The following is a 56,762-nucleotide window of genomic DNA, read 5'->3' as shown; positions in this document are numbered from 1 at the left end:
CTTGGTTTGGTTAACCACATATACTCGATTTCATTGATTTATTTTATGTGTAATACTAGAGAGATTAAATTTTGTAAACAAAATAACATGATTGTTGATGATTGGATTATTATTTAAACGTTGATTAATGTACTTATTTCTTATTAATGACACGTCATTTAATTTAAAATTTTAATATAGCTAACATTATCCTTATTTTATTCCCAACAATATCTCTGTTTATTTCACTATCTAAAGATTCCACAATTGAAATGTCTCAACTGTTACAAATTAGTAAACATGTGGACGAATCATACGTAACACACACATAATTACATAAAATAATAAACAATGAAATTACCAGTTCTGCATGTGATGTGACCAACAACTCTCATCTATTAGTTTATCGCATTGTTTACACTGTAATGGTCAATGACTCAATAGTCATTCTTCCCAAGTAATGTCATAGATCCTGCCAATAATATATACTTTGGTTAACTTAAATCATTATTTTCAACTACTTTTTTGACGTTGTCAGGAACATTAATCTTCTAAAACATGTGGGATTGGACGTGGATTATTGGCCACCTCATTCTCTTTGCCTATATCATTCTTTATTTATTTGTAACCAGAAAAGAACAAATTTATTTTGGCACTACATATATAACCACATGACACATTACTGCAAATTAAAATGTTCTAACTCTGATTTGGGATTTACATATTCATTTATTTATGACTTCACCGTGAACTTTACTTATTGGGACTAGATTTTTTTTTTTTTAACAAACAATATTATTACATTAAGCGGATGAGAGAGTTAATTAAGCCTTACAATGTTATAACGATAATGTGTTTTAAATTTACTTTTGGCGAAAATCGAACATAATATCTTTTACTTCCGGTGAAGAGGTGTACCACTAGATTTTAAATGTACAACTTTGAGTATAGATTTTAATGTACAACGGATTCAGGGTTTCATAGTTGAAACTTGAAACTTCCAACTCTAATGAGATATTTAAATATATGGAGATTTTGGTCTTGTTACATTACACGGTTAGACTAACAACATTTCCAGAAAATGAAAACAGAGAGAGGTTCAACCACCACGTGGTGATTCAATGGTGGGGATGAATTCCGAGCCCATATGTCGTATATCATGTTTTGCTTAAGTTCAATTTCTAGCACTGGTGAATCGTACAATGATGGTAAGGGGAAGCTGAACTGCCTTTATGAATCTTCCCGACCCTCGAAATGATGAGTTGTCATGACGAAGCCACTTGATCCCCTTTTTAGAAGAAAATTTAAAATAAAATAAAAAAGTCAAAGAGGTTCATTTCGTGTATGGGTGTTGAATTCTTTTATGGTGCTATTAACAGCACTATTGAAGATTTTATTGTGAATTCTTCACAAGTATCTTTTTATGAAAAACCAATGAAAATAGTTTAAAAACTTTGAGTTTTAACGATAAGGACAAAATAAAGGGCAAAGTGAATAGTGAATAGTATCAGAATTGACTTTTTAGTGTAAAAATATGATTTTTTGTTAAAGTGAACAATACCGGAAGTTTTTCATTAAAATTCCCATTTTTTTTATGCATCAAAAGTTTTGTGTGCACAATAAAATTTTTAAAGTGTCAAATAATAATCATACCTTTTTAATAATCAAATAAAGTTGTGAGAGAGGGATCCAATTTCTGAATCTCGAGTTATAGATAAATTCACTTAAACACTATATAAAACTACATTGAAGTTAGGTTTTAAAAAATATATTGGGGGCTTTTATTTTTAAAATGAGTTAATTGAGCTTAAAACTCTTGTGACTTTAATTTATCACGTCAATCAATGGATCTGCTTAAGCATTTTTTTTTCTTCAAATGCATGTACATGTTTAGTATATTTTCACATGATATTAACGGTTTTGATTACATGTATACAGTATACATCCACCATCTGCTGCTAATAGTCAGACCACATACCAAGTAATATGTTTATAAGTTAAGTGCGTGTACCGGCTAATCCATCTTATTAATTTAAATTAGAAAGGATATACATGTTTAATGGCCTAATTGGCTAATTGGGTATTGATTGACAGTCTAATTGAAGAGTTGCTTTCAGATTAAAGGACTAGCAAACAAACCCAAAGGCTAGTGGGAAGGAATACAAATTATATCAAGCTAATCAACCTGACATAGCTACTAATTAATATTGTACATGCATGCATACATGAAACTCTCATCTCCACAAACATAATTTACCCTTACGTAACCACACTACCTGAACAACGTATGACAATTCAAAACCAACCAAAGAACAACATAACATGCAAAGTTTCAATTAGATGGAATAGACGACCAATGGGAGTACTATTTGAATTTGACAAGTTCGCAGGAGGATGTTGCTCTTGACATGTCCACATTCAATGTTTACAAAATATACTAGCTATTAAAGTTTTTCAAACATAAATTGTATGATCTAATCCGTAAAAACATGTAATCCCCTCTATTTGTCATATTTGAACCCTATCATTCACATCATATGTCCACATTTGTAGCTATATCAGCTCTCCATGCATTAGCAATTTATCGTTGTTGCTCTTGAATTTGATTACCCAGTTCATCATAATTTACTTTATCTTTAGATTTATCATCAAAACGACACTCCTTGTGAAGAAAGTTGTGCAACACTACACAAGCTAATACTAACTCTACTTGTGTTTTAATTGGAAATGGAGGTGTTGACTTAAAAATTGTGAATTGAGATTTAAATACACCAAATATCTTTTCCATTACGTTTCTCAAGGAATCATGTCAAAGATTGAACAACTCATTTGCATTTACGAGGTCACGATCATTACTAGCAAAATCCTAAAAATGATATCGAACACCTCGAAATAGAGCTAAAAAGTGGCGACAATTTGAAAATCCATAATCCACTAGAAAAACTTTACCTAATTAAATTTAAAACACATAAAGTTATGATTTCTAGTACATCTAGTATAAAAATAACCAATTACATGAATACAAATCTTCACTTTAAGTCTGTTCCTCCTTGATACAACATCATCTAGATGGAGTCATGAGCTGAACCCTCCCATCCGCTAAGAATATATATGAATTCCAAATCAAATTACAAGCAGCTAATACATTTTGTGCTATTTTATCATGACGATCACGATAGCTGGCTATTTCAGGTCTCAATACCATTGCTTGTATGTGTTCCATCAATAGGTTGAATTAAGTATCATGTGCTCTTCCCTCCTCCTCCTTCCTCCTCCTAGGGTTATGAGCAATTGCATGATCAGATCAACTGCATGTTTGCAAAAATCAATGAAAATCTTCTTTCAGTATTGAAGCTGAAATTTAAACTCACTTGGGCAGGTACATCACGTGTTAAGATACGAGTGGAGAGACACTTAAAAAACTCTCCTTCAATTCTGTTATGACATGTAGTGTACCAAGCACATATGTTTCGAGACCACTGAAAACTCTCTCGATATTTAAACCACTTTCAAGGTCAACATTTACGATTTATAAATACAAAGAAATTGTTAAGTTTAAGCAAGAAATGCATTTCTAAAAGCTGTTGAATATGGTGCATGTGTGTTATTCCACACACTACTACAAAAGAGGCTATCACTGGCGGTGTAAAAATCAACAAGAAACCCCAATTACTGTCGGATTTTTGGTAAGAATCCAACATCAAATCGTGCAATGTCAGATAAAGGAACCGACATCACTGCTAGCGTCACGAAAAGGGTATTGACATCGGTTAATCCTCTTAATCGACCACCAAGAAGCAAGGTAATATAAAATATAAAAAAACAACAGCATCGGTTAAAAGTGACATCGAACCTTACGTTGGTTAGAAGCGACATTAAATTCTGATATGATGGCGGTCCTAACCAACATCAAGTAACAATTAAACAACTAAAATATCAAGCCTACTGTCGGTCCTAACCTTCAGTGATTAAAAATCCATATCTAAAAGGTTCCTGGTTCCTACATCAGCCTTTTTCTCCCTCTCTCTCCTTGATTCTCATCACATTTCAATCACTTTTTCTCTCTATTCTTTTTTCCTTTTGTCAAATTTTTCTTCAACTATGTCAATTGAATTGCCCATTTTTCATCAATTAGATCTAATGTGCTCGACGGTGGGGTTGTAAACACAAGGCAAGCTTGTGCCAATTTCACTTATGCTTGATTGCCGTCGAAGATTTTTCATCAAATATAAAGCTCTGTCCGGATAACTATATATTGTAACTAAATTGATAACACCAAATAAACTTCAGAGAGCCTGATTTGAAAAATAGCTATACCTGAGTCTTTGATAACACATCCACATAAAAGCCTTTGCAAGTTGCTGCACATTCAGAAAGCCTATGAGGGATTTCTCTAATTAGCTTTGCTTCTTTTTGTAGTTCAGTTCTCTCTCGATCAAACTAATTGATCGTTCGGTTGTCTCTTCAAATTATGGACATCTTGCTTGTAGTTCTCAGTTGAGACCTGAAAAGATTTGATAAGTGAAAACAACACATAGAACTTAAGCAATAAATAGAAAAACAAAGGTCAGGGAAACGTAAGAAAAATAGATGAAAATTAGACTGGCAGGAGCTTCGTCACATGGTGGGGAGTCATTTGAAGGTAATCAAGGTCATCTATGAAACCTTTGTTCATTTTCAACCATGTGTCTTCATCAACCACATTGCTAAAATCATATGGAAAAGGGTTAAAACTGGGCTAAAAGCATATGGAATGGGAAGTGCTAAAGATATCCCCTTGAGAGAATGTTGAGGGAAGGACAAGAAGAAGGGGAAGGGACTAGCGGTGCAAAGAAGGATGGTGTGAAGGGAAGAGAAAGATGGGTTTTAAGTAAGGGTTCAAAGTTTCAAAATTCGACGATGTTGGTTAAAACCGACACCACCCTTCATTGACACCACCCTACCCAGTTTCGTGTGCAAAACTAGCGGGAAAATTCCCGCCCAAATATTGGATACACTATCAATCAGATGAGACTGACCTTAACCTGCCCACTAACAAGAAGTTTGAAAATATTTAAAACAAATGGTGTCGGATGAAAACGCCAAATAAAGTATTTAATGCGACAGTAACTTTATGTCGGTTGAAAGCGACACGGTTTTCTTTTTATATGACACCACCATTTAAAAAGATTAAGCTTGTAATCGGACATTAACAGTCTATGTCGGTTATAGGCGACATAGACAGTTTATGTTGCTTATACCTGACAGTAATTCTGACACCATGTAAGAAGGGTGTCGGAAATGTCTTATCCGCTAGTATTTTATATAAAATCGACACTAACCACCGACACAATAAACCACTTTTGTAGTATAGAGAAAAAATTATGCTCTTTTGCACCCGATTTTAAATTAGAGTAATTTAAATTGGAAAAAAAAAGCTGTCAAATGTGAACATTGCTTTAAGGTACTTCTATATTATGCTATAATAATAACATTTTCTGTTGACGAGTCAACGTAAAAAATGTTCTACAATTCCTTGAATATTTGTAGAAATATATTAGAATTACAGAAGTATTGTGAGGCTGATAACTCAAATAGTTAATAGCATTTATTTCATCTGATTATAGTTTGTTCAAATTGCATAATATTAGACAAAAAAAAAAAAAAAAAAAAAAAAGAAGAGTATTATTTTCAGTAATGCTATTCGTATCATATTTTTATACCACATTTATATATCACCTTATGTGAAATCTGATGTGGATAGCCACATCATTTAAATTAATCAAAATTTAATTTAAATTAAAAACCATTTAATAAACCAATAATTAAAAGAAAAAAAAAGAAGCTGGAATTAAAAACCATTCAATAAACCATTTCGCTTCCTGATGAACTCACAAAATATGCAATATCGTCCCTTACAGCTGTGATAAAGACCATCATACTTCGTTAGGAGGAAGAGATGAAGCTAAAAGAGAAGTTTGAGGAAACACGGAAGGAGTTTTTGCATAAAAGTCGGGCCTTCGAACATTGGTACCAAAAGTACACGCAAAGGCACGCTGAAATGGATCAGGAGAGAGTTGAAGATGCAATTCCTAAGGACCCGGTCTCAAAGAAGAAATTCATTGTTGAGAGCTTGAAGAAGAGAATGGAAGAAGAATGCGAAGCTCACCACAGATACTGTATCCAGGTGAGGGAAAAGTCACTTGGGGGTCTCAAAACTTGCCTGCCTAAGATCTTTCACGCCATGATAGACTAGTCACTTGGGGGTCTCAAAACTTGCCTGCCTGAGATCTTCCACGCCATGACAGACTACGCTAATGCTTGTTCCATTACTTCGTCTGCTTCCATCAATGGCGAGGCGGCTGAAGAAAAAAATTGCCGTGAAAGAACTGGCATGGAAGAAGAAATAAGAAGCAAGATTGAATGGGAAAGGAAGGAGTAGACTCCTTGTGACATCCCACATCGCCCAGGGTAGTGATCCTTAAATGTATATTCCCATCCTTACCTAGCACGAGGCCTTTTGGGAGCTCACTGGCTTCGGGTTTCGTAGGAACTCCGAAGTTAAGCGAGAAGGGAGTTAGAGCAATCCCATGATGGATGACCCACTGGGAAGTTGCTCGTGAGTTCCCAAAAACAAAACCGTGAGGGAATGGTAAGCCCAAAGCGGACAATATCGTGCTAAGGTGATGGAGCGGGCCCGGGAAGTGATCCGCCCCCGGGCCGGGATGTGACACTCCTCGTATGCCACAATCACCATTTAATTCCAGTTTTTTTTTTTTTTTTAATTATTGGTTTATTAAATGGTTTTTAATTTAAATTAAATTTAAATTAATTTAAATGATGTGGCTGTCTACATCAACGGCCACATAAGGTGATATATAAATATGATATGAAAACATAATAAGAATAGCATTACTGAATTATTTTTGTTTCCCTTAACGCCAATATATGTGAAAACAAAATGGAAAACGTGTGACCTCTAGGTTGAATTTATTGCCAACAAAAACAAAAGAGTATAAATTACAAAAGACAAATAAATTCAAGGAGAAGATATATACTAATTTATGATAGTTTCTAGAAGTTTTTTATTTTTTGGTATGGTTTGAATGATTTTCAAGAGGAGCACCAATGAAAAAAATCGAGGCTCCTGTGGCTCAGCATGTCCAGCAACATGTAACCCAATCACACCAGACACAAGAATAATTCAAAATAAATAAAAGACAAATGAGAAAGAAAATGAAAAATTTGTGGGCCCCCACCCATACACTGGTCCATAGAAAATGAAGATCTTTGAGGGTTTGGTAGTCCTCTACCTAACATTCAAGCATCCCTCGACGGCGGCTGGGAGTTGGGAGGGAGGTGAGACAAGCAATGCGCACGTGTGTGGATAACAGCCGTCGGATGTCCACATCCATTTTTGTCTTTGTCTTAGGTTTACCATATCACTTGAAGATGCTTGTATTTTTAAAGCTCAATTAATTGCACTTCACTCCATCTGGTGACATTTGGCCCTCTGAGAATAAAGTTGATCAAATTCTTGTTCAATTCCTTGTTAATTTTTTTTATTTTAACAAACGATATTATTTATATTGAAGAAGATTAGTAGGTTTGGTCTCACAATAAGCTAGCAATAATGTGGTTCAAATTCTTCTTTGTGAAGAATCGAACTTAAGACCTTTCACTTACAAGTGAAGAGAAATATCATTAAACCGTAGTACTAAGTGACTTGTTAATTAACTTTTTTTGGGTAAATTATAATATCATGTTTGGGTATGTAATAGTTTGGGTAAATTATAATATCATATTTGGGTATGTAAATACTAGTATATTATATTTAGGTGCTCTTACTAGTAGGGCAAGTAAGTATGTTATGTTTACTATAGATAAAGGCACAAAGTAGGAAAAAGACAGGAACAAAATTTCCCTTACACCTCTCTCTCTCTCTCTCTCTCTCTCTCTCTCTCTCTCTCTCTCTCTCTCTCTCTCTCTCTCTCTCTCTCTCTCTCTCTCTCTCTCTCTCTCTCTCTCTCTCTCTCTCTCTCTCTCAAAATTAAATTTAGGCCACAATAGCATTACTGATTATTCCTTCAAGTTAACCACTATTTTTACATGACACTCGAATTGCATAACTTTTATTACATGAATGTCAGATTATTGTCATGTAGGTTATTATTATCTCTATCCATATATCAAAAAGGCATGAATTGGCAATGTTTCATAGAAGATAAAGTTGCGGATGTGTTAGCTAAAATGAGGGATTGATCGTGGTACATAGATTCAAGTTCTTGTTACATATCACTACAAGAAAACTGGCTACAGAGAACACCGTTTCTATTGGTGTCAACTGCTTCATTGCACACTGTTTTCGGTGTGAAAACCTTTTAGCAACCATGCAGCCACTAAATCATGGTCGAGCAGTCTCCAATACACAATCGCCACTGTTTATAAGTCGGTGGTAGACATTAAAATTTAATTAAATAGAATCAGTTCCTAAGTGTGGTGTCGAAATTCCATTGTCTTAGAGTTTTGTCATACACATGGCGGTTTTTCACTGACCAAGGTGTGTCATCCGTAAGATAGATGACAAAATAATAATCCCAAAGATATTATCTATGAGATAATTTCTTGGGATGATGATGAAAGTATCATTGATTGATTGTGATGAGGATTCTTTACTTGTTTGAGTTGATCTTAAATCAGTAATGTATTAAAGATACGATTTAGTAAATAATCATATTTTTAATGTCTTTGACTTTTCAGTCTTCCCACGAGCAAGGGAACTGGGTGGTATCATAGTATGCTGCTCAAGCCTCCAGGTTTGTTAGACTCCGTGAGAATATTTGTGGACCTTGCACATTTAAAGTGGGCATTCTTGTCTTCTTCGAAAATAAGTTCACATGTCTTTATGTTTTTTAAAAAATAGCCGCCAGTATCTTGATCACCCAAATTCTAATTCCAAATTCATGGTTTATGTTGTTAGAGATTCCAATTTCGCACCCAAGTTCAAGCCTTCGTTCATTTGTTTCCATCCCAGAAATCATCACACACATGTATTCAAAGTGACTCCAGTTTTATTTCTTGTCTGATCTCCTCCACCTACTCCTACACTGTCTCTTCGCGTTCTTAGAGGAATGGTTGAGTGCAAATTAATGGAGCGCATGCGTGTGTTGGTCACACATCTTTCGTGGGAGTAATGTTGTTGTTGATCGAATTGGGGTTCGACTTCTTCTTCATTTACTTGGTATGACGCGACATTGTCGCATCTTTTGCCACTTTGGAATCAAATTTTTAGTGTATCCCGATTTATCGCTCCCTTTTGATGTGTTTTTTCTTAGTTTTCTAATCTTTTGTTGTACTGTTTTGCATGTTCTTACCTTTTCTTAGGTTCTGCTTTGCAAGGATCATGTTTCACTCACTGTTACAAGCTAAATTTCATGAGTAAAGTTGAGATGAAATGTTGACGGAACATATGAAGTTCAAGGGGAATTGGGACCATTGTAATCTAGCATCAGATAGAGAAAGTGACACTTTTTGACACCTATTGAGTGAAATGTGTATCACATGCTTTCTTGATGGAGGTAGTTGACGAATCCTTTCAACTCCATCTCAGTAGCGAAATTCAATTATTATGCCAACCTCTTGGAAGGGTTTTAGTTTCGGTCTATTTCATTTGCCTGGGCTGATTACGGTACATGCAGATTATCGTGGGACAATCTACGTTGAGAGTATGAATTTCACATCAGAAAAGAAATGAAATTTGTATGCGTTTATAAATAATTGGATTATTCTCCATATTAGCAATTGGTTTTATGGTAGAACATCAACATTCTTCATGGTATTAGAGTAAGTTGTCTCGCACATGAAATCCAATGGTCACACTTGCTCCACGCCATCCTATTTGTGTTGTCCATCAGCTGATATATAATACTATTAGTAAAGATATTTTAAATACACGTTGCGCCATTCGAGCAGCTGTCATACTTAGGTAGAATTTCCTCCTTGCAAAACCTGCCTGCAAAGAAAGGGTGTCCATGTCCTTATTTATTACATATTCCAAAACTTGTACTTGAGCAAAGTGGGACTATGCTAGCTAGCACTCCCTCTCAACGCCACTCCACCTCCACAGAGGAGCATTAGAAGGGGTGTGGACCACATTCATATCTTTGAATTATGGCTCTTTTTGTTTTGGCTATATCACTCCATTATTAAACCCTAGCATCTGATGTCCATGCATTTAGGAGTTTGCTTTCAATAGTCTAAACTCTGAGTAGTCCCGTTTTTTTATCTATTAGATTGGTAAGTAAGAAAAAAAAAAAAATAGTAATGAAAGTAAGAAAAAAAAAAAAATAGTATGTTCTTAATTCAACACAACCATTTATTTTATGTACTACTGTCGAGACTATTGAAAAAAATTGATACGTTTAGATTGTCACCATTGAAAACACTGTAGCTAGCTCAAGTTGATAATTGCTATGTATCAAACATCACTGTACAAAAACACTCTTTTTTTTTTTTTTTTTTTTTTTCCAGTCAAACAATAGATTTGTTAGATTAGATGTTAGATTGTCACCGACGGGTTTGAACCCACACCGTCATGTAAGGACTCAACCTCTTTCCACCACTGCGGTAAATGGCCACTTACTTATTTTTAGTTCTAAATAACTATGTGCCCATGTGTTATAAATTATAATTGTGACTTTGACATTAATTAGGGATATGTCGACGCTTAATACGGTGAAATCATGGGAGGTGATAACTATCTATGGGCTTGTTTAGAAGCACACCCTTGAAGAAAATATTTATGGGTTCTAAAAGTACTTAAAATTCTTCTCTATAAAAAAAAAACATCAGTTATGTGCTTCTTGTAGAAAGCACTTCAAGTGCTTTTCTAGGATTCACTTGCATTTTTACTAAAGATTGATTTTTTAAACATTTTCATAAAAAAAACATTTTCAATCATTTTAAAAACAATTTCAATCGAGACCGACCTATTATTTGATCAAGTGAAAGATTGGAAATGTACACACACTAAGTTTGATTTTCGTCTCCCTTGTAAAACTTATGCCGGTTTGTAGCTTAAGTATTGATTTGAATATCACCTTTAGCATTTTTGGGTCAAATTCTAAGAGCGTTGTTAGCTATTTTAAAAGCAGTAACAACATTACTAGTCGTCGTTTTCTTTTATATGAGTACTTCTGGTTTAAGCCCTTTTGTTAGAAGTTAATTTGTTATAAACAAATTAAAATTTCAACACAAACATTGATGTGGTTTTTGAAACAACGCCACTTGGAAGAGGTGATTCTCTTGAAAACACTTCTACCACCCATGAACGCTTTAAAACTTTTTTGTCAAACATTGTCAACATTAATTTTAGTTGGCAAGAGCCTTTTTAGAAGCATCCCCAAGCAAGCTTTAGAATTCATAGCATGCTCTGCTAACTGATGAACTAAGAGTATCTCCAAGAGAAGCTGTAAAACCACTTAAACTCTATTTAAAAGAGTCAACTCTAAAAAACTTGTTTCCAAGAGAATCTCCAAAGGACTTTTATATAATAGCAAAGTGAATAATTGTTCTTTAAATTTTTGTAGTCATTGATCATATGCTAAATGTAAAAAAAATACAACTCAATTGTTCTTTAAATTTTTATAGTCACTATTCATATGCTAAATGTAAAAAAATTACAACTCAATGGTGGACTCGTGAACCAAGGAGTAACGGAAAGAGAGAGAGGTTTTAGTAAATGAATGAGTGAGTTTAAATTGTCAATAATAAAATATTCAAAGTTTGTTAAAATAGAGATTGTTCACTTGTTAATTTAACAAAATTTTAGAACTTGCTCTTGAAAATACTCTAACAGTAGCCTCACCAAACTAGCTAGGCTAATTGGGTTATTTTCAAAGAGAGCTCCCTTCCATAAATTCTCAAAGGCACAAAGCTTAACCAAGGCCTAAGATGGGGTGTGGAAAAAGTTTTCAACCAACAATGGACGCACCTCAGTTATAACCTCATTATCTCAAGGCAGACCTCGTCTTTCTTTGCATCACTAAACCACCAGGAAAGCGCCGAACAACCTCTCCAAGATAAAGGTTGTGAGGATGTTGATCACCTAAATGTTAATGGTGATGTCCTATAAGTTGTTGCCAATGGGTCAAGCCGTCACCAAAGGTGATCTCGATCTAGGTTCAATTTAGTGAAGAGTGTCGAAGTGTGTAAAGATTGGTGTATTGAGATATTTTTTTTTTTTTTTTTTTTTTTTTTTTTTAGAGAATAGAGAGCGAATGAGGTAGAGAAATGCGGATTGGGATCGGAGGTGATTGTAGGAGTGGGTTTTTAGGTTGACAATTTTTTTTTTATTAAGCACTAAATTGTTAATTTTTTTTTAATTTAATTAGACTTGTGTGACCCATTTATATGTCATATCAGTACATAACAAAATTTTTGATAAAATTGTGACGAAATGATTACATTGATTTGAGACACTTACTTGAGGGACTACATTGATCAATTTTCAATTTTAGGGACAATTTTGGTGTCCCAGGAAATTTCAGGGATTATTTTGATGTCATGGATCAATTTCAAGGACCATTTGTGAGAAAAAAAGACTTATGGGGCCCATTTATGTGCCAAATCAGCACTTAACAAGTTTATTAACAAAACTGTGACGAAATGACCACATTAATTTGCGACATCTATTTTTAGGGACTACATTGATTGATTTTCAATTTCAGGGACCATCTTGATGGTGAGGGTCAATTTCCGAAACCATTTGTGATAAAAATCCTTATTTTAATTGTCTGTGGTTCATCGATTTTTTTTTTAGTACCTACAGATATTCAACATTCAAACATATTTGACTGTTTATTTTGATTTAATTAACGGCTTCGGTCACTCAATTTATTAGTAGATCAAATATAATAATCAAATTTGTATTGGTACGTAGTGCCTTTAGGTATCCAAGGAAATATTTTGGATAAACAACATGGCACAATTAGGTTGTGAATAAACTACCACGTGTAATTGAAGATGCAGGATAGATAATTGGACCCTGTCCAAACTTGTGCCAATAACATTTTCTTTCCGCTCTTTTGTGCACCGAGGATTTGGCTCGGATTTGAGCTAAATTGCACAATGAATCAAGTGATAAATACGTATCGAACTTATCATTTATGTGAATTAGACTTGAGACATTCTGCTTACCATGTTCCGTTGCTAGTAGCAGAGTCAAGGTTTTCAACTTAAGGTTACATTAAGGCCATAGAGAGGGCCCTTTTGATAGTTATATTATTTGGACCTGCTTTCAAAACCCAGTAACAAGTTGGGTCAGGAAACCACCAAACAAGGTAGAGGATTAAATCTTTACAATCATCTTTTGAGTCAATCTTCGAGTACTAGTGGGACTTTTAAGGTCCAACAACAAAGAATATACGCATGAATATTTCTTTCAACATAACACTTCACATATGCTCTCAAGGTTCTACGCTTATCGGCCAACGACATAGCACATCTGCTTAAGTTAAACCGTATTGGACAACTAGTTCACACACTTAATTCGGTACTAAAATCCGGCAGATCGACATCATGGAAGGTGAAGGAGCTTGTTCACGCCTGAGTCGAGAGCGTCAACATTTCTCCTCAAGATTTTTCTGGTCATGCATTAAGGAACCAAAAGAAAACCGAGATCACAAAACCACAGCCTTCTTCAGGTCAAGGGAATTCTGAATTCTTAACCATGCTTGAATATATGATGAGACATTTTTATCAACCGCCAGCACGTTGGTAACCCGCCGAGCATACAGCAGGATGAAATGAACCCTTGATTTCAGCGCAAGTGGCCACCGGTACGGTGGATATGGTGGAAGGCAAAAGCATAAACTATTAAACACACATAGGTATATAACCAAAGTAACTGTTAAGGATACAGCTGCAAGGCTAGACTGCCAGCGCCCTTCATTTCTCCGTTTAATCTGCCAAAAAAGGAAAATTCAACATCTTGCTTATAAAAGCCATCGTTTTGAGGGACCTAAAAGTTTAACCATCCTAAAACCAAGCACCCAACAGTGACATAAGACAGCGTTACTGAGATACAGCCAGCTATCGATGCAAGGCATCACCAGATTTGTTCCAGCACAGGTAAACACTTCCTTGAGTAAGTACTTCCGTGACCGGTTACAACAAGAATATGTGCCACACTGTTAAAGGAAAACATAATTTGGCAAACATTATATGTTTCTATATAACTCATTGACTGCAAAAATCCTTTTTCCAGATGACATAAATTAGTAGGGAAACAAATAACTCCATGTTTTCGCTCGTTCGATTGGTAACAAGCCATCAATTTATATGAAGAAACCAAGTTGATGAAACCGCTATTTGTGGTTACCGCTATTCAAATTACACAACCATATCACATCATATGCATCAACAATTCTGCGTAATCATAACACTCGGAATTGTAATCTCCCAACATCTATCGAATCACAAAACGAGATGATCAAAGCGTTTAGCAAATACCTGAGACATGAGTTTATATACCGGTTTCCCTTGGTACCAGCATCAAGAACTGAAATTGAAAATCCAATCACATTGTCACCTTTCAATTTTATTTTTCATAAATTCACCCCCAAAATTAAATATTTATTATGATTTGTGTAAACAGATACCAGATTCTTGAAGGCGGCCAGCAGCTTCACCAAAGCAATGCATGTGATCAACTGAGTTGCTAGTAACCTTCGTAATTAGAAAAATTACCAAATCATTCAATTAGGGTTTAATCAAGGGAAAATTAAAATTTTCAAAAAAAAAAAAAAAAAACAATTTTTTCCTTCCGTTTCATCACTTTCTCGATAACCAAACACAAAACAAAATTGAGATGGAAGGAGGGAGAGACCTCCGAGAGGGCCAGGCGGAGGGAGGCGAAGAGGGACGTGAAGCTGTCGGCGATGGCCAGGGAGTCTCTCTCGACCACTTCGAGAGCTCGGAATAACTCGGTCTGGTTCAGCAAGGTGGGTTTCGAATCGGTGCGATCGTCCTCACTGGGGTCGAGTGTGGATTCGGGACAAGTGGACTGCGGATCAAGGCGTGGCTCTGAGATTGGGGCTTTGGAGCTCGTCGGACGGGGCAGTTGAGGTGGTTCTCCTCCATCTTCCTGCATATTCCCGCGGGTTTTGTTCCTGGTTCCGTCCGTAACCGTCAAGAGTCAACTGTTAACAGAACCAAAAATAAATAGAAAAAATAAATAAAAGTAACGGCCCTAGTATATTTCTTGGCACAAAAAAGGACTGTTAGTTTATTTTAGAAATTGATCAAAATGATTATTATTTTTTAATTACTGAAAAGATGAATTTTAAATTTTTTTATTGATATCTTGTTGAATGTCGATATTTATTTGATGTATTGGTGAACATCGATATTTAATTTTAAGCAGTTTAACAATTGAGATTTAAATTCTACTCATCTTAAAGTATCTCTAAAGAATATATTAAAATGCATCTTAGAGCATCTGTGCATTAGTTGGTACTAACTATTTTGCCAATCGTTTGGTACTACATCAGACTAAAAAGTTGATTATTTATACTGCAGATAAGAGATCTTGAAATTAAAAAAAAAACTTCAAAAAAATAGCAATCGGCACACACGCTACATGTGTGCAACTAAATTTGTTTTTTTATTTTATTACGACTTATCATTAATAAGCACAAATGACAACTCAAAAAAAAAAAAAAAAAAAAAAAAAAAGACAAATTAAAAAAAAAGAAGAGAAAAGGTAGGAGAATGTGGGGAATGTAGATAGAGGAAGATGATGAGAAAAGTGGGGTTTATTTATTTATTTTTTAATTGAGAAATTAGGTTTTCATTTCTATTTTTATACTCCATTGATTAAAATCTTATTCCTTTTTAATTTTTGATCAAGATTCTTAGGTTTTAATAAACGTCATTTATTTAGTGTTAGAAACATTACATTTAGTATATATTTATGACTAAACTTTTATCATATATTTCTATTTGTAGTTTGTACCCATTTTTAATTTGCAACCCTTTTTTTAACTTGTACCAATTTTCTTTTAAATTTTAATTTGTACCATATATTAATTTCTTTTTGTCCTTTATTTTTTTAATGGCTAAATCGTCAAAATGGTCCCTGAGATTTACATAACACATTACCTTGGTCGTTGAAATTTCAAATCAATAGAAGTGGTCCCTAAGATTGTCTACCATCCATTATTTTGGTCATTCCATTAAAAGCTTCGTTAAGTGTCCCGGAACTCTTGGCCGGAAGTTTGGGCAATATTCAAAGCTTCGTAACTCAATCATTTCTTAACCAAATTCGACCCATAATATATCAAAATGAAGATAATAAAGTGTAGAATAAGATTATACTTATTTAGATGCCCAATGGTTGATGGAGATGGCCGGAAAATAGCCTCAAAGTTGACTGGTTTGAGGGAAAACTGAAAAACTAAACGTTCATAACTTCTTCAATACTCAACGAAATCAAGTGATTCAAAAACGAAAATCATACAATTCGATGAGACGAAGAGAATGGTACCTTTTTGACAGCTAACTAGTCATGGTTTGGGCAGAAAATGACTCGAAAATGGCTAACTTGAGACCAAGATAGCCACTTTCGAGCCGTTTTACGGCCAAATAGAAAAATGAAATCTAATAAAAAAAATACGGAACCACCAGAATCAACGGCGTGAGCCTGATGGCTCTGATATCATGTTAACTACATTAGAAAAATTAAAGAGCAGTGAAGAATTGAGAAGATAAAGAGCTAGGGAGCCAACAGAAAAGAAAGGAAATGATCTTTATTATCAAAAGACTTGAATGAAGTACAAAATGATTCATCACTCAGTTATATAGAGTACAAAGCTTAGCTCCAAAGCTAACAGATATAACAAGCATAACAGTAATAACTAACTCTATCAATCGAACAACCTTTCAACAAACTCTTGATGACATGGCACTCTGATATGAATATTGCCAACACTTATTTTCTTGGACGAGATTGGCACCATCAACGAACTCCCCACAATCCCAGGCACTAGATTCAAGCTTTGCATACTTGAATATGTTACTATTTCGAAGAAACCATATAGGGTTGTGGTTTTTGGACCATTATTTAACCGTCGTGGTTTTTTTTTTTTTTTTTGTTAGATTTCATTTTTCTAGTTTATTTTCTCTTCAGATTTTCTTGAATTTTTCATCAAGTTCTTCGGTGTTTCCTTCTTCTCTTTGATCCCCGAATCGGATAAGGAAGCATAATCAATTTCTTACTCAATTTTTGTGGATGCGAATCAGCTGAGAATGATCACTCTTTTGAAGATCCTTGGTGCCACCAACGTGTTCCAAGCGGCTCTGTTTCTTGAAAGGGTTCATACTCTCAGGAAGTAGAATTGCTTGGCGATTTGATATGGGTTCATTTTTCATACTAAACTTTGTTCTTGCGAAGTTCCAAGAGCAAGATGTTTCTAGAAGATTACCTTATCCTTATTCAGTCCAACTCCCACCTCCATCTCACCGTCGCTCATCTCAATTTGATCATTGACATGCATGGATACAAGAAGATCTACAAAGTTCCCAAGAAACGTTTGAGCGACGCCGTGAGTTCACTGTTATTTGACCGACTTTTGCTGATTTGTGATCGAAACGGAGGTGAAGATCTTCGTTCATATCTTTTCTAGTTTGGGTAGAGATTCAAGGTTCGTAGAATTGTTAGGTTCGTTCATATCTTACACTCTATGTGTTTGATGGAGTGTCGCAGTCAAAGTTCTTTGCTTCAAATTGCATAATTGTTAGAGGTCGATGGCCATAAGTGTTGAAATCATGGAATTTGTAGATAAATGAGGTGTTTGTTGGGATAGAGAGGCCGATAGCCAAAAGTGTGTGTAGAATTCTTGTTGCGAGGTGTCTATTGGGATAGAGAGGCCGATAGCCATTTCCCTTTTATGTCCCACTTCACAAAGGGCGATAGCCAAAAGTGTGTGTAGAATTCTTGCTGTGATTTACTTACGAAAATTGAGATTTTATCGCTTCAGAAAGGTCGATAGCCAGAAGTGTTTGAAGGGTTCTTGCAAATATTCAATTTGAAATGTTTAGAGTGTTGATACAATGGTGGATTCAAGTGTCAAGATTGAAAGGTTGTTCGGAATGTTAACTGTAAAACTTCAAGATGATAATTTTGTTAAGTGGAGCTATCAATTCTAGTCACATGGTGAAGACAAGAAATACAACTAGACAGAGACGTTTTGAAAACTGGGCTGATTAATTGATGATGGGAGCAGAGGATTAACTGATACTGCAGATGCATGAAGACACCTTTAAGCACTAAGAACAGAGGATTAATTGATGATGGGAGTAGGGCTAGGAGTACATGGACAATAAGAATTTCATTGTTCTGTATTTCTCAAGCACTCATACAATCTTAAACTGGAAATCTCAGTTAAGATTGAGGGGGGATGTTGGCAATATTCGCATCAGAGTGCAATGTCATCAAAAGTTTGTTGAAAGGTTGTTAGATTGATAGAGTTGGTTATTGCTGTTATGCTTGTTATATATGTTAGCTTTGGAGTTAAGCTTCGAACTCTATATAACTGAGTGATGAATCATATTGTAATTCATTCAAGTCTTTTGAAAATAAAGATCATTTCCTTTCTTCTCTGTTGGCTCCCTAGCTCTTCATCTTCTCAATTCTTCACTGCTCTTTAATTTTTCCAATGTAGTTAACAATGAGATTAAGATAGTATCCCATCAGAAAGTTCTATAGCTTGCCAGGAAAAAGAAAACGACAATGACTCGTTCAAAACTTCCAAATGTGGAGCCAAACCTCACATGCAAGACCAAAATCTCACATAGAACAACATTTTGAGACAATCATGGGTGGTTTCGAGGTTTACCTTGATCATAGTTGTCAAGAACTTGGCCAAGGGAAATCGAGTCTGGATGGGGCTCCTTGAATTGAAAACTTGGGGGTTCGAAATTCACCAAACTAGAGCTTAGGTTGGTTCGATGTGGTAAGATGGTTTCTGTGATGATGGTCTCATCATCAGTGAATGAGGTTAAGGGTGGTGATGACACTTTGTGGTGGTAAACAAGAGAGTGAGAGATAAGGAAATCGGGGAGAGAGGTTGAATTGAGGGTTGACTAAGGGAGAGAGTGAGTTGTGAGTGCGTGTGTGTGTGTGTGTGTGGGTGTGTGTGTGTGTGTGTGTTTGGGTCAAGCCCAAACAACAAATTAATTAGGCATTAGACCTAATTAGAATATAATAAAAATAAATGGGCCAACTTGCCCACTTGTTTAACAAGTTTAGCTAGCAAACCAACAGTACCACAGTCAGCAGGCTGCGATACTGACAACCCATGTCTTGAAAAACAAGTTGTGGATTCTTGATGGTGCAAAATGGTAATTTTGCACTTCACCTTGAAACATGTGCAAATCATTTGTTACACATTCGATTTATGTCCATTCATGGTGATGAGTACTCCTTAAATAAGACGAGAAAAGAGACAAACTATGAAAAGCGTTCAAAGGTCCATGTAGGATTCCCATTTAGCCCATGAAGGGCATTTTTGTATTTGATATTGTTGGAGATAAAATACAATAAATTTTGAGGCGTGATGTAACATTGGAGATGCTTTAACTCTCTATAATATGTCCTAAGCCTTGTCTTACTATTCAAATCCAATATTTTTTTTTTTTTTTTTGTTTCTTTGAAATTGTCGTCAAGACTTCAACCCTCACCCATGCATTTTTTTTTCGGACCAAGATTGTCTCCCCTCCTGCTTTCCATCCCCTTCCATCCCCTCCTACTTTTTCAGCCATTGATTTCATACCAAGTTAATTTAATGCTCTAGATTTTGCCACCTCACCAACAACACTAAAACATCTATCAAGCCCAAATTTCCCAACGTTTTCTGCTGCCTTTCCACCCCCTCCTATCTGCCTTTTAAGCTACCTTTGTTTCTGAAATGCATTTTACATAAGCCTGGACTAGAGTACTAATACATGCTTCCAATACAAGCAAAACTTTTTTGCGTATTCAAAATTAATAAGCATGGATTGTACCACCAAAATATGTAGATTCAAAATTACACACAAAACATTTGTATTGCAAAAACCAACGAGATCCAAACCTATCTAACTCAACAACTTTGTCTACAATCTCTTGCACTTACAATAGAAGCAAAATTTTCAATTAAGCCTCTGGTAATGCAGACTCAAGAAGTCCAAAATAACAATAAATTGGCCTCTGCAATCTCTATGTATGGCATAGCTACTTCTGCAATAACAATAAGTTGCCTTCCCTTCTTCATCTCCAATGGTCACCACTTACATTCAAACTCAAAGCCTATAATCATCAAAATCAATCATTTGCCATCCTATCTGCAATAGAGAAAAAGATATAGGAGAAAAAAAAATCATCATCTCAAAATTTGTAGGATGTAGGCTTTAATTAAGTAGTACTAAAACTTTTGTCTACTTTAAAATTGTTCTCAATTACTCTATAAAAACAAATAATGGGACATGTTCAATAAAAAAAAAAGAGGACCCCAACACGATAAAAAAGAAAATACAAATCCTATAGCAAACAAGCAAAAAAAAAAAAAAAACATAAAGCACAGACCTGGGAAGACCCAATGAAGATGCAGTGGTGTAAAATGGCATAAGGATAGAGTTGCAAAAGTTTAGATGATCAACTTTGTTGTGATTGTGACCCAGAAATCAAATTGGCGGGAGGTGAAGTTCAGGAAAATTGGAAGAGCTGGGAAGGCAGATAGGAGGGGGGAGGTAGCAGAAAAAGTCAGGAAAATTGGGTTGAAAATGCTTTAGTGTTGTTGGTGAGGTGGCAAAATTTGGAGCATTAAATTAACTTGACATAAAATTAATGGCTGAAAAAGTAGGAGGGGATGGAAGGGGATGGAAAGTAGAAAGGGAGACAATCTTGGTCCTTTTTTATTTCTAATCAAAGTCTTGTATAATACCATTTACATTTGTCGGCATGAGTACATAGATATGGTGCTTGATTGGTTTCATAAATCATTTATTTTCTTTAAAAAACAACATTTTCAATTGAATTAAAAAAGTAAATTAACAAATAGGGTGTTGGGTTTCCACCCATGCATCTCAAGTTTGAAACTCATCCTCTTATAAATTATTATAATAGTTTCGAATCATCCCCTCTCCTTAATAATAAAAAATATATTTTTTAAAATAAAAATAAATTGGCAAATAGATTATGGCTTGTCAATTGAGATTTGAAATCGGAAAACCTATTAAAATGGCAAACTCCAATACCATTGCCAGTCATTGTTTTCATTGTAGAGATGCTCTAAAACTCAAGAAATAATGCTTACATTTTAACCACTAGCTAAAAGAAAAAATTGTGAAAAGTTGCCTCATTAAACAGTCAACATAACATGCATCAGGTCACAAATGTGAGAATATCATTACTCACATTCCTTTCATAATAATATTTGGGTGGTGCCGCTCCCCACATATTTTTTTTGTATCTTCCACATGCTTCTTGTTAATTTTGTTCCTCTTCAATTCACTTTATCTAACGGTCAAAAGTTAAAAGATATGTGGTGAAAGTAAAAAATAGTATGTGGATAGCACCACCCTTATATTTTTCAACTAAACGTTAAAGACAGTTAATAACATTTTCAACTGTTTAGGCATGAGTGCTGTTTAAGATGGGTTCAAAGCTTAGATCAAAAACAAAAATGTGGGTTCAAAGCCTTTTGTCTTATAAATGAATGTGTCTTTTGTTCGGGCTAAGTCACTTGTCCGACCACTCCCAATCCGAATAGTTTCATATGGGCTCTATTGCAATACGATATATCTCATTGAGAAACGCTATCAAAGCTGCTATCCCAATAGCTTCAACTGAGGGGCTGAGCGCGAGCTTTGTTCAGAGTTTGACCAGGGGATGGTTGAGTGTGCAAGAAAGAAACTACAACAAGAAATGAAAAAAATCACTGCTAAATCAATAACTAATTCAATAATTACATTTGTGCTTTTATTGACACATCCTGACCGAAATCAAGGCGTGCTGGCTGTCACCTGACCCATTGAAAAGTTATCGTGTGAGTTTTCAGAAACAAAACCGTGAGGGTGTGCTGGGGGCCCAAAGCGGACAATATTGTGCTACGGTGGAGTCGGGCTTGAGAAATGGTCCCGCTCGGGTCGGGATGTGACATTTATGGTAACATATCTCCTTAAAATTTTGCATATGTGAAATTACATTATTTTCCCTAATAGAAACATTCCTTACTTATCCTCGGCAATTAATGTGTTAAATTTATATATACTAAAACCCAAACCGGGTGGTACTGTTCTATAACAGTGTTTTGACGTAATTGCCCTTCGCTGCTGCTGAGTCTGAGGATTTTTCCCCTGTTTAGAACAGTGAATTTATAGCTTTGCCCTCGTTTGGTCTTATCTGTTGCTTATGCTTGGCTTCGACTTTGTTTCGTTTTGTTTTTAATGGGTTGTGTTTGTTTTTGCTACAGTTGCAGCACAGTTTTGTCAAGCCCACGTGTTGATCATCGCATGGTACTTTGATGTTGTTGTTAGCTTTTTGTACAGTAAAATTACACCAATGCTCTTTGTTGGTTGTCTTTGACGAAATTGGACTGCATTTCACTTTTTTTTTTTTTTTTTTGTGGTTGTGTTTGTTTTTGCTACAGCTGCAACACAGTTTTGTCAGGCCCACGTGTTGGTCATCGCATGGTACTTTGTTTGGGTTTTGTTTTGTTCCGTTTTGTTTCCTCTCATGTTCAACTTTGCTTCACTATTGCTTTCACCCATTTTGTTTCCTCAAATTTTCGTGCTGTTGCTTTCAGTCGGTGTTTTGTGCAATTATGCTGCCTGTGGTTGCTCGGAAAATACGAAATCAATGTAAGGTTTTTATTTACACCCTGCAAAGACATCTGTGTTTAAGGTGACGCGTTTTGAAATTATGTGCTTTTAATTCGAAGGATAGTGTGCTTGCTTATTGTTAATTATTTTTATTTCATTTTGAATTTGTTAGTTTATCTCTTGTGCATCTGAGTATATGATTCGATGTTTTAGACTGGATTTTTGTGGTTTTGATTTTGTGGGTTTTTTTGGGTGCGTGAGAAGATGTTATCCAATGGTTTGATTCAACATTTTTCCTCGATCTGTTGCAACTTTGTTGTCCCTGTGCCCCTTTGTCAAACTTTGTTTTCTGTTTTTTTTATTTTTTTTTTGTGTTGCTTTTGTAAAATTGAAGTGGGAGTTTGACGGATGTTGATGAATCCCGCAGTTTATCGGTAAAGAGAACAACACCTTTTGTAATGTTTGTAGTCATTTACCCACATATTCATAAAGTGGAGTTATTTTTATGGAGGATGGTTGTTAATCTTTTTGTATTGTTAATTTCGCAGCGTGTGGGTTGCTCGGAGACCACTGGGTTATGCTTTTGTTCACTTGGATCACGGTAGAGATGCAGAGGATGCAATTGGTGAATTAGATGGTATGTTTAGTATTTGGCTATTGATTTTTAATATGGGGTTTTCTTAGTTTATATCATTCGAATCCAGCATAAGGGAGAAAGATAAGTTCATCGGTAGCATTGTTTGTGAAGCAGCATAATTAGATGGTATCTATTTTCAAATGCATATTTCAAAATCTTCCTTATACAACCTGTGATTTTTCACAAATTATACATGTTCAACTAGGTCTAGGTTTCTTCCTTATATAATGTGGTTGTCACCTTCGTTGGAATTTCTTCACTTTTTGACATGTGAGATATCTCAATCAAAATAATGCTCATCATATAACGTATAATTTAGTAGAACAATATTGATACCGTTGCTTGAGTTGTGAGCATTCTGTTTTCCTCTTCTAGAATTGTCACTTGCGGTCTTGCTTTTTATGATTCATTGTTTTATTCTTTATGTCAATCCTTTACTTATGCATTGATGGGTAACTCTTTGGTTCTGTTTTTTGTTGAGCTTTTTAATTAGCCCAGGCTAGCTGTCCATCCCTAATTGATGGGTTTGGTTTCTGGATTAAAAATGTAGTTTCCAACTATGACATCTAAGAAAATTAGTCTTTTTTTCTCCTTTTCAGCTTCTTAAACATGATTTGCTAAGTGTTTATGTTTTTAATTTGTCTGTTTGCAGTGTGGGAAAATTCTTATTATCTCCTTGACTCTACAGTTTACTGCCTGCACACGTGTTTGACGTTTTGTTCCGCTTTTGGTAAGTGATGTCTGTTCTTTGTAATATGTGGTTTCTTTTTTAGTCTTCCCCTTTGAATCATTGCTTTGCTGCTTTTATCAAACGTTCCCTATTTGATAATAATGTTAATTCAGGTTTAACATCTTATATTATTTTTGAACTTAAATAAGTTCACAGTATTAGATTGTTAGTGGGGGTTCAATTCAAGATCACAATGCAATGTGCTTTGTTCTACAATTGTGTTCAAACGTTTTGGATTTCTTTCTTTATCTATAGATTTGCATTAATATTGTTTGTCGCCAAGTTAGTTCTCTTCCGTGCACATCGATATATAAAGCTTGAGATTTAGGTTTTCAATCATGTGATCCTCAAATGCTTTATTAATTAGTTGGTTAAATGTCTGGTGATCATTTGGGGCTATAGAATATTAAATTTGTTGTTAATGCTTTGAAATTTAGCTGAGTACCATGGATACCTGATTGTTTCAAATTTGTGTTTATTTCCGCTTCACATTAATGTAAAGTTATATTTATGGAAGGAAAAAAAAAACAACAATTTACAGCCATGCCACCTCACAGACATAGTTGTTTTTTTATTTATTTCTTAACTTATTAAAACTAACTTAGTAAGTGTTTTTCTTTTTGGTTTATGCATTTGCAGTGTGGGAAGGTAATTGATTATATCTGCTTAACCCTGCTTTTCCCTTTTGGGACAAGTGCTTCAGATTTTGTTGTACTTTTGGTAATTGATTATTTGGTTTCCTCTTTAATTAGCTTTTTCCAACTATTGTTTTACTGCTTTCATAATGTGTTAAGTGTTTCATAATAGTTATTTTTTGTCATATGTTAATTTCTGATCATTTGTTTTACTATCGTAATATGAAATGTTTTTTTTTTTTTTTGTCAAATTTAGTTCTTTAATTACTTTTGGTTGGCTTATTTCTTTTCTCAGTCCTTTTTTTTTTTGGAATTTCGAGTTTATGTAGTGGTTATCGGTTTTGTAATAGTTATGTTAAAATTATTTTAACCATTTATTTAATTAGGAATGAAAGAAATCAATCATTTCTTTCATATTTGTTTACAGATTTGTGTTATACTGATTCTTATCTTCATAAAATTTATCTCTCTTTTAATAGATTCAATGGAAACAATTGAGGTCACCCCTATTGCAAAATTGCGTCCTTACACTAAAGCGGAGAAAATAAAGATTCGTGTCTGTAGGATATGAAAATCTAGCATTTCTACAACTGTTTGCAAATACGTTACACTACAGTGTATCTTGATTGATGAAACAGTAAGCCATCATTCTCATAATTCAAATTAAGTATTTTAACAGTTATAGTTATGTAGTAAGTTTTTTTTATTTTTCATTGTTAGTTTGTTAATTTATATTTATGTTTATATTTTTTTTTAACAGTTTGATTTTTTAACATGTCTAAAGTGTTTTGTAAATCTTGGTTGTGATAGTTGACAAATTTTCAGTTAGTTTATTTACCCACTGTGCTCATTCAATCTCTCTGTACCAAAATATAATGTTTTTCGCTATTTACTTGCTCATAAGTCTTTTAATTATGTTATTATTCTTTTTTTTTTTTTTTTTTCTTCTTAATATGGCATGTGATCAATTACGAAGAACAATGCGGTTGAAGCATCTGCGTCAGACATCAATTATGAACTGGTAGCCTCAAAGATTGATTCTGGTAGTTGTTACGAAATCATGAATTTTCGCACAATCAACATCAGAGGACAGTATAAAGTGGTGCCGTATGAAACCCAGGTTATATTTACTGGTACATCATTGTTTAAAAAACTGTCTACCGTCTTTCCACCCATCCCTTGACATAGGTTTTTCCTACTAGATTTCAACATGCTCTATCCGCGTCTGAACAGCGATGATATTCTTACAGGTAACATCAATACGTGTGTATTTGTCTATATATGTGTGTGTGTGTGTGTGTGTGTGTGTGTGTGTATCTACATGTCCATCAATTAAAAACATTTATGTTGTTTTTTCACTGAAATGAGTTTTGACATTATTTTTGTATTAACTTTTTAAATTGTAAGATGTGATTGGCCATATAACTGCGGTCCAACAATTGGAATCAAAACAGATTAATCAAAGAATAGTGCAGAAGTGTGAGATACACATTGAGAATATCAGGTTGTTCTTTTCTTTAACTGTTGCAATTCCAATTTGTTAATATCATTTTCTCTATTAGGCTAGGAAGAAAATTTAGTGTTTGTTTCTCATTTGTTTTGTGCACAGAAAAGAAGAATTGTCTGTTACATTGTGGGAAAATATTGCAGAAGCTTTTTGTTCTTTATCGATCCAGAAGTTGTCTTTGCCGATTATTGTTGTATTTACAAGTTTAAAAGTCAAGATTTACCTAGGTAAGCTCATCTAACTAATACCCATTTTTTCTGTCTTTATTTGAATATGTTCTTACATTTCTTGCTGTAAACTGTTCCGTTATTTTATCATTATGGAATTTTAGTGTATTTGATTGTTACTCTTTAGGACAGAATTTTGATGTCTTATTTTTTTTCTTTCTTATTTATAAACTGTTAGAACCTGTTTGTTACAGTTTGTATTTTGTTTCTAGCATTACATGTTCAAATTATTTTACCACATTTTTATATGCATCCATTACAATATTTTCCTCACATTTAAACATCTATCATCCAATTAAAAACATTTACTCATCTATCATATTTGCTAATATTTGTTTTACAATTCTATTATTATTTTTTGCCATTGACAGAGAACATCGTCTTGAATAGTACTGGCTCCTCCCTTTTTTTCATCGACCCAGACATCCCGGAGGTTAACTCATATAAATCAATGTTAGTGCACTTCTAAAATCGTCCTTCCTGTTCAAACCTCTAAACATGCTAATTTTTCAAAATTTCTTATTTTCTTTTTAAACTTGCAGGTTCTCAACCTGTAAAGTCCCTGTAAAAATACTGCCTCAAGGCAGGCAAATGAAGCTGAAATTCTGCGTACAGCAAGAAGAGTAACAATAGATGAGCTGGCCTTTTTGGATCCTGATTTGTATAAGGTATACAAATGATTTATGCTTTTCTATCTTTTTTTTTTTTTTTTTTTCAAACATTTACCTTCATTTTTACATATTGAACATAAACTAATTTTGTTGTTGCTCTTTTATGACACACGTGTCATAAAACATGTGACAGAATGATACATTCCTATGTAAAGCATCTATCAAACGTTTTGATACACGTTATGATTGGTGGTACAATGCTTGCCCTAGCTGTGCCAAACAAATGCATAAGGACCCGTCGACCGGACAACTCATCTGTCAGAAACACCCCAACCAATTTCCAATACCATGGTAACATTCAATATGCAAGTTTGTTATTCTGTCTTTTTTTACTTTTTCTACGATTTTCAATTCCATGCTGTTTCTTTCCAACTAAAAAATGACTTCAAATCTGTAACCTCTGTTCTTTAAACTTCTTTGCTCTGATTGTTAAGAATGAGTTATAAACCATAAAAAAACTCATGGAATTCAATTTTTAAATATAGGTACAAAGTTAATTTGATTCTTGAAGACAACACTAATGAAATTAGTGCTTTGATAATTGGAAAAGGTGGAGAAAAACTCTTTGGTATGCCCTGCAAAGATTTGGTCATGAATCAGAGATTGATTGACCAACAACAACTGCCAAATGAGTTTTTGCGACTGATTGGACAAAAGAAGATTTTCCACTTGCGATTCGGAAATAGAAAAAATAGTTTCAACTCAAGTGACGTGTTGGTTTACAATGTGTCTAATGATACAGCTATAGAACCAATAACTCCACAAATCTTACCAAGAGCAGTCACAGTATCTACCACTACTGTATTATCTTTGACCTCACCACCTGAAACAAGCGGAGAATTACATAAACGAAAGAGGGAGTCTGTGAGGAAAGCTCTTTTTACTGGCAGTGAACAGAGGTATAGATTCAAACTCCATAGTATCATAAAATCTGATACTTTTATTTTACTTCCCTGTGTTCAAATATTCATATGTTCTGGCTATCTTGCTTTGCTTAATATATACCTGTCAAGAATCTTTTTTTTTTTTTTTTTTTTTTTTTTTTTTGTTTTTTTAAGACACAATTTGAGTAAAGAGACACGAATTATAGTTAGACAACATTTTCTATGTTTTATCCAATAAAATGTGCTCATCACTCATGGTCATTTAAAACAGTGAAGCAGAAGAAATTTCAGAAGTTGATCCGAAAGAATTTGATGAAATACCTATCAAATTGCTGAAAAAAAAATCACCTCCAGTTTCTGCAAAAACAGATAGTCCCTCCAAAAATTAACTGGGTTAGTGTGGTTTCATTTTGCTAAATTCTTTGCTTCAAAACTGCTCAGCTGTGAACTTAATCACTATCTAAATGCCTTGCATTATTTTTCTCTGTACAGGTTGGTTTCTCAATGTCAACATTGATAATGGTCCTGCTATAAGACGTTTCCTCCTCTGCTACAATATATTTTGCATCTTTTGCTACTCTGTATTAAACATTGTCTAATATCTTTGGTGGTTTGTAAATACCACTTTCTGCACAAAACTGGACAATATTTTTTGCACCTCCGTATACCAGCATTTGTTAATTTTTTGTGTACAGAAGCTGGTTTAGTTTTTAGAGCACAAAGAACAGCTAAAGTAGAATATATAGCTCTAATATTTTTTGTATCCCTGTATGAAAGTATTTGCTAATATTTTGTTTGTAAGTATGATCATCCTAATCCAAAAACACTTATAAGTGCTGCGATCTAATCATAAACTTTCATGTTTATCCCTACCTTCTCACAATTCAAGCTTTTCTCCAACTTTTCCATTTTCTTTGTTATTAATGTTGTCATTGCTTTGCAAATTCATTTTTCAAGTCTTTAATATAGCATTTCATTCTGCTTTAAAACCCGTAGCAACGCGCGGGTATAAATAACTAGTAAATTACTAAATATGGAAAAAAAATAGATAAGCATAATGTTGTCTTCAGCTGTACTTGCACCGGGGGAAGCGCGTACACATGCACGCGCAGGCTTAAATTTAAATTAATAAATAAAAATATTAACTAATTTGTTTTTTAATAAGTTTAGTTTTGGTTGTCCGAATGAAAAAGGTTTAAGTTGGAAAATTTAAAATCCGAATAACAACAACAGACAAAAACAACAAGGCGGGAACCCCACTCCAAAAGTGGGAGGCCGGGGCACCAAACTGCAATTAGCCAAAATCAGAGGTCCTTAATCCGAAATAAAAAAATTAGAAGAAAATAAAAAAAAATCCGAATGCCCAACCAATCCCCCCAATCTTTCTTTTCACTCCCTGTTGTCCCGAACGTTTGCTTCCTCTCTCTTCTGGGACCTCAAAAATCGAAATTAAAAAAAAGAAAAAAAAAATGAAATTACAAAAATTACTTATTTTTTAATTTTAATTTCTGAAATTTTTTTCTGAAACGGATCGTTCCCCAGGATTCCAGCATTTGTTTTTTCGCCTTCCGGCATTTGCAATTTTCGGAGGAATTTCAATTCGAATTCCTCCGGCCAGCGGCTCCTGAGCTCGCTCTCTCTGGTGTAATCTCTCTGGCGTTGTGGCCCAATCAGGTTCGTACCGCATTCGCTGAAATATTAGGGTTTTTGTTTGGCTATCTGATTGTGGGATTTGTGTTTCTTCTGCCTGGGGTTTCAGAATTGGACAATGCAGCTGGAAATTGTGTAATTTTATAGGTGAGATTTTGAGTTGGAATGCATTTTGGGATTTTATTTATCATTTCTCTTGCGTTTTTGATTATTTTTTGTTGGTTGATGATTTGGGGTCTGTTTGGTTGCTGGGAAAATTGAGGATAGGATAAGGTAAAGGTACAAGGAGAGTAGTTATTTGATATGTAATTGTTTGATGTCAGCCAATTCTATATATTTGTGTATAATTATATATATACACATATATTTGTATGTGTGTTGTGTGCGTTCTAGTTGAGTGTGATTTTCTTATTATATAAAGTGTATATGAAGAAAAGGATCAATGCACTTCATAAACTTTGCTTTCTTTTTTTTTTGTCGGGTTTCTCAGAAAGCAACAAAGAGTTCACTTTGAGGCGTAGGTGAAGCGATTTTCAATATTTTGTAGCAGAATTCTATTTACATAAATGCTATTTAAGTAAAGTTGCAACGGAGAAAAATGATACTATATTGGCTGCACATGGTGGAAATCAATTAATTGTTGAATTTGGTATATGAAATTTTCAATCTTTTTGAAGTTATTTGATTACGTAGTTGGAATGCCATGCATTGCAATGGCTTGAAGTTATGAACTGCTGACTTTCAACTGAGGCATGGTACTTTTGATGATTCGTTGATTTATGCAATAATGGGACATGTGCATGACCTTGCATTAATTGTTTCTCAGGGAAATTACTTGATGGATTTTGTCTCCATTCTTAAGATTTTGTTCCTTACCAGTTACAGAGACTTATGTATTTTCCTGTTGGTGTATATGCTTTGTATTATTGTTTCCTTGTAGCTGCGTGTCCTCAATTGATAACAAGAACAGGACATTCCTGGAGATTATATCATGAACACTCAGTTAGAGTCTCAGAAAGATGAGAATGGGGGGTCAAAGTCACACAAAGATGAAAAGGAGAGGTGTGAAAATTTAAATGGGACTTCAACTGCAAATGCTGACCCAGCGGAAAGTTTCAGCAGCACAGTTGAAGGTAGTAAACTGTTTCTCTCTCTCTCTCTCTCTCTCTCTCCCTCCCTAGACCTGGAGTTATGTAAACAAAATTGGCCCCATTAAGAGTTCCTCCTTCTCCATGATTTACCAACTCTGTTTTCCTTTTTCAGACAACCAGATATTATCTTTGGTGGAGTGGTTAAACTTTATCGTCCCTTATTTAAGATTGCCATTGGATGCTACCGAGGAGGAACTCAGAGCCTGCTTAATTGATGGCACTGTTTTATGCAGAATTTTAAATAAGCTGTGTCCTGGTTCAGTTGAAATGGTATGACTACTGTTCTGTTTTGTTTGCTTATAAACATCTTGGTGTATAAATACAATTGTTAAGGATGTTCCCTTATTTTTATTTTAAATTGTATTAGTTCTGTACCGGTACATGGTTTTTTATGTTGCATTCTTGATTCTTGATTTGAATTGTTTTTCCCTGATTTAGGGAGGGAGTTCGGACCCTGGTTTCGCAAATGTCAAGAGGTTTCTGGTGGCTGTGGATGAATTAGGATTCCCCCGCTTTGACCTGATAGACCTAGAGCAGGTAGTTAAACTGATATTTCTTTGACTATTTCGGTTTTTAACCTTTTTAAAACCAGTCATGGATTATTTACGTCTGATTTCATAGAAGCTATTTTAACCTCAGCACCATCATGAAACTGAGTAACCTGGTACCTTTGGTGACATCCAATAAATTGAAACTAAGCATCGTGCGGCCAACTTGGCCTTAGCTCTATTATCCGCAGAGTTCTGGGTTTATTATATGTGGGGTGTATTTACCGAGAAAGAAAGCTTTTTCACTATAAAACCATATTGTATTTTATGTGACCAGCCCAATAACAATTCCTAGATTTGTTCAGACTGGATGGATTGTCCTGTACCAATATTTGGCGTGGGAAAATAATCCCTTTGGTTCCTCACTATTTTTGTCTAACACTTAACTTCCTTGTATCAATTGATGGTCTGGGATAAAATTGCAGGGATCTCTGGTACCAGTTTTGCAATGCCTTGGTGCACTTAAATCTTCTTTTGACTTTGGTTTTTGGGGAGAGAACAGTAAACACCTAACAAGGACAGGAAGTGATTTGTTGGAGATAGAATCTTTAAAGGGAATTGATCGTTCCCGAGGGGATATCTCAAAATTTGGACAACAATGTACTCAAAATAGAGAAGAGACACAAGGAAATTCAGTTGATTCAACATCTCAAGTGACAGGTAGGAAATCATAGACTTGTATGAACCTACATGTAGTAACAAATTTTAGAAATTTAATATCTTGGTTTGTTATGCTTTAGTATTTTCAAGAGTCTTTTATGGTCATCTAACTGGTGTGCATGAGTGAAATCACAAGTAATGGAACTCAACTTGGATTTTGGATTTATCTTGTTAAAACTTTAGGCAACTTTTTTCTCGGCTTTGCTTGAGAACATGATCAAGAAGAGCATACATAGATTAAAGTGTTGTAAGTCATTTAGGGGTAAAGTTGTTGCGTTACCACTCTAAAGTGAATAACATTTATTTAGAGATCCTCCCTGGAAAGATACTCTTTTCTATGATTTCGTAGTCATATAATTTTGTTCATGACGCTGGTCTGTGGTAATTTTTATTTCAATTCATATGCTGCATATATGAGATTTTTTATACTGTGTGCCATGCAGCATAAGTCCTTAATTGGATGAATCGAGGAGTTAGGGGGTAGGGTGTGAAGCTAGAGGTGTGAACTCTCTCTCTGGGGTACTTTTGTGGATACGTTAGTGCAACAACCTTATAAAGTTAGACTGGATGTTTGGATTGAAAGGGTGGCGGGTTGTGTTGCTTGTGCTGCTGTGCATATAATTGGATATGTTATTTTGCTTCTGTTGTTGCATATGTGCCGACAATATTGTTAATACATTACTTTTGTTTTCCTTTTCTCCCTTGTTTTCAGATCCATCAGCTGATTTAGTACATCATATTGGACAGCAACTGAAGCAGGGGACTTTTGTTGATTTTTCTGATGCTAAGATTTTGGAATCAATCAAATCAACCAGTTTAGATGTAATCTCTTGAACCTTTTTTCGTTCTTGTTACTTTCTTTTAGATGTACATATAATTATAAGTTGTTGCTGTATTTTAGTGAAACTTTAGTTCCATATTACAATTTTTCTTTGTTGCAGAATGCATCTACTCGATCACTTTTCAATGTTGGGCATAAGATTCTGGATGACAGTATTGACAGAAACAATGGTGATGTACCTCATGTATGGCAGTAAGAGGATACATGGACGCCATTGAAAGCGTTCATGCATATATTCACAGTTATAAATTTATGTCCTTGTTTGTGCTGTACATTTAAACTTGTATCTCTAATTATTATCTGTAATAAAAAATTTCAGCGTGTAGCATATCTTCTGAAAAAAGTCATGCAAGTGACTGAGCAGCGATTTGCAAATCAAGCAGTTAACTTGAGAATTGTAAATTCTTCTGCCTTTGTTTTTGTCAGAGAATATCATTTTCTTATTCTATTCATTAGTTATAAGGTTTCAATTTTTGGGTTCTTGTAGCAAAACAATATATATAAGGCCCGTGAGGAGAAGTATCTATTGAAAATAAAAGTACTTGAGACCCTCACATCTGGGACTGCCGAAGAAAATGAGGTACACTGAATAAAATAAATTTGGCTGTGCTTCGCTTTTTAAATTTATAATTTAAATTTTTTATTGAGAAAATTTAAATTAAAATTTTGGGTATTAATCTAATCGATCTCATTTGTTGTTCCTTCTTCCCATCTTCCTTTAGGTTGTTCTGAAACAGCTTCAGAATATCAAGGTGCAATTTCAATCTTTTATTCCTATCTTAAATTTACCAATGATGAAGCATTTCATATTGTGGATTCTTTTATTTCAATGACTTTTTGTGTCTTAAAACTCTTAGAAACACATGTATTTTTTCAATGTCACCACTTTTACCTGTTTTTTGAATATCTCATCCATTCAAATTCACATGCCCTTTTTCCTTAACATAATATATCTGCATGAATTATGAACTATGCGTGTGTTTTTGTATTGTATCATGGTTAGGGAATGGGTTTATTGTTCAATTTCCATGTTTGGTTAGTATAATTAGTTTGGGTTTTGCTTCCCATGAGCATCTAAATGCAAAAGTTTTTGCAAACACTAGGAAAGAAGTGGGCTTCCTGAACCAATTAGCTTTGACTTCATAAATGAGTCATAATGATGACCATGCCCTTATATCTGTACTTCTTTAGAAGTCATTGGTATCATGATAAAAAAATACTTACGTTCCAACTATTTCTAGAACTTTGGAATGAAAATAGCTATTTATCACTTCTTAGGAATCCCATTCCAAGGAATAGGTTCAAAAGTCTGGAAACCTGATTCTGCGATACAAACGCAGCCAATGAGTATATGACGTTGTGTAGATAGCTGTGTAATATGTGTAACATGTACACCAGTCTTGAATGCTTTCTTGGTTGACATTCCATGAAATATCACCTGTTGGGGAAGTTTGTATGATTTGTTTTTATTAATCTTCTTTCCATGCATTAAACAAATGAATTTCATCTCCACAAACTATATTTCTGTTTTTTATGTGTTCATACCTGATTTGGTGAAGATCCCGCCACTGAAATGAAGGATAATTAACTTTCTGATATTCTCATCTAAACTAAGAAAATGTTGATTAAATAACGAACCAAAAGACTCTCAGATATGATTTGTAAAATATGCTTTTATATGTAGAAAAAGGCAGGCGATTTCTAGTTCTTGTTTTAGGAAAATTTTATATAACTTTTATAATATGGTTATTTTTTCTTGCAGCTTGAGAAGTTTGATATAGAGGAGCAGAAAAAACTTGAGGAGGAGGATGCAGTGCGATTAAAGGAAGAGAAGGATCGCAGGGATTCACAGATTTCAATACTGAAACAGGAACTAGAAATGGCCACAGGTCGACATGAAAGTTACTGCCACAAGTTAGAGGCAAATGCAAAAGAAGCTAAACTTCAACTGGAAAGGAAGTTAAAGGAACTCGAGTGCATACTAACAGATTCAAAGCAGAACCAGAAAGAACTAGAGGCATCTTTGGAAAATGAATCAAGGAGATGGAAAAATAAAGAACGCACTTATCAAAGCTTCGTAACTTGCCAATCTGGAGCTTTGCAGGTTTGCTGTTATTAATTTAGTCTCTTAGACTCAATGTGTTGATGTTGATTCTACAACCTGATATGCTGATGATGCCTGACAGGAATTAAGTGCCACTTTGGAGTCCACTAGACGTGAAATCTTGAAGACAAAAGGCAGTTATTCCGAAGAATTTAATTACTTGGGTAAGACTGATAATTAATTTCTAATTTTTCTGTTTATTTGTAATTTTTTCTTGGGAAGGGTATCTCTTCACAATTTATGGCTTTCATATTGAAGGTTTGAAGCTTAAAGAACTAACAGATGCCGCTGAAAAGTATCATGCTGTTCTCAATGAAAATCGGAAATTGTATAATGAGGTTCAGGATTTGAAAGGTATATTATCAAATACAATTGTGTTATTGTCATATTTGGATTGATTTCTTGTTAGTTGATTATGATGCTTTTTTTTCTTCGCATGAAGGTAATATTAGAGTGTACTGTCGAATAAGACCATTTCTTCCGGGTCAAAGCCAAGGGGAAACCACCATAGAATATATTGGTGAAAATGGTGATCTAGTTATCGCAAATCCCTCTAAACAAGGAAAAGACAGCCGCAGGCTGTTTAAATTTAACAAAGTATTTGGTCCTGCAGCTACACAAGGTATTAATATCTTATATTGTACAACATGGATGTTGGCATTGATTTTTGTCATTACTATTGGCAAACTTATATTTACCTATGTCAACAGCGGATGTATTTTTAGACACCCAACCATTGATTCGTTCTGTCCTTGATGGATACAATGTTTGTATATTTGCCTATGGTCAAACTGGTTCAGGAAAGACCTATACGATGGTAAGAGTTTAAGTATGTTTTTGTTTTCTCATATCAACCATTTACATTATTCTTACCCATGTCTTGACATATTTTTTGTGTTGCTTCTAGTCTGGGCCTAGTGTATCCTCAACAGATGACTGGGGTATCAACTATCGAGCATTAAATGATCTTTTCCAAATATCTCAGAGCAGGAAAAGCTCCATAGCTTATGAAGTTGGTGTTCAAATGGTAGAGATATATAATGAACAAGTTCGTGATCTACTCTCAAGTGAGGGTCCTCAAAAAAGATATCCTTCATTTCGTTAATTTGTGTTACCTTTTAAAATGCCATGGTTGAGAAGTAGAATGCTTGCGTTGAGTAATAGTTTGCTTCATTCCTGATGATATTGATCCTATCTTCCTCACTTTGGTATTACAAAAGATTTTGTTTCCTTTAACTTGCACACACTGGGGATTTGGAATACTACCCAGCCAAATGGGTTAGCTGTCCCTGAAGCAAGCATGCATCCTGTTAACTCAACTGCAGATGTCCTAAAGTTAATGAATATTGGGTTGATGAACCGGGCAGTCGGTGCTACTGCCCTAAATGAAAGAAGTAGCCGATCTCATAGGTTATATTCTGAATACAAAGTTTTTTTAACAACATTATATTTATTGTCTTCTTCCATGCGACATGATTTTTAATCAATTAAAATGGTGCAGTGTTTTGACTGTTCACGTTTGTGGAGTGGACTTGAAGTCTGACACTTCTCTGCGTGGTAGTCTACATCTCGTGGATCTTGCTGGAAGCGAACGAGTGGATCGATCTGAAGCTACTGGAGATAGGCTTAGGGAGGCACAGCATATAAACAAGTCACTGTCTGCTCTCGGGGATGTGATTTTTGCTCTTGCACAGAAGTCTTCACATGTACCGTATAGAAACAGCAAATTAACTCAAGTGCTTCAGAGTTCTTTAGGTACTTGTTCAATTATTTGGTTTCATTCTTGATGAGATGACAAGGTCATTGTTGTAGTATGCAAGTTATGTTCTATAGCTCTTGCTATCTTCAATTTATGGATTGGTTATTTATTGATTTGCTTCTCTAACTGTAGGTGGTCAAGCAAAGACACTCATGTTTGTACAGCTGAATCCGGATGTTGAATCCTTCGCTCAGACTATAAGTACACTGAAGTTTGCAGAGAGGGTTTCTGGTGTTGAATTAGGTGCTGCCCGGAGCAACAAAGAGGGAAGATATGTAAGAGAACTTATGGAGCAGGTACAGAGTCTTATTATTTTCTTTAAGTATGTCTACCTAGATATAGTGTCTTTCTGCCATTTGGATTAATTTGAGATAAATTTCCATTGCTTTTTCAAATTAGTTCACTGTCTTGTCAAATAAGTAGAGGTTACAGAAAATTGAATAGGTCCTTATGATGCTGTTTCTTCGTTTCCAATGAAAGTAATGGGTTGTCAACTAGGAATGCTGGTCTTTTAAAAAAAGAAGATAAAAAAGCTCACTGACCCCGGATGCGGTTTAGTGCGAACTGTACGCACCAATGTAATAGATTTGCTATAATGAGCAGTTAAACTGCACAGGGAGTTTCTTTAATGCGAAGCGTTTCTGGCTTCACACTTAAAATTGGTGCTGAGAGAGCATCCTCCTGCCATGTGGGCTGGTGCCTTGTCAACTACTCGTTGAGAATAGTTCTAAAATGAACCTGCCTTTCTCTGGTTGGACGCCCTATACTGATGCTGTTTCCAGCATTGTCTCTGGGTTTATTTTCCTGGTTGACTGTTGAAAATACTTTTACTCATTGACTCTCTATATGATATCGGTTATGTTGATTGAAAGCATTGGTGCCGTGGAAGCTTATAGGAGGGGTTGTTTTCCACAGTTCATATTTTGACCTACCAAATCTGTTGGCTTTTGAGAATAAAACCTCAATGATTGTAGGAGGTTTTTCTTTTTTCCAGAATAAGGGTTGCATTCAACAGATAAAAGAAATTGACATGATCAGCTGGCAGGATGAAATATTGGGGTTGCAACAGTGCAAAGCTGACAAATACTGTATCCCCTCAGAACTTAGTCAGGAAATGCTTTTATTCCATATCTAATTATATGTTAAATCTTGCAGGTGGCTTCCTTCAGGGACACAATTGCTAAGAAAGATGAGGAGATTGAACGATTGCTGAGGGTCAATAGTAATGGGTTACACCGTGGCATGAGCTCACTAAGATATGCGTCTTCCTCTCCAAGAAGACATTCAATTGGGTCTCCTCGACTGAGCCAAAAGAGCCCAGGTAGAAGAGGCTCAGGATATTATAGTGATAAGCGTTCTGAAGTTAGTTCTCAGCTTTCAACAGATGACTTTAGAAATCGTAGGGAAGATTTTCCTCAGTCAAAGAATGGAGGAGAGGCAAATGATTCTGAAGGTAGTTCTCAGTCAATGGATGACTTTAGACATCATAAGGAACATATGCCACAGTCAAAGCATGAAGGTGAGGCAAAGCATTCTGAAGATAGTTCGCAGCAGTCAGCAGACAACTTTAGAGATAATAAGGAGCATTCGCCTCGGTTAAAGCAAAGAGGTGAGACAAAGAATTCTGAAGCTGGTTCTGATAAGTCACTAGATGACTTTAGAAATCATAAGGGCCATTCAACTCAACCAAAGTATGGAGGTGGAGGAAAGCATTCTGAAGGTAGTTCTGAGCAGTCAATAGATGACTTTAGACGTCATAAGGAACACTCGACTCAACAAAAGCATGGAGATGAGTCAAGTCAAAACATCACCGAAGATTTTGAGCTCATGGGCTTTGGTGAGGAAGATTCTGGGGAGAGATTAAGCGACATATCTGATGGTGGTCTCTCAATGGGAACAGAAACTGAGGGTTCCATGGCCAGTTTTATGGAGTTTACTCTTTTCCCTGATGTTACAAAACCAACAGAAAGTACAAATGCTGGAAATACAGAAGTCATGAAAACTCAAACTGAGAATGCTCAAGGCGAAAAGACACCATCCCAGCGCACAGTAAGGTGAGTTTCTCATTTCCTCACATCCTCATGTGATTGATAACGTGCTATTTTTTTAGTAAGATTAAATTCCCAAATTTTTGATGCACCGTTTATTGTTATATTTGTTACTTGGTCAAAGTTTTAAAAATTGAGTTCAAATTGAGGGTGATTAATTTGGAAATTTTAATATTTGCCCGACTCTCTAGTGATTAAACCCACTTCATTCCTATGAAACTAATGCTTCAATTGTTCTTTTTATCTGGATTCAAGGTTTGCACCATCTAAACTTCCAAAGCCATCACCTAAGTTGGCAGAAACAAAAGCTACTCGGACGTCGGTGATCAGAAGTTCCTCAAAGGTTTTGCCAAGTATGTATCTGAATCCTTCCGTCTACATATAACCGTTATGTTGTATTCAACCTTTAGACCAGCAGTGATTCATATACTTTCACCATAGCCACCGTAATTCTCCAAACCCCCGTCCCCGTCCCCCCTTCATTTCCTCCTTTCGACGACGCCGCTTCTCTTAACTCATTCCCCTAATTCATTTCAGGTCCTTGGAAATCTACCGCCGGCAGCAGCTCATCAGTGAGGTCTTCCAAACGCTGGCATTAAAAACTCACTGTACTAATGCGATTTTAATACTGCTCCTCCTATTAGGCTATTAGTAGTTTCCATTTGTCTTTATATTGAAAAAATGGCAACTGGAGACTTCAGACTTTGACCTTGTACTATATGTTCTAAACAATCAATGGTATAAAAACCTTCGATTTTTGAGATCTCTCCAAAAAAATTTTTGGTACAGTTTTACCATTTCTTTTCCCAATTTGAAATTTACAAGTATAGTTATCGTAATCCTCCTTTTTTTTTTTTTTTTTTTTTCTGTTTTCTCGCGTTTCAAGTTTTACGCAAAATCGACCCTACTTACTGGGATATGGTTTGGTTGTTGTAATTATAATGCTAGGCCTACTAAATGACTATGGTTTGTAATTGTATCCATAAAACATTCCCAATTATTTTCTTGCCTATATTTTTGTCTAGACTTGCTTAGGCATGCAATATTCATGCGCTTACAATATGCGTAAACGACATATTTATGCTTTAAAAATAAATATTATACCCCATTGTTATAACATCGGTGGATTGAACTGATTATATCATGTGACAGTGTTTTAATACTACAATAACTTTTCTATAATCTCAGTGCATTTCAATATTGTTTTGGTCATATTAGATACCTCTTTGTATAAAAAAAAATAAAATAAAATACAGTAAAAATTTATATGATTCAAACATATTAAATACATATTGAATACATTGTGAGGCTAAGTCTACCATCTTCTCATTAATGTAGATAATATCGTCTGTTCAGAAAGGAAAAAAAAAACCATAAATACGTCTAAGGAACTAAAGAAGGTAAACAAATTGAGAAAAAAAAAATTATGAGGTCTTCCTAATAGAAGTAGGGCCTATAGGTGTCTTGTCTAATAGAAATGATGGTACAAATATGTATTAAGAGTAATATTTTTGTAAAAAAAAATTAAGTTTTTCTTAATGTACCAAAAAAAAAAAAAAAAGTTAATTAGTTCACTAAACATTAAAATAAGAGGATTGATTAAAATTTCTTCTTCTTCTTTCTTCGATCCGTTTCGCTGCCATTAGACTGTCATGGATGAAGAGCTGGTTGGCTGGTCTGACCGCCGGAGAACCGAAAACATGAACCTGGAAGAGTCCAATTTCATCACCCTCCTTCAACCCTCTCCTCCTCACAAACTTGCCCCACCTTCTATTCAAAACGTAACTGTGGGAGCTCTTCCAATACCTGACACTCAATTTATGGTTTGAATTCGTATCGCAGTCGCGAAATATAACTCCGGCACCCTTGCTACCCAAAACTCCTTCCACAAACTCGGCGTTCCAGTAAAGCAACAGATGCTTCTGCGCCAAACTTTTTGTCTCCACAAACCTGCACGTGCTTCAGAGATCACCTGTCGTCAGGGTCTTCCTGATTTTCCACCTTTCTTCTTCCTCCTCCTCCTCCTCCTCCTCCTCGTGCTGAATATTGTTCACGTCGATCAGTAATTGTCTCTCTTCCTCCTCCTCCTGCTGCTCAGCCTCTTGCTTAATATTGATGTTCACGTCGAGTGGTAGTAATTGTCAACTTTCCGGATAACGGAAAGCAGAAGGGTTATGAATATCCACTGCTTCTCTCTTGTTGGTGAATAACGTCGAAGATGGAAACCCTAATGTCAGAGTTGTTGAAACTTTGTCAAACCCATGGAATCTTGGACTCAACTCAAGTAAATCCCATTTTTCCTATTTTAATCCAACTTTTGTTCTTATTTTTTTATTGCTAATTAACTACTAATTAGAAAGTAGTATAAACTGTAAATTTGAAATAAACTTTGGATTATGCAAATTGTAAGTTATTAGGGAAAGGGAGATCAAGGGATCAAACCTGCACCGAGATGCGTAGATATTATTGTTTTCCACTAGCAACAGTAGGGCAAGGAGGGTGTTCGCCTCTCCGGTCGTCAGAAATCTCCTCCTTAGCTCTTCATGGAGATTTTCGACGACTGGGGGAGCCTTTTATTGAAGAAGGAAAAAAAAAAAAAAAAACCCAAGTCAAAACGACATCATTTTGAACTTGGGAAAAAAAGAATAGTAAAATGGCAGTGTTTCACTAGTTCTGAAAAAATATAACAAAGCAAGAAGATCACTCGTCCCCCATTACACACACAAAAGTTGATATTGATTCTAGACAAACAATCAGGCATGTCATCGTAAAAGAATGATATTATAAGAAACAGTGCTTAAATCCTCCTTCAAATAATACGGTTAGTCCAAATCCTCCTTTGAATATTTCGAGTAGTCCAAATCTTCCTTCAAATATTTCAATTAGTCCAAATCCTCCTTCGGATATTACCGCTAGTTCACAATAAAGTGATGTCGCTAAGTTGGATGAAATATTTGCTAATCTTCCTACAGACGCTGGAGTTAGACCTTGAATGAGTGATTATAAGCCTAATTATCGTAAAACAATTCATAGACACTATCTACAAAAGGATCCTTGTCAACCTTAAACCAACAAAGCACCACAAAAAGTTACAGGGAAGGACAATCAATGTTTTATCACCCATTGATCTGATTTATTTGAGTGGTTGAAGTATAACACAACAAAAAAATTCTGCTTTATGTGAACAAAACAGGAGAAGTAATTCAAAGGTTTTTGGATCTTCAACATGTCTCCTATACAACTACTAGCAAACTTGCAAAGGCTCTTAAGAGGTTGTTTGCTACAACAAATTTGAGTATGAGGACCAGGTTATGATGGAGCTAGTAATATGAAAAGCTAAATGCTCTTAAAACAAATATTTTGAACAAATATCCTTAAATATTTTATGTTCATTGTTTGGCCTACCAACTTCAACTAACTCTTGTAGCCCTAGCAAAGGGAAACGATGATGTTGCCACTTTCTTTACAACGACTAGTAGTTTGGTTAATATTATTGGATTATCGTGTAAGCGTCGTTATGCATTTAGAGAGAAATAATAATAACAATTTAAGAAAGCTCTTGATATTTGTGTTCTTGAAATGAAAAAAGTGTTCAATCAAGAGAATAATCTCATGTGTGCTTGTAATATATGTTGAAACTGACATTATGGTACATAGTATTATTGTTATGTTTCAACTTGTGGTGGAGGTGCTTCAAAGGATTATTGGTGATCACAATGCTTTAAAAGGCCGTGGAGGGGAGGCGTGCCATGAATAGCTCCGCCTAGGCAAAAGTCTTGAGGCGTGATGCTAAGCTTTACGGGACTTAAATTTTTTAATAATATATAAGTATGTATATAATATAATAATTTGTAAAAAAAAAATAAAGAATAAAAAATCAAACAAGCAATCAAACTGACTAGCGACCAAAGTGAGATTAGAATGCTAAAAAACTTACTAGAATTTTGATACAAATTTGGTGGTGTGCAGAATTTTGAAACAAATTGAGGTATGAGATTGGGTAAAATTGAAATAAATACAGAATGGGGATTGAGTGAACTATGAATGGGAGAAATGGCTTTTTTTTCTTTTCTTTTTTTTCTTTTTTTTTCAATAAATGATAGTATCTACACTAACGGAGGGGACGAGGGGTAGGCTAAATCTTACAATGAGCTAGCAATAATGCGGTTCAAATTCACCTTTAACGAAAATTGAACCTAAGCCCACTCACTTGTAAATGAAGAAATATACCACTGGAGAGGGAGGGGCCCTGCTGGGGGGAACAAGGAGTCGAATTAGCTGCCTTTAATCAATTACACACACACATGAATCCTTGATAACAATATAGGTACTACACTAGACTTGAAAACAATTTCAACAGCAGATACAAAAAAGGTATAATGCATCTATCTCCTTTACTTGTCCGGTCGGTCAGCGTATTCAATCTTTGGAGCATCAGCAGCAGATACAAAAAATGGCCTCATGATCATGTCAAACTTATCTTATCCTAAACCCTGTTCCGAGGCCTCAGAACATCCTACATTCCTACTCCCACACAAGGAAACCGCTTTAACTTGGTTAAATCTATTCTCTCAAGTCTGGGAAAGAAACCATGGATTAACATATGCACATGCAGACTGTACAAAACTACCAAGGCTGCATTCCGTGGATAATCCATCAACCTAAACTTTCCAGATCCAAAAATTATGACAAACGCCGCATTTCTACTCAGGTTTCTTTGCAGATTCAGAATTTTCTTCCTTTTTAGACTTACTAAATGATCTTTGCGCTTCCAAGACCGGCATACATGCTTCAGTTGTTTTTCTTACAGTGTCCTTGGTTGCCTTGTCAGACTCACGAGGGCTCGCCAGCTTCTTCTCAACGTCTTCGAACTTGGCGGTGGCCAAAGGAGCCGTCCCCACGTTCTTGTTAGAACTGGGTGCGTCAATTGTGAGCATTGAAACCGCATCCCAGGCAGCATACCATGAATGACCACAGGAAATACACTCCAGCTGAAAAATGAATGAGAAAGTAAATTCCATTTGCAAGAAGGAAACAAATGATATAGCTGTTACAATCTAAATTACCCTTGAAACAACGTTCATGCATTAAGCTTAGGGACTGAAAAGCAAATGAGGCTACAGACAACCATGGCGATATCATCTTTTAGTGAAAAAAAAAATCAAATACTGGAAAGAGAACTCAATGATACTTTGCCAGAACCAGAAAAATTTGGTAGATAGAGATAATGTACAAACGTCTTTCATCCATCATCATCACCTACTTTTAGTCAGAATACAGCTACGTTTAGGGACTGAAAAGTATGCAATTCAAACTTTGAATGTAGCCAGCAATGCCGAACACCTTGGCAAAATTAGGGGCGGTACAAGGCAACATAAGAAACCAAATAGAACAACTGATGTAGTGATCACAATGTATAATTAAGCTGATCATAGGCTTTGATACACGCGAGATATCCAACGTTATAATTTAATGGGAAAAGTAGATTTGAGAAGCAAAATCAGTGCCCACCAACCCATAGTTGATGCTTGCCTATAGAGTCTAGACAGTAGGTAAGACTTTCAGATTACTCAACTTAACCCCTACTCCGCTGTTGGTATGATACCAGAGACATCTTTTCTTTTTGGTATTTTCGTCGGACATGGACTATTGCACACCAGACTTAGTCCTCAAACATTTCCCAACAGTGTATAATCCCAGTTTAAAAAGAAAAATGTAGAGGCAAAAGCAATTGCCACTTGCCTTCAGACTCTGGTTGGTGACCATATCATATATTAATCTCTATATGCACAAACCTGATAGCGAGCACTATTTCCTGCTTGAATAATGTCCCTAACTCCCACTTTGAACTCCGAGCATCTTGAGCAACGAGCATCAGTCATCTGTTTCACAGGCAAGAAATCAACAACGGGCACAGAACGTATATACTGCAGAGTGCAAGGTACTCAAAACCGACTACGGGTACAAATAAAATCACCTGCATACGCTCCCAATCATCAGGCTCCTTCTTTGCTCTCTCCACAGCTGTTAAACCCTCCTGAAATAAAAACCATGAAAGCAAGAGCAATTATAGTATTATCCCTTTTGCGTACACCAAGAGTTGGCCATTGCAACTACATCTTGTCTGATCATACATGGATACTCAAAACGTATCATGTCAAGAGGCCATACTCAACCCGGGGCAGAGGGAAGCACAGACGCATTTTATTCTATTCTCAACTGAGACCTTCATACAAAATGAGAGAAAAAGTGAACAAGTAAGCCTAGTCCCAGACTCCCATCTAAGGCATAAATACCTAGAGAATTGCTGAAGCAATCTTGACTCTACATCTTTCACCTGAAACTAATGTATTCATTCCACATATAAACATCCACAAAGTTACTCTTTAGATCTTATGAACTTTATCGAAAATATGCCAAATAAAAGAACAAACCAACTCGAACACACCTTAATTCAACAGAAATGAAATCGTTTACATGAATTTCTGTGCCCATAATAGGTCACCTTTCATTAAATTTATCTGTCTTGAACAAGTAGAAGTTTGTTTCAGATGACCAAATCGTCCCAGGAAATTGTCATCTTTAATGAAAAACTAGGAGCACTCATGAAAAAATTAGACCTCTTTAGATGTTATGAACAAATTCTTCACTAAGCATGTTTTTGCTTCCACAAAAGGAATTGAAGTTCCTTGATTTTAAAAGCAAACAAATCAACATGCAGAACCTAAAAGTTAAGAGTACCACCAATTTTTCTATGGCTATCTGCTTTGAAGACTAGTCGGATCTAAAGCTAAAAGTACCAACAGATTCTCTATGAATAACCCATTTCAACCCAAACACCCAAATATCAAACATATCCATGATCTTTCACTTTCCTCGACAAATGCTCCCCACCAGTTGAACAGCCTTAACAAACTTTTCTCTGATAAAAACCTTACATGGACATGAAAAGAAAGGAAGGAAAAAAAATGACAACATCCAAAGATATAAGAGACATGTGTCCACCCGTGCTGCTGGCATACATACTTCCATCCCTCCTAAATTAGCAAACAGTAAGTTAGGCTAAAAAGGAAGAATTAGTCTGCAAAGATGTTACAAATATGTCCAGTGAGACCAAAAGCAGCTAAAGGAAACTGAATCAGATCAAAATCGAATAATTAATCTTCCTTGAGAATCATCACAAAAATGAACCACCTATAAATCAAGCCATGATAAAGACCATACCTTTAACTCATCAGGTGACATGTTCACTATTGTTAAAGGTTCCAATTCTTGATTTAGCAGACGACGGGCTAGGAACGAATTTTTCTGCCAAGAGGAGAATAAATATAAGAACAAAACAAGGAGAGAAAAAAGACATTTGAAGAAGAAAATAAGGTCGGACCTCAAACAAACCAAAAATAGTGTTATTGTTTTTTTTTAATGGAAAAATGCATTGTTCTTTATAACACAGTTGGAAGGTCTTTTCAAGAATATGTTATCTGCACGCATATGCATGACCATGAGCATACAAACATACAGAACCTTCTGACCTGGAGATTGAATCCCAGTTGCCGCAACTTCTGGTTATACTTTAGGAAATCAGAGGAGAAAGATTCATGCGAGGCCTTCTCTAGAGAAGTAACTGCACGAACAGCATCCTCTGGCCAGAGAAAAGACGTGTTGCCACTCTGAATAATACAGTAAAGTTAACAAGTGAGTTATAACATCTCCGATACTCCACTCCTGATTTCCAGTGCACCCCCTTCGTCAAACAAACCAAAGGATAAATATAGAGCTGCCAAACTGAGGGTGAATTGCATACCTTGAGATTATCCTGAGATCCATTCCCAACTTCTGTGGACTTATGGTCACTTTCATGATCATTATCATCAGAATCAGATTTTCTCTTTTCAACACCATTCGTGGTGTCAGCAGAGTTGCATACATGGTGCCGAATATTTTGAAGAAGTTTCTCCATCCATCTGTCACGTACCGTGTCTCCAGTTAGTGCCATGGACTTGGCTAAAATGGAATGATATTCTGGGTTACTTGTTGAGCAGCTTCCAGGTGTTTCAGCTTTTTTATTTTGGCCAGGCCTAGCAGTTGCTTCTTCCACCCTAGAAACGTCAAGGGGTGATATATTCTTTTTAATCTGACCACTTTTAGTCTTCAAATGATCATCCTGATAACCAGTGTTATCTGCAATCTCTATATCAGGAAGTTCTCCCAATAGTTTAATAGTTTTCTGAACTAACAGGTCAATCTCATGTTGCTTATCCTCTTCATAGTCTCTATCTGTCAGCTTCCAGAGTTTTTTCCCTTGGGTATCATACACCTTTTGCACAATGAAGCCAGGATGCTGTTTACGACTTGGCAGCTGTTTGTTTAATGGGACAAAATGCACCAAACATTTATGCATTACAGATTCTGCAGGAACCTCATCACGATGGAAACTATAAAACAACTCCCTTGTATCAGTTGACTGCCAGTTTCCCCCAGCTTTTTTCTCTGCCTCTTCAGGACGATAAAACCACTGTCCTAATACCATCATGCTCCCACCTACAGTCCTACTTATATCCTAATTAATCCCCAGTTCCAGCAGTCAGAAAATTAATGATAAAGTCATTATGAATATGGAGTTGAAAGAGAATAACTGCTTACAAAGAAAAAAATAGAAAGCAAATCTGCTGCCCATAACTTCACAATAACAAGAAGCCACCAAAAAGTTTAATAGAACACAGACCACCATGTCAAGAATTTCAAGGCAAAATATTTGAGCAAAAGGTATATATATTTAAAGGAAAACTAACGAAAAGTCCGAAAAAACTTTAGTTTTAATGAGAAAGGACAAACAAAGGTGTAGTGAATAGTACCAAGGAAAGTAAAAATGTGGTTTTTCGTTAAAAGTGAGCAGTACAAGGAGTGTTTCGTTAAAACTGCCTATATTTAAATGGTCAAAGGTGAGGACAAAGTGAATCACAGGGTAAAAGTGAATAACAATACATGAAGCAATCAACATGCTTATCACCACGCAGTTAGCCTGTATTTGAGAATGTCTGGATGTATATGTAACCCCTATATCTTTGTTATATCTATACATGTCCCTTGGCCACAAAATGCACACCTGCTAATAGTTTAGTTGTTTTCTCAACGTGATCTTAAATCAACATCTACTATAAGAAAAGTAGGTGACCCGATCATGGAAACCTTCATCATATAAAAACCCCTATAGTTAGTTGTTTTCAACCAAAAAGATATCAAATTTTCACCACCTTACTTACTAAAAAGTAGCCATGTTTCACAATCTGAACAACTAATCATAACCTGAATTTCACTTCTGATCTACTATAAATTTTAGAAACTTGGGCCTCAAGTAATGAAACGCAAATACATTGAACAATGTGAAAGGCAAAATGTTTAAAAGAATAAAAAATAATATCCATAGACAAAAGTGATAATATGATTTCATAAAGCAAGTACCTTGATAATTGCCACATAAGGCTTTTGTCTTGTATCCTCAGGAGTTAGAAGAACCGGATCCTCCTACAGAGTGACTACATGATCAGCGTGAAACATTAAATGAAATAAACGAACTGATACCTCATATGAAAAATCCAGAGGTATTCAGAACCTAGGGTATATGAATCAAATAAATGAACTTTTCAAATCTAAACCACTTGAAAATTATATATACACAAGCACCTGTCACACGATATCAACAACAACAGCAACAACAACAAAGCCTTATCCCACTAAGTTGGGTCGGCGGTATGAATGTTAGAACGCCATTGAGCTTGGTTGTGTCACACGATATCAATAAGGGGAAAGAAAAAAAAAAAAGGCAGTACACAAAACCATCAGGTACACAGAAGTTCAAGTGACAACAACATTTGTCAAACATCCTGAGCATAAAGCTATATAGAAATATTACATTAACATGAAACACTTTATGAGAATTATTTCTGCATGTACAAAAGCATCCATTATACCAACAGCAAGAAACAGAAGGAAGAGATATTCAATGAAAAATCTTTACATAGACACGTAATTTGAATTTTTACAGCATCTTCTTGTCAAGGGACAAGAAGAGTATGGCTGCTGGAAACTCAAAACACAGAAAGTCTATAAAAAAAACACTCAAATCTGAAAGCTTTCATGTATCCAGAGCTGCACCCATCCCATGTTTCCATAGCAATCAGCTGAGGACCTATTTGCTTCAACATCTGGTTCAGAATCCAACATGCAAAATTACTTTTACACTACAAATTGCATGTAGAAATTTATCCGGGAGGGGAAACATATAAAATGTCCAAAAACAAAAAAGGGAAAAATAGGGGCTGTGTTTATAGTAATAGACAAAATTTCCAGAACATTCAATTGCCTCCCTAGTCACAAGAAGATGACAACAACGTGTTTGTCTGCATACAAAACTCAATCATTCCCTCTTTGGAAAATTTGACAGTAAATTTGTCGCAATTCTATCATTTCTTGAATTGACCAACAAAGGGACAGAGAAGTTCCAAAAGTAAATGACACCACAATGCCAGCTTAAACAGCAACATTTTCTAAACAAATAAAGTGTAAATTTTTCCTACTGTGCAGCAATGAATCAAAACCAACAAAAATTCCACCAAAAAGAACGAAACGAAAACCCAATTCACCAAACCAACAATCAAAACCAAAAATTTCAAGATACACAAAAACAACAAAGTACCCAAAATTCACAATTCTAATAATTCTGCAATTTGAACAAATTAATCAAACAATGCCAAAAAAATCAGAACCCTAAAACCCAACCAACAAACACAAAATCACAAAACCCGACCAGAAAACGAAAACTGACCAGGTCAAATCGGTTCCCGTCGTACTCAAACGCCTTGTAGTGCTGCCTCCGCCCCCTTCCCTTCCCGGAAAGCTTAACCACCTCGCCAATCGGCTTCGCGTCCTCAATGTGTGGCTCCTCCTCCTCGTCTTCGCTGCCTGATGCTGTTTCGGCCTCTTTCTCCTTCCCTCCCCTCCTCTTCTTACTCTTCTGCTTCTCTTCCTCCTCCGACTCTTCGTCGTCCCCTTCTCGAATCTTCACCTGCTTCCTCTTCCGCGACGACGTCTCCCGCGCCGTCTGCTGGTGGTTCCGCGGCGAGACGTCGTCGTCTTCGTCGTCGCTCGTAGAGACCTGCGCGAACCTCCTATTCCCCATTTCTTCCAGGCGAAACGCTCCGTTTTGGTAACCTGCTTGTCAAGGGCTCGTCTCTCGCTCTCTCTGCTATGTCTCAGACCAGGGAGCTCTGAGGACGATGACGTGGGTCGTTGCGGTATTTATCCGGACGCCATTTGGGATGCGAAAACGGATCCGTACTTTGACGGAATATCGGATTTGCACTGTAGCGACTACTTGTATATTGGAGAATATACGTGGGGGTTCGTTGGGATTAACACCGAGAGCAAGAAATGAGTAGGGTGCGCATTTGGAAACGAAAACCAAAACCAAAACATGAATTGAATCGCATCGCACCGAACGGTTTGGTTTTGCGGTTTTGAAAGAATTGTAGTTTCAAAATCGAACCGTTGCAAAGAAAACAGTTTGGTTTCGGTTTTGGGTTTTCAAAACCGCACCGAAACCACCATATATTTTGAATGTTATGTTTTAACTTTTAATTAGTTCAACTACACTATTCGAATCACCATATTCATCTCTCTCTCTCTCAAAACTCATCTTCATCTCTTCCACAGTCGACATCAATTAGATTTTTTAATTTGGTACGTTTTCTAATTCTATCTCAATTAGATTTTATTACATAAGTTTTTATTTTCATGTCATCAAAGCCGCCTCAAAGTGATTTATTTGCGATACTTCTATTCATACTACCATGCATCACAAAGTATTCACAATTTGATACAAGTCATATTTAATTTTCCATTGGTTTCCTTGATGATGAGGGTTGATCACGAAGGTGCTTCTCTTGCGAGAGCAGCTTATTTGTCAACCTGCATACTGTCTAAAGAAAAATTATCATAAGACAGAGGTTTATAATCAACAAGCTAGAATTAATAATTTCACAGAACTTATACGAGCTTGTTCAAATTTTATGCAGTTTTGTCGCTGTTTTTTGTTGCAGTTTTGCTGCATTGTTGTTGTTGTTTTTGCTCCAAGTTCATTAATTAATATATGAGGAAAATAAGACCGTCTTATGCGTAAATAGGTGTATATTTTAAATTGTATATATATTTTTTTTCTAAAAAACCGAATCGAAACCGTTTGAAACCACACCAAACCGAACCAAACGGTTTGGTTTCATTTCGGTTTTGGCTTCAAAACCGCACCAAACCGCATCGCAAAAAATTTTGGTTTCAGTTGCGGTTGCGGTTTCACTTGAAACTGCATCGTGCCCACCCTTAGAAATGAGGGTGCTCTCCTTGCTTGAGAGTTGTACCGATTGTACCCTTATCGTCTTTTTATTTTTTATTTTTTTAACAAAGGATAATGTGATAATGTGGTTCAAATTCGTATTTGGCAAGAATCAAACTTAAAATCTCCCACAATTATACCCTTATCATCTTGGATGTACAATTCATTAGCACAATATTTTCTATATCTTTTGTCACTACTACAATTTAGTGGTATTTCTCTTCACTTGTAAATGAGGAGTTTTAAATTCGAGTCTCGCCAATGGTGAATTTAAACCACAATATTACTAGCGGAGTGTATTTTTGCTCACCACCATTTAGTATGGTGTATGCTCACCACCTTATTAATCACCGTTAGATGAGTATGAATTTCAAGATTCGTGTAATAGATAAACACAAATCTCAAAATAGAAACTCATCTAATGATAATAAATAGGATGGTGAGTAAAAATGCTCCCATTACTAGCGCCCACTTGTTAACAAAAATTTGAGTAAAAATAAAATAATAAACAATTGTTAGATTACTAACATGATTTAAAACTAATACTGTAATACGATGAGTTAGTTGTTTTTCTGCTTGATAACTATTTTGTTTTTAAATTTTATTTTTTCACATTTTGTGCTTGTGAATGGAAAAATATCCGACATAAGGAAGAAATGAAGAAAAGCAGAGGAAAAATGGTAGACGAGATAAATAAATAAATAAGGGTTACACAAAAAGCAAATAAAAAAACTATTTCAAGTCGTTTTCACTTTGAAAACTACAATAAAAAAATACAAATAATTATCAAACGACTCCTAAATTTCTATCTTTGTCCTGCTTTGCTTTATGTCTCCTCCTAGTCGACTCGGAACAACTCAGTTGAATAATTCAGTGGGTTCTTATCGTGCAGCAGGCTTCATTTCAGGCAAACTCCCTTCTCATTCAATCAAAAAATCAACATGCTATTTCATATCATTCGAAATTTGATCTACCGAACTACAAAATTATTATGCACTCCTGGGCCATCGAAAGGGATTGTCAAATCAAACTGATTTTTCGGATGTTATTGTGATCACTGCGTATAGCAATCTCCTTCAAACTTGTCCATGATTTTCTCCTCCGTTTGTTTGACGTGCTAGTTATGTTTTCAGCTATTGAGGTGGGACTGCTATCAGGTTCAGCTGGTTTCTTGGTCGCCGAATTGTTTCTCCTTCTCTTCTTCCCTCCCAACAACAAAGCAATTCCAGTCTTCACCGTTGGAGTTGCAGGAGTATCCACGCTAGGAATCTCTATGCCTGCTGAAGGAGCTATTTCATTCGCTCTACTAACCTCGCCTTCGCCAGCAGGAGTGTTGACTGCAGGAATCTCTCTGCCTGCGGAAGGAGCTATCTCCTCTGCTTTACTAACCTCATCACCTGCTGTGATCTCCTTTAAGTTGATAAACTTCTTGGAGATGGACTTAAGTTTCAGATTCGAAGTTGTTTTGGCCTTAGGGGGGCATATCATTTTCATATGTCCATTCGGAGTCCCTCTCTTCACATTCCGGTGTGAACAGAAGTGGCATGTATACACTACATTGTTTTGAGAGAAATTAGTAATCTTCTTACTTCGTTGTCGTACCTTTGCTCTATTTTTCTCAATTCGAACAGTGCAGTTGAAGCCAGGCTGAAGAACTGTTTCACATCTGCAAAATAGTGAAACACTGATTACGGGTCTGTACCTTTTAATATACTTTATAGTATCATTCATTTCAAAATGTATGTTGTCCAAAATTATAAAACCTACAAGGCTACAACACACATTACACGCATCCAAAGACAAATTGATTCCAATAATTTTTTTCATGTAACGTAATGGCTGACACATTTCAGATTCGAAGTCATGGGACTTAAGCTCTATGCTTATCTCAAAAGCACTTCAGTTTGTTTGAAAACATACATTCAAGGTGACATAAAATCCAAAACACGTACTAATCTCTTTATTTGTGTTGTCACTGTTGTGTGACACTCAGTCAGATTCATGTTTCATGCCAATACAGTATACAATGCAAAATGAGTTAAGCGGCAAAGAAAACCCTGCAATTGCAGGTCGTGAGAACTTTGTTAGGATTTTATCTATTCATGGGTTAACCAATAACATTATGGCACAGAATGTTGGGCGGTGATGCTCAACACGTACATAAAATGGGTGTAGCAGAGATGAGAATGCTTCGTTGGATGTGTGGGCACACGAGAAAGGATAAGATTAGGAATGAGGATATCCGAGGTAAAGTAGGCGTAGCTGAAATTGAAGGAAAAATGAGAGAAAATTGGTTACGGTGGTTTGGACATGTGAAACTAAGGCCTACTGATGCTCCGATTAGAAGATGCGATTACGGGATAGAGGTTCAGGGCCTAAGGGGTAGAGGAAGACATAGAAGGACTTTGGAAGAGACTCTAAGAAAAGACTTAGAGTACTTGGATCTAACGGAAGATGTGACATAGAACCGAGCGCAATGGCGTTCTAGGATTCATATAGCCGACCCCACTTAGTAGGAAAGACTTTGTTGTTGTTGATGGGTTAACCAATAACAACCTTTCTGAAAATTTAGAATAAACAAACATGTAGTTGACTAGGCTTTCAGGTTAGACGAGTCATAATCCTATTCTCTCTCCACCTTTCGAGCCTAACATTCCATTAGATGTTTCTTAGTTTATATATCTGACTTTCGATGGTGAATCCTAGATGCATGTTGTTCCCATATAACTATGTAACAATTAAGAATTTCAGAACTCCAACACGTTTAGCTACGCGACCAGAAATGCTACCCCCATTGCCATGCTAAATAGTTTCAAACCTATCCAAACCAATAAGATTTCCATCTTTAAGGTGTACTAAGCTTAATCAAGGTGGAATGTAACTTCAGTACGCATCATGATTACAATCAATTATCTTTATGGAATGCAGGTATGGTTAAGCTAAATACGAGGTTGTATTATGAAATCAAATAGAAGATACACAATCCCATGACACTCAAGACTCCCTTATAAAGTTACGCAAGTCAATAATGCCTGTTATAGCTGGATTGGTTTGGTTCATTTTGGTAGAACGAATCTATCTCATTGGTTTTATAAATTTTTATTGCAATCCAATCCAAACGACTTGGATGGGACTAAAGCGAACAGCCTGTTTTCTTGTTTCTTTTTCTCCACAGACTTGCCACATTCAAAGAGCTAATTTTGTATCAGGGACAAATTAACTACTACAAACTATGCAAGCCTCTTAACACCGAAAACTATTAACGAAAGCAAGTGAATCAACAGTTGCACAAACTGTCAATCACAAAAATATTACAATGATCATATGAAACCAATAGTTCACAATCCCACCTTAACAGTGAGTAGTTCATGATCACTTTCTAACAGAAATTCAAATCTTCCACCATTTTTTCACAACCAATCCTACAACATGCAAAACCCACAAAATTGAACTAAAAAGGCAATTAAATTTGCAATTAAATCCACTTATAACCACACCAAATTCAAAGACAATAAACCCTCCTTTTCTTTTGGGGTTTTTCAATCAAAAATCTAAAGATTTTTTGCATACCTCTGGCAAGGGAAGAGAGAAGGTTCAGGGGGCACACCGATGGCCTCTTGGGCAACAGCCAAGGTGCGCCCAAAGAATGCACCCAGAGAAGGAACAGAAGCCTCCGCGCCAGTCCACACAGCGAGTCTCTGCAAGTGCTCGAGCTTCAGCGCGGCCTTGGCATTGATGGAGGAGCCGCCCTTGGTCTGCTTTTTCCCGGTCAATTCTTCTCTCAGTGATATGTTATTGGTAGACGCGAATGCGGTGTTTGGCGCCCTCTGAGCTCCTCCTCCTCCTCCTCTCCTACCCATGGCGGTGCTTTGTTTTGGGGCGTTTTCTCTTTGGGGAATTTTGTCCAACAGTTGGACTGCGCCGCTGCACGGTTGATTGATTTGATTTATTGGATGGATGACGAGTAGGATTTTTTCCCTCTTTCCAACCCCTTCTGTAATCTCTTATTTGAATAATTACGGTTAACCACGTTAATATTTTATGTTAATTTTTTAATAGCCAGAAAAAAAACAAAAAACATTTTATGAAAGAAGATAAGAGAAGGAGATGAGAATAAGGGTTGGTTTAGTATTGTTGTGCTTTGAAAAAAAGCTACTTCTGCTGTGCTGTGAGAATAAGCAGCTGTGAAATAAAGCAGCATAGTGTTTGGTAAACTTTTTTGTAAAAGTGCTTTTGAAAAAAAAAAACAATATTATAATGTTTGGTATACTTTTATGTAAAACAGATATGAAAAAAAGCCGATTTTTCAAAGCTGGGTTTTGCAGCTTCTTGTTTTTGGCTTTTTTTTAACCCAAAACTGTGAAAAAAAGCTAAAGCTGAATGTTTACCAAACACAAAAATAGCACCCAGCTTTTTTTTATACCAATTTTTTTCAGAATTACCTCAGTACCAAACTAGATCTAAAGAGAGAAAAGAACCCTACCGATGCGGACTAGACTACTGCTTTTCTTGTCTTCTCTTCTCTTCTTCAAACTTCATCACGGCCGCTCGCTTTCATTTGAAAACGTGGACGGCCAAGATTTGATCAAGCCAAATAATGCACATGGTATGGACAATATTTGTATCTTCACCCCAAATCTACAAGCCCGATGGGTCGAGTTGGCAACCTGGCCCAAATCGTACTCAATTCGCCATCGAGCTTTTGAGTTTCTTTGATAAAAATATGTATTTATACTATGAAAAATAAATTGATTGAGAACTCGTCATTTACTCAATTCAAATTTATAAACCGTATTAGTAAGTGGCAAGGTTTTTTTTTTTTTTTTTTCTGTTAGAAAAATCCAAAATCTTCATATGTTATATTTAGGGAGTCAAACGGACATGCCGAGTTAAGCAAGGTTTTGTTTGGCATGATTTCGATGTCGAATTTTGTCTGTGTGGCCATTTTAGGGGTTTGACCGACAAACCCAACCAACCAACCGAAATGGTTTTGGTTGGGTTGTAGAATTTAAAATTTTATTTTCGGGTAAAAATCCGATCAGTCGTTCAATAAGTGAATTGAATTGGGTGGAAGTATTATTAACCAAACTGAAATCAACCAACCCGAATGTTTCGCACAAATAGACTGGATCGGCTTGACTTGTTCAGCAGTTAGGATTATCAATTTTGTCAATTCATTGCATGTGTTTAATAAGGAAATCAATATAGTCTAGTATTTCCAGTTACCATTAAAATCTTAATTTGAAGATTGTTTTCTAATAAACAAATCAAATTGTCACTTGCCTACAATGTAACAATATTCTTGTTACCAGTAAATGAGATGTATCATAGCCGATTCACTTGAATGGTGATGAGTATTGTAATTAGATGAAATCGGTACAATTTTTCCTCTTAGTTTGTGACAATTGACAATTAATATAATTATTATAACATCGAGAGAAAAATTTACCTTTTACACTAAGGGGGCGTTTGTTGCGCCGGACTATCTCGGACTGGATTAGCTT

General features: G+C 35.7%; 4 protein-coding genes across 6 annotated transcripts; 1 reads left to right on the top strand and 3 right to left on the bottom strand.

Moving 5' to 3' along the window:
• Positions 1-13,278: 13,278 nt before the first annotated feature.
• LOC137713624 (uncharacterized) lies at positions 13,279-15,186 on the bottom strand. Of its 2 annotated transcripts, none has more exons than XM_068452945.1 (5): positions 14,846-15,184; positions 14,619-14,685; positions 14,470-14,518; positions 13,878-13,922; positions 13,279-13,601 (listed from the first exon to the last, which is right to left on the bottom strand). In XM_068452945.1, exons 1-5 carry the CDS (start codon positions 15,107-15,109, stop codon positions 13,535-13,537), a joined length of 492 nt encoding a protein of 163 aa, XP_068309046.1. In that variant the 5' UTR covers positions 15,110-15,184; the 3' UTR covers positions 13,279-13,534. The 2 variants fall into 2 exon arrangements, with proteins under 2 accessions (XP_068309046.1, XP_068309047.1); XM_068452946.1 differs by having other exon boundaries at positions 13,520-13,652; positions 14,846-15,186.
• A 15,056-nt stretch (positions 15,187-30,242) lies between these two features.
• On the top strand, positions 30,243-39,632 carry LOC137712649 (kinesin-like protein KIN-14J). The gene is made up of 21 exons (XM_068451765.1): positions 30,243-30,892; positions 31,023-31,180; positions 31,349-31,447; positions 31,884-32,118; positions 32,831-32,940; positions 33,060-33,143; positions 33,279-33,356; positions 33,447-33,539; positions 33,682-33,711; positions 34,722-35,063; positions 35,146-35,227; positions 35,322-35,417; positions 35,506-35,685; positions 35,774-35,880; positions 35,971-36,149; positions 36,309-36,473; positions 36,565-36,818; positions 36,955-37,118; positions 37,978-38,876; positions 39,126-39,223; positions 39,408-39,632. Exons 1-21 carry the CDS (start codon positions 30,751-30,753, stop codon positions 39,467-39,469), a joined length of 3,657 nt encoding a protein of 1,218 aa, XP_068307866.1. The 5' UTR covers positions 30,243-30,750; the 3' UTR covers positions 39,470-39,632.
• Positions 39,633-43,149: 3,517 nt separating this feature from the next.
• LOC137713066 (ASI1-immunoprecipitated protein 3-like) lies at positions 43,150-50,273 on the bottom strand. 2 transcript variants are annotated; one of them, XM_068452308.1, is made up of 8 exons: positions 49,696-50,270; positions 48,333-48,395; positions 46,675-47,430; positions 46,403-46,540; positions 46,095-46,178; positions 44,848-44,907; positions 44,666-44,752; positions 43,150-43,861 (listed from the first exon to the last, which is right to left on the bottom strand). In XM_068452308.1, exons 1-8 carry the CDS (start codon positions 50,047-50,049, stop codon positions 43,574-43,576), a joined length of 1,830 nt encoding a protein of 609 aa, XP_068308409.1. In that variant the 5' UTR covers positions 50,050-50,270; the 3' UTR covers positions 43,150-43,573. The 2 variants fall into 2 exon arrangements, with proteins under 2 accessions (XP_068308409.1, XP_068308410.1); XM_068452309.1 differs by lacking the exons at positions 43,150-43,861; positions 44,666-44,752; positions 44,848-44,907 and adding an exon at positions 44,914-45,907 and having other exon boundaries at positions 49,696-50,273.
• Positions 50,274-51,929: 1,656 nt separating this feature from the next.
• LOC137713806 (uncharacterized) lies at positions 51,930-55,220 on the bottom strand. Its single transcript, XM_068453163.1, has 2 exons — positions 54,829-55,220; positions 51,930-52,924 (listed from the first exon to the last, which is right to left on the bottom strand). The coding sequence occupies exons 1-2, from the start codon at positions 55,116-55,118 to the stop codon at positions 52,279-52,281; spliced, it is 936 nt and encodes a 311-aa protein (XP_068309264.1). The 5' UTR covers positions 55,119-55,220; the 3' UTR covers positions 51,930-52,278.
• Positions 55,221-56,762: the final 1,542 nt, after the last annotated feature.

The sequence above is a fragment of the Pyrus communis genome, chromosome 13, assembly GCF_963583255.1.
Source record: "Pyrus communis chromosome 13, drPyrComm1.1, whole genome shotgun sequence".
Lineage (NCBI taxonomy): Eukaryota > Viridiplantae > Streptophyta > Magnoliopsida > Rosales > Rosaceae > Pyrus > Pyrus communis.
Note: the sequence above shows the minus strand (reverse complement) of the source record. Positions and strands in the feature narration are given on the sequence as shown.

Bases quoted from the DNA above. Each gene is read 5' to 3' on its own strand.
- LOC137712649 (XM_068451765.1), top strand. From the start codon at position 30,751: ATGAACACTCAGTTAGAGTCTCAGAAAGATGAGAATGGGGGGTCAAAG. The intron at 35,881-35,970 runs GTAAGAGTTTAA...TGTTGCTTCTAG, and splicing joins CAGGAAAGACCTATACGATG to TCTGGGCCTAGTGTATCCTC. The intron at 36,150-36,308 runs ATATCCTTCATT...TAACTTGCACAC, and splicing joins AGTGAGGGTCCTCAAAAAAG to ACTGGGGATTTGGAATACTA.
- LOC137713624 (XM_068452945.1), bottom strand. From the start codon at position 15,109: ATGCAGGAAGATGGAGGAGAACCACCTCAACTGCCCCGTCCGACGAGC. The intron at 13,923-14,469 runs GTATTTGCTAAA...CTTTTTTGGCAG, and splicing joins TATATAAACTCATGTCTCAG to ATTAAACGGAGAAATGAAGG. The intron at 13,602-13,877 runs GTATCCTTAACA...ATGCATGACCAG, and splicing joins GGCAGTCTAGCCTTGCAGCT to AAAAATCTTGAGGAGAAATG.
- LOC137713066 (XM_068452308.1), bottom strand. From the start codon at position 50,049: ATGGGGAATAGGAGGTTCGCGCAGGTCTCTACGAGCGACGACGAAGAC. The intron at 47,431-48,332 runs GTACTTGCTTTA...GGGATTAATTAG, and splicing joins CTTATGTGGCAATTATCAAG to GATATAAGTAGGACTGTAGG. The intron at 46,179-46,402 runs GTCAGAAGGTTC...TCCTCTTGGCAG, and splicing joins AACTGGGATTCAATCTCCAG to AAAAATTCGTTCCTAGCCCG.
- LOC137713806 (XM_068453163.1), bottom strand. From the start codon at position 55,118: ATGGGTAGGAGAGGAGGAGGAGGAGGAGCTCAGAGGGCGCCAAACACC. The intron at 52,925-54,828 runs GTATGCAAAAAA...ACTATTTTGCAG, and splicing joins TCTCTCTTCCCTTGCCAGAG to ATGTGAAACAGTTCTTCAGC.